Source organism: Salvelinus fontinalis, chromosome 15, assembly GCF_029448725.1.
Source record: "Salvelinus fontinalis isolate EN_2023a chromosome 15, ASM2944872v1, whole genome shotgun sequence".
Taxonomy (NCBI): domain Eukaryota; kingdom Metazoa; phylum Chordata; class Actinopteri; order Salmoniformes; family Salmonidae; genus Salvelinus; species Salvelinus fontinalis.
In genome coordinates, this window is record NC_074679.1 from 9,083,183 (window position 1) to 9,139,948 (window position 56,766).

General features: G+C 41.2%; 2 protein-coding genes across 3 annotated transcripts; one reads left to right on the plus strand and one right to left on the minus strand.

The window, feature by feature from the left end:
• Positions 1-567: 567 nt before the first annotated feature.
• Positions 568-14,768, minus strand: LOC129811383 (G-protein coupled receptor family C group 6 member A-like). The gene is made up of 6 exons (XM_055862636.1): positions 14,536-14,768; positions 13,660-13,945; positions 4,926-5,756; positions 4,181-4,390; positions 3,359-3,476; positions 568-2,396 (listed from the first exon to the last, which is right to left on the minus strand). The coding sequence occupies exons 1-6, from the start codon at positions 14,718-14,720 to the stop codon at positions 1,456-1,458; spliced, it is 2,571 nt and encodes an 856-aa protein (XP_055718611.1). The 5' UTR covers positions 14,721-14,768; the 3' UTR covers positions 568-1,455.
• A 4,471-nt stretch (positions 14,769-19,239) lies between these two features.
• Positions 19,240-55,447, plus strand: LOC129811380 (NACHT, LRR and PYD domains-containing protein 12-like). 2 transcript variants are annotated; one of them, XM_055862633.1, is made up of 12 exons: positions 19,240-19,335; positions 21,113-21,165; positions 24,333-24,446; positions 28,679-28,725; positions 31,803-33,591; positions 33,709-33,882; positions 35,815-35,985; positions 39,114-39,287; positions 39,459-39,629; positions 43,318-43,521; positions 43,620-43,654; positions 43,955-55,447. In XM_055862633.1, exons 1-12 carry the CDS (start codon positions 19,291-19,293, stop codon positions 44,518-44,520), a joined length of 3,543 nt encoding a protein of 1,180 aa, XP_055718608.1. In that variant the 5' UTR covers positions 19,240-19,290; the 3' UTR covers positions 44,521-55,447. The 2 variants fall into 2 exon arrangements, with proteins under 2 accessions (XP_055718608.1, XP_055718607.1); XM_055862632.1 differs by having other exon boundaries at positions 19,281-19,335; positions 20,245-21,165.
• Positions 55,448-56,766: the final 1,319 nt, after the last annotated feature.

Here is a 56,766-nt window from a genome sequence, read left to right on the forward strand (position 1 = left end):
ACCAAGACAGTCGTGAAGAGGGTACGACAAAGCCTTTTCCCCCTCAGGGGACTAAAAAGATTTGGCCTGGGTCCTGAGATCCTCAAAAGGTTCTACAGCTGCAACATCGAGAGCATCCTGACTGGTTGCATCACTGCCTGGTACGGCAATTGCTCGGACTCCGACCGCAAGGCACGACAGAGGGTAGTGCGTACGGCCCAGTACATCACTGGGGCAAAGCTGCCTGCCATCCAGGACCTCTACAACAGGCGGTGTCAGAGGAAGGCCCTAAAAATTGTCAAAGACCCCAGGCACCCCAGTCATAGACTGTTCTCTCTACTACAGCAGTACCGGAATGCCAAGTCTAGGACAAAAAGGCTTCTCAACAGTTTTTACCCCCAAGCCATAAGACTCCTGAACAGGTAATCAAATGGCTACCCGGACTATTTGCATTGTGTGCCCCCCCACCCCTCTTTTACGCTGCTGCTGCTCTCTGTTTATCATATATGCACAGTCACTTTAACTATACATTCATGTACATATGTACATACTACCTCAATTGGCCCAACCAACCAGTGCTCCCGCACATTGGCTAACCGGGCTATCTGTATTGTGTCCCGCCCCCCACCACCCACCAACCCCTCTTTACGCTACTGCTACTCTCTGTTTATCATATATGCATAGTCACTTTAACCATATCTACATGTACATACTACCTCAATCAGCCTGACTAACCGGTGTCTGTATGTAGCCTCGCTACTTTTATAGCCTCGCTACTGTTGTTTTTCACTGTCTTTTTACTGTTGTTTTTATTTCGTTACCTACCTATTGTTCACCTAATTCCTTTTTTTGCACTATTGGTTAGAGCCTGTAAGTAAGCATTTCACTGTAAGGTCTACACCTGTTGTATTCAGCACACGTGACAAATAAACTTTGATTTGATTTTAAATAAATTATAAACAACTACTAATCAGTATAGCATTACTGTATAGCATAGTTAGGGGGACATAATGAATGTACTGTATTCTGGAGGAAAATGGTTCCTCTGTAATGCTTAGGTTCATGTTCCCATAATGCAAATAGGTTTATGCCAAGTTCCATGCTTCCAATAACTATCACTGGTGCTTGACAGTCTTATCATGGGTCACACTTTGAAAAATTCAGATTGTCCATCTGTAGAGGCTCTTATTATTATTATCTATCCTGATGTCTAGTCAATTTACCCTGCCTTCATGTACATATCTACCTCAAATACCTAATTATTATCTATCCTGATGCCTCGTCACTTTACCCTGCCTTCATGTACATATCACCTCAAATACCTTGTTATTATCTATCCTAATGCCTAGTGACTTTACCTTCATGTACATATCTACCTCAAGTACCTCATTATTATCTATCCTGATGCCTAGTCACTTTACCCTTCCTTCATGTACATATCTACCTCAAATACCTTGTATCGCTACTATCAACAAACTATTTGTTGACAACAGCCATGCCCTTCTTTTCGTAGTGTTTCCGGATGTAATTTGTGATGGCATTCTGGTTGTTGAGCTCCTTCCTGAAGAGCATGATGTAGCACTTGGGAACAAAGTGACAGCAGAGGACGCTGTAATTGGACACCAAGATGGCCGCCGCCTCAATGGCCTGCTGGTACTTCCCCGACATGTTGATGTAGACAGGGATGAAGACAATCCAAACCACCAGGAAAATCATCATGCTGATGGAGACAAAACTGGCGTTCTTATACAAATCTGGCAACTGCTTCCCTTTGAACGCAAACAGGAAGCAGACCACTGCCAGCAGGGCAATGTAAGTCAACATGGCGCCAAAGAGCATCTTGGAACCTTTGTTGCACTCCAGAAGGATGGTGGCCTCGTCGAACCTACTGCTTTCGACAATGAACGGTGGGGCGTAGGTCAGCCACAGCACGCACACGGCCACCTGGACCGCCGAGCAGCACGTTACCACGGCGATGGGTCGGTTGAGGCGCTTCAGTGTGTTGCCGACTGTAACCCTCAGATCGAAAGTGAAGCCCACGAAGATCTGGAGCAGGTTGGCCAGGATGCAGGAAACGCAGACAGTGAAGGCCATGCCGAAGAGTGGGAGACGCGCCAGGCAGGTGGTCTTTGTCGGCTCCCCAAGGAACATACTAATAGAGCAGAAGCAAGCCAGCAGGGACAGCAGCTCCAGGAAGCTGAGGTAGCCTCCAGTGGATTTCACTAAGGGTGTTCTTCGATCCACGGCAAACAAAATGGCCACCAGAAGGCTGACAACAATCCCCAAGACATCAAATGAGACCAGAACAATGGTGAAAGCGTCAGTCCACCCCAGGTACTCAATGGTTTTCTTCAAACATCTGTCCATGTCTGAGGATGTGTACTCACTTTGTGGATGACAGGCCACGCACTTCTTACCTGAGGGTTGAAACAAATATGACAGTATGTGATATTTGTGATAATAATCATGTACTTGTAGGCTAGTATACAATATGTTGTTTTGAGGAGAATGCAGGATATATTTACATGAGGATGTTTGGCTTTGAATAGAGTTGCGTGAGAAACAGGTGTGGTCTGGTATTATGACACTATTTGAAGCAGTCCATCGTAACCACACGTATGCAAATGACCTACTTGCTTAGAGACCACATTTGACCTCAGAACATCCTCAGTTCGTCAGGGCATGGACTCTACAAGGTGTTGAAAGAGTTCCACAGGGATGCTGGCCCATGTTGACTCTAATGCTTCACACAGTTGTGTCAAGTTGGCTGGATGTCCTTTGGGTGGTGGACCATTCTTGAAACACACTGGAAACTATTGAGTGTGAAAGACCATGCAGCGTTGCAGTTCTTGACAGATTAAAACCGGTGCGCCTGGCACCTACTACCATACCCCGTTCAAAGGCACTTAAATATTTTGTCTTGCCCATTCACCCTTTGAATGGCACACACACACAATCCATGTCTGAATTGTCTCAAGGCTTAAAAATCCTTCTTTAACCTGTCTCCTCCCCTTCATCTACACTGATTAAAGTGTATTTAACAAGTGACATCAATAAGGGATCATAGCTCTCACCTGGATTCACCTGGTCAGTCTATATCATGGAAAGACCAGGTGTACTTAATGTTTTGTATACTCAGTGTATATAAAACATTCAAAAAAAAAATACAGACTAAACATTTAGACAATAGACACAATATGCCCTCAGATCAGTTACAGACATAAAGTAAAAATAAATTATAGAACTGTAATCAGATTAGTTGCAAAAATCCCCTCAGACAAATCCTCGTGGTATGGAAACTGACCTGCTTTGGATATTGTCTGATGACTTTTCAATTGACATAAAATCAATAAGCATCTTGATATTTAACTGTACTTACCGCCTCCGGTAGAAATGTGTCCACGACTGCAAAGAAAACACTCCTTGCAGCATGAGTTTATCTTTGAAGTTAACTCATATCCCGGATTACATGTCTTACAGCAGTTGGCAAAAGTCACCTAAAAACAGAGAAGATTTTTAGGTAGCACTTTACATTGCAGCATGGAATAAAGTGGTAATAATATGGTAATAGTAGAGTAAAAACTAATGTCAAGTAGACTTCATGTCCAATGCTATTTATTGTGTACTGTAGATCGAGCTCTTTGCCCCAACCTCAAATTAATAGGAGGCTAAGTGAACCCACTTCCAAGAATAATGATTTAAGATGGGAAGGCTTACTGTAAAATTTAGAATACGGATTTAAGATAGGAAGGCTTACTGTAACATTTAAAACACTGATTTATGATAGGAAGGCTTACTGTAACATTTTGAATTATGATGTAATATGGGAAGGCTTACTGTAAAGTTAAGAATAGCTTACTGTAAAGTTAAGAATAGCTTACTGTAAAGTTAAGAATACTGATTTAAGATAGAAAGGCTTACTGTAACATTTAAAACACTGATTTAACATAGGGAGGCTTACTGTAACATTTAAAACACTGATTTAACATAGGGAGGCTTACTGTAACATTTAAAACACTGATTTAACATAGGGAGGCTTACTGTAACATTTAAAACACTGATTTAACATAGGGAGGCTTACTGTAACATTTAAAACACTGATTTAACATAGGGAGGCTTACTGTAACATTTAAAACACTGATTTAACATAGGGAGGCTTACTGTAACATTTAAAACACTGATTTAACATAGGGAGGCTTACTGTAACATTTTCAAACTCTCTGATGAGATGCTCTCTGATGCGGATGGGTTCATTAGGCATATACTCTCCAACGGTTATTATCCGATTTTCTGAAACCGACATGTTCCACTCTACGACGTCATATCCTGTAGTAGGGTCACCATCTTCATCGAAAGCTATGTGTGTGGTATTGTCCACCATGAAGTCAACCCGCTTGAGTTCCTCAAGAAGCTGTGGACAGAACCAGCTAAATATGAACAGCGAGCAGCATCTTATAGTTTACGCTGTGGTGTTATGTGGGAGAGATTGTATGTCTAAAATACAGCTAAAATACAGCCAACCCTATGAATCAATCCTAATTAACAACAGTATCACAATAATGGTCCATTCAAATATCTGATTATTTTTCTAGAATAACAACAAAGAAATTATATTTTATTGTAGAAAATGTAAATTTCCAGATGCCCAAAGTAGACTAATATCGAGAGGAGTCCATGTCCCACGTTATCTGTTGTGTAGATTATTTAATATATGCTTCAATCTGAAATTAATGGGAAAGATTGGCACTAATTTCCTCGTTGTATTCGGTGTCTATCTATTCCATTAATTTGGGGTTGAGGCACATAGCTGCATCTACACTAGCCTACAGATAGTATAGAATCTTTAGAGGTCTGAAAAACAACACCTTTTCTTTGGAACTGATTTTGTAATTAAGTGATTTTAAAGTGTTAGTGATTACGGCAACCCACACAGTGCAGTGGCTTACCTCCCAAACAGCAAAACTGGCATTTCGTTTACACCTTACATTGTTGCAATTCAGCAGGCTTCTCAGCCCCTGAGCAACGACTTTGACCGCTAGATAGATGTAATAAGACTCATCCTCGTCAATGTACTTCAATAAGCACCTTCTGTCCAGGCATGTCCTTCCACCACCCTCTGACTGGGATTTGGTGTCGGGTAATGTACAGTTCAGCACACTTTCATCTACCAAGGAATCGGGACATGGAGGATAATGACACATAAATTCATGGATAAAGCTGTTATGGGTTTTACTTTGGAACATAGAGTCACGGACGTAGTCATGAAAACCCGGCACCTTGTTTCTCTTAGGAATGAATCCAAATACCCTCCCAACCTTTTGAATATCGGCTATTTCGGAAAGCTCCTTGTTGGTGGACCAAGTGTCACATGCGATCCAAATTCTGCTGATCCCCATTCTAAGGACCTCTTTGAAGATGATCCTAACATTCAATTCAGCTGTGAAAATGACAATAGCCTCGGCAGACGAATTGCGAATCTTTGACATGAGCATGGCCAATTCTGTTTGCGTTCTGGTCCCGTTGAGTAAAAAGTTTGCTGATAGGATCTCCTTGAAGTCCACACACAGTTTCCTGTCATTGAAGTGATCGATCAGCTTCTCGACGCCATACTTGCCGTACTCATCGTCACTGCCTATCACTCCCACGCTCTCCCAGGTGAGATGCTTCACCAACTCAGCGATCGCTATGGTCTGATGCTCATCACTGGAGACCGTTCGCAGAAACGAGGGGAACTTGCACTTCCTACTGAGCAACTCACTTGTTGATGAATAACTGATCTGCAGAAATGAGGAACAAAGCGTTGAACAGCGCTAGAGCAGAAGTTACAGTGACAATTGGTCATTATGTATTCCCACTTCAAATGAAACCTAACTTATAAAGGCTTTGTAGAGCATTAAAGGCTTTATAGAGCATTATTAAAGGCTTTATAGAGCATTAATAAAGGCTTTATAGAGCATTAAAGGCTTTATAGAGCATTAAAGGCTTTATAGAGCATTAACGGCTTTATAGAGCATTAAAGGCTTTATATAGCATTAATAAAGGCTTTATAGAGCATTAATAAAAGCTTTATAGAGCATTAAAGGCTTTATAGAGCATTAAAGGCTTTATAGAGCATTAATAAAGGCTTTATAGAGCATTAATAAAGGCTTTATAGAGCATTAAAGGCTTTATAGAGCATTAAAGGCTTTATAGAGCATTAATAAAGACTTTATAGAGCACTCATGAAGGCTATTAAGAGTATTTATGTTTTCATAAGCACAACACAGACTTTTCATAAATAATTTATAAGAAATGTTATACTACATGAAGGGTTAGGGTTAGTCACTACATGAAGGGTTAGTCACTACATCAAGGGTTAGTCAGTAGGTTAGGGTTAGTCACTACATGAAGGGTTAGTCACTACATCAAGGGTTAGTCAGTAGGTTAGGGTTAGTCACTACATGAAGGGTTAGTCACTACATAAAGGGTTAGTCACTACATCAAGGGTTAGTCACTACATGAAGGGTTAGTCACTACATCAAGGGTTAGTCAGTAGGTTAGGGTTAGTCACTACATAAAGGGTTAGTCACTACATGAAGGGTTAGTCACTACATAAAGGGTTAGTCACTACATGAAGGGTTAGTCACTACATGAAGGGTTAGTCACTACATCAAGGGTTAGTCAGTAGGTTAGGGTTAGTCACTATATAAAGGGTTAGTCACTACATAAAGGGTTAGTCACTACATCAAGGGTTAGTCAGTAGGTTAGGGTTAGTCACTACATAAAGGGTTAGTCACTACATGAAGGGTTAGGGTTAGTCACTACATCAAGGGTTAGTCACTACATGAAGGGTTAGTCACGAAATAAAGGCTTAGTCACTACATACAGGGTTAGTCACTACATAAAGGGTTAGAGTTAGTCACTACATCAAGGGTTAGTCACTACATCAAGGGTTAGTCACGAAATAAAGGTTTAGTCACTATATAAAGGGTTAGTCACTATATAAAGGGTTAGTGACTACATAAAGGGTTAGTCACTACATACAGGGTTAGTCACTACATAAAGGGTTAGAGTTAGTCACTACATAAAGGGTTAGGGTTAGTCACTATATAAAGGGTTAGTCACTACATCAAGGGTTAGTCACTATATAAAGGGTTAGTCACTACATAAAGGGTTAGTCACTATATAAAGGGTTAGTCAGTACATCAAGGGTTAGTCACTACATCAAGGGTTAGTCACTACATAAAGGGTTAGGGTTAGTCACTATATAAAGGGTTAGTCACTATATCAAGGGTTAGTCACTATATAAAGGGTTAGTCACTATATAAAGGGTTAGTCACTACATAAAGGGTTAGTCACTATATAAATGGTTAGTCACTACATAAAGGGTTAGTCACTATATAAAGGGTTAGTCACTATATAAAGGGTTAGTCACTACATCAAGGGATAGTCACTATATAAAGGGTTAGTCACTATATAAAGGGTTAGTCACTATATAAAGGGTTAGTCACTACATCAAGGGTTAGGGTTAGTCACTATAGAAAGGGTTAGTCACTACATAAAAGGTTAGTCACTACATAAAGGGTTAGTCACTACATAAAGGGTTAGCCACTACATAAAGGGTTAGTCACTACATAAAGGGTTAGTCACTACATAAAGGGTTAGTCACTACATAAAGGGTTAGTCACTACATAAAGAGTTAGTCACTACATAAAGGGTTAGTCACTATGTAAAGGGTTGTCACTACATAAAGGGTTAGTCACTACATAAAGGGTTAGTCACTACATAAAGGGTTAGTCACTGCATAAAGGGTTAGTCACTACATAAAGGGTTAGTCACTACATACAAGGGTTAGGGTTAGTCACTATATAAAGGGTTAGTCACTACATAAAGGGTTAGTCACTACATAAAGGGTTAGTCACTACATAAAGGGTTAGTCACTACATACAGGGTTAGTCACAACATACAAGGGTTAGGGTTAGTCACTATATAAAGGGTTAGTCACTACACACAATGGTTAGGGTTAGTCACTACATAAAGGGTTAGTCACTACATAAAGGGTTAGTCACTACATACAAGGGTTAGGGTTAGTCACTACATAAAGGGTTAGTCACTACATAAAGGGTTAGTCACTACATACAAGGGTTAGTCAGTACATACAAGGGTTAGGGTTAGTCACTACATAAAGGGTTAGTCACTACATAAAGGGTTAGGGTTAGTCACTACATAAAGGGTTAGTCACTACATAAAGGGTTAGTCACTACATAAAGGGTTAGTCACTACATAAAGGGTTAGTCACTACATAAAGGGTTAGGGTTAGTCAGTACATACAAGGGTTAGGGTTAGTCACTATATAAAGGGTTAGTCACTATATAAAGGGTTAGTCACTACATAAAGGGTTAGAGTTAGTCAGTACATAAAGGGTTAGTCACTACATAAAGGGTTAGTCACTACATACAAGGGTTAGTCACTACATACAAGGGTTAGGATTAGTCACTATATAAAGGGTTCGAGTTAGTCAGTACATACAAGGGTTAGTCACTACATAAAGGGTTAGTCACTACAAACAAGGGTTAGTCAGTACATACAAGGGTTAGTCACTACATACAGGGTTAGTCACTACATAAAGGGTTAGTCAGTACATACAAGGGTAAGTCACTACATAAAGGGTTAGTCACTACATAAAGGCTTAGTCACTACATAAAGGTTTAGGGTTAGTCACTACATAAAGGGTTAGTCACTACATAAAGGGTTAGTCACTACATAAAGGGTTAGTCACTACATAAAGGGTTAGTCACTACATAAAGGGTTAGTCACTACATAAAGGGTTAGTCACTACATAAAGGGTTAGGGTTAGTCACTATATAAAGGGTTAGTCACTACATGAAGGGTTAGTCACTATATAAAGGGTTAGTCACTATATAAATTGTTAGTCACTACATAAAGGGTTAGTCACTACATAAAGGGTTAGTCACTACATAAAGGGTTAGTCACTACATAAAGGGTTAGGGTTAGTCACTATATAAAGGGTTAGTCACTACATAAAGGGTTAGTCACTACATAAAGGGTTAGTCACTACATAAAGGGTTAGGGTTAGTCACTACATAAAGGGTTAGTCACTACATAAAGGGTTAGTCACTATATAAAGGTTTAGTCACTACATAAAGGGTTAGTCACTACATAAAGGGTTAGTCACTACATACAGGGTTAGTTACTACATAAAGGGTTTGTCACTACATAAAGGGTTAGTCACTACATACAAGGGTTAGGGTTAGTCACTATATAAAGGGTTAGTCACTACATAAAGGGTCAGGGTTAGTCAGTACATAAAGGGTTAGTCACTACATAAAGGGTTAGTCACTACATAAAGGGTTAGGGTTAGTCACTATATAAAGGGTTAGTCACTACATAAAGGGTTAGTCACTACATACAGGGTTAGTCACTACATAAAGGATTAGTCACTACATAAAGAGTTAGTCACTACATAAAGGGTTAGTCACTACATAAAGGGTTAGTCACTACATAAAGGGTTAGTCACTACATAAAGGGTTAGTCACTACATAAAGGGTTAGACACTACATACAAGGGTTACGGTTAGTCACTACATAAAGGGTTAGTCACTACATAAACGGTTAGTCACTACATAAAGGGTTAGTCACTACATAAAGGGTTAGTCACTACATAAAGGGTTAGTCACTACATAAAGGGTTAGACACTACATACAAGGGTTACGGTTAGTCACTATATAAAGGGTTTGTCACTACATAAAGGGTTAGTCACTACATAAAGGGTTAGTCACTACATAAAGGGTTAGTCACTACATACAAGGGTTAGGGTTAGTCACTATATAAAGGGTTAGTCACTACATAAAGGGTTAGTCACTACATAAAGGGTTAGTCACTACATAAAGGGTTAGTCACTACATACAAGGGTTAGGGTTAGTCACTATATAAAGGGTTAGTCACTACATACAAGGGTTAGGGTTAGTCACTACATGAAGGGTTAGTCACTACATACAGGGTTAGTCACTATATAAAGGGTTAGTCACTACATAAAGGGTTAGTCACTACGTCAAGGGTTAGTCACTACATACAGGGTTAGTCACTACATAAAGGGTTAGGGTTAGTCACTACATAAAGGGTTAGTCACTACATAAAGGGTTAGGGTTAGTCACTATATAAAGGGTTAGTGACTACATAAAGGGTTAGTCACTACATAAAGGGTTAGTCACTACATAAAGGGTTAGTCACTACATACAAGGGTTAGGGTTAGTCACTATATAAAGGGTTAGTCACTACATAAAGGGTTAGTCACTACATAAAGGGTTAGTCACTACACACAAGGGTTAGGGTTAGTCACTACATAAAGGGTTAGTCACTACATAAAGGGTTAGTCACTACATACAAGGGTTAGGGTTAGTCACTACATAAAGGGTTAGTCACTACATAAAGGGTTAGTCACTACATACAAGGGTTAGTCAGTACATACAAGGGTTAGGGTTAGTCACTATATAAAGGGTTAGAGTTAGTCAGTACATACAGGGTTAGTCACTACATACAAGGGTTAGTCACTACATACAAGTGTTAGTCAGTACATACAAGGGTTAGTCACTATATAAAGGGTTAGTCACTACATACAAGGGTTAGGGTTAGTCACTACATAAAGGGTTAGTCACTACATAAAGGGTTAGTCACTACATAAAGGGTTAGTCACTACATAAAGGGTTAGTCACTACATAAAGGGTTAGTCACTACATAAAGGGTTAGTCACTACATAAAGGGTTAGTCACTACATACAAGGGTTAGAGTTAGTCAGTACATACAAGGGTTAGAGTTAGTCAGTACATACAAGGGTTAGTCAGTACATACAAGGGTTAGTCACTACATAAAGGGTTAGTCACTACATACAGGGTTGGTCAGTACATAAAGGGTTAGTCACTACATAAAGGGTTAGTCACTACATAAAGGGTTAGTCACTACATAAAGGGTTAGGGTTAGTCAGTACATACAAGGGTTAGTCAGTCCCTACAAGGGTTAGTCAGTACATACAAGGGTTAGTCACTATATAAAGGGTTAGGGTTAGTCAGTACATACAAGGGTTAGTCAGTACATACAGGGTTCGTCAGTACATACAAGGGTTAGTCACTACATACAAGGGTTAGTCAGTACATACAAGGGTTAGTCACTACATAAAGGGTTAGTGTTAGTCAGTACATACAAGAGTTAGTCACTACATACAGGGTTAGTCAGTACATACAAGGGTTAGTCAGCACATACAAGGGTTAGTCACTATATAAATGGTTAGAGTTAGTCAGTACATACAAGGGTTAGTCACTACATACAGGGTTAGTCACTACATAAAGGGTTAGTCACTACATACAAGGGTTAGTCACTACATACAAGGGTTAGTCACTACATAAAGGGTTAGTCACTACATACAGGGTTGGTCAGTACATAAAGGGTTAGTCACTACATAAAGGGTTAGTCACTACATAAAGGGTTAGTCACTACATACAAGGGTTAGTCACTACATAAAGGGTTAGTCACTACATAAAGGGTTAGTCACTACATAAAGGGTTAGTCACTACATAAAGGGTTAGTCACTACATACAGGGTTGGTCAGTACATAAAGGGTTAGTCAGTACATAAAGGGTTAGTCACTACTTACAGGGTTAGTCAGTACATAAAGGGTTAGTCAGTACATAAAGGGTTAGTCAGTACATAAAGGGTGTCAGTACATAAAGGGTTAGAGTTAGTCGGTACATACAGGGTTAGTCACTACATACAAGGGTTAGGGTTAGTCACTACATAAAGGGTTAGTCACTACATACAGGGTTAGTCACTACATAAATGGTTAGTCACTATATAAAGGGTTAGTCACTACATAAAGGGTTAGTCACTACATCAAGGGTTAGTCACTACATAAAGGGTTAGGGTTAGTCACTACATAAATGGTTAGTCACTATATAAAGGGTTAGTCACTACATAAAGGGTTAGTCACTACATCAAGGGTTAGTCACTACATACAGGGTTAGTCACTACATAAAGGGTTAGGGTTAGTCACTACATAAAGGGTTAGTCACTACATAAAGGGTTAGTCACTACATCAAGGGTTAGTCCGTACATACAGGGTTAGTCACTACATACAGGGTTAGTCACTACATAAAGGGTTAGTCACTACATACAAGGGTTAGTCACTACATACAGGGTTAGTCACTACATAAATGGTTAGTCACTATATAAAGGGTTAGTCACTACATAAAGGGTTAGTCACTACATCAAGGGTTAGTCACTACATAAAGGGTTAGGGTTAGTCACTACATAAAGGGTTAGTCACTACATACAAGGGTTAGTCACTACATACAAGGGTTAATCACTACATAAAGGGTTAGTCACTACATACAGGGTTAGTCACTACATACAAGGGTTAATCACTACATACAGGGTTAGTCACTACATAAATGGTTAGTCACTATATAAAGGGTTAGTCACTACATAAAGGGTTAGTCACTACATAAAGGGTTAGTCACTACATCAAGGGTTAGTCACTACATCAAGGGTTAGTCACTACATAAAGGGTTAGTCACTACATCAAGGGTTAGTCACTGCATAAAGGGTTAGTCACTACATAAAGGGTTAGGGTTAGTCACTACATAAAGGGTTAGTCACTGCATAAAGGGTTAGTCACTACATAAAGGGTTAGTCACTACATAAAGGGTTAGGGTTAGTCACTACATAAAGGGTTAGTCACTACATAAAGGGTTAGTCACTACATACAGGGTTAGTCACTACATAAAGGGTTAGTCACTACATAAAGGGTTAGTCACTACATACAGGGTTAGTCACTACATCAAGGGTTAGTCACTACATAAAGGGTTAGTCACTACATAAAGGGTTAGTCACTGCATAAAGGGTTAGTCACTACATAAAGGGTTAGGGTTAGTCACTACATAAAGGGTTAGTCACTGCATAAAGGGTTAGTCACTACATAAAGGGTTAGTCACTACATAAAGGGTTAGGGTTAGTCACTACATAAAGGGTTAGTCACTACATAAAGGGTTAGTCACTACATACAGGGTTAGTCACTACATAAAGGGTTAGTCACTACATAAAGGGTTAGTCACTACATAAAGGGTTAGTCACTACATAAAGGGTTAGTCACTACATACAGGGTTAGTCACTACATCAAGGGTTAGTCACTACATCAAGGGTTAGGGTTAGTCACTACATACAGGGTTAGTCACTACATAAAGGGTTAGGGTTAGTCACTACATAAAGGGTTAGTCACTACATACAGGGTTAGTCACTACATAAAGGGTTAGTCACTACATAAAGGGTTAGTCACTACATACAAGGGTTAGTCACTATATAAAGGGTTAGAGTTAGTCAGTACATACAGGGTTAGTCACTTCATAAAGGGTTAGTCACTACATAAAGGGTTAGTCACTACATACAAGGGTTAGGGTTAGTCACTATATAAAGGGTTAGTCACTACATAAAGGGTTAGTCACTACATCAAGGGTTAGTCAGTACATACAAGGGTTAGGGTTAGTCACTATATAAAGGGTTAGTCACTACATACAGGGTTGGTCAGTACATAAAGGGTTAGTCAGTACATAAAGGGTTAGTCAGTACATAAAGGGTTAGTCAGTACATAAAGGGTTAGAGTTAGTCAGTACATACAGGGTTAGGGTTAGCATACCTGAGCCACTAGAGGTAGAGCTAGTAGACGGGCAACAGCTATTGACTTCTCTGAATACCGCTCCCCAATTACCACTTTAACATGTGGCTTGGTTACAGTCGGCTTCACCCCCTGCCCCTGGATGTCCTCCATCATGCTCAGTGTTGCTCTGATGGCATTTGTTACATCCCCACAGGTGTCGTGTATTTCGTATCCGACACTCACATTGGGCAACACCTGAGACCTGTTTATCTCTTGGATGGCATAAATCATCACTTGCGATCGGAGGAACATCTGCACGTCGTAGCTACAAACATTATACAATTAGAATGGTTTGGAATAGCGTACTGTACGTTCTAGTTGCAGTCTTCTAGTTACATAGCATTCTAGTTGCATAGAATTCTAGTTACATAGCATTCTAATTGCATAGAATTCTAGTTACATAGAATTCTAGTTACATAGCATTCTAGTTGCATAGAATTCTAGTTACATAGCATTGTAGTTACACAGCATTCTAGTTGCATAGGATTCTAGTTACATAGCATTCTAGTTGCATAGAATTCTAGTTACATAGAATTCTAGTTACATAGAATTCTAGTTACATAGCATTGTATTTACACAGCATTCTAGTTGCATAGAATTCTAGTTACATAGCATTCTAGTTACATAGAATTCTAGTTACATAGCATTCTAATTGCATATAATTCTAGTTACATAGCATTCTAGTTACATAGAATTCTAGTTACATAGCATTCTACAGTAGTTGCAGTCTTCTAATTACATGGAATTCTAGTTACATAACGTTCTAGTTTTGACAGCAAAGGTACAACTTAGCTACAAAGACAACAGCACTTATTGATGACGCTCATTGATGTTCACGTACGGCTGTATACTCACTCAATGCAAGTCTTTTGCGGCGGAATCGTGGATCCGTTCATTTTCACCTGCAGGTAAACAGGAAAAAGTCCACCCACAACAACGTCCCCAGGGACATAAATATGACGAGGATTGTTGTGGACTGAACAAGAAGGTCCCGAGACTTTTGAGGTTACAGTCACAATTAAGAGCAACAAGACCCACATTGTGTATTTACTGTAGACAGGTGCTGAGGTCCTGTCGGTGTAATAACTCTGTGTCACTCCCTGTCTATTGAATACCTGTATATGACAGAGGAAGTTTGAATATTTGCATACAGACTACAAACAGAATTCAGAGTAACAGCTATGTCTGTTTGTTTTCTAATTAAAGCATTGAAATGAATGTGTAGTTCATATCTACGAAGACGAAAGGAAACCAAACACTTGTAGAATAAAACCCATCAATTTATAATAGTATTATTGATGTCTTCAGGTTCTCAATATGAAACTTCTGGTTTGTGGTTTGTTTACAACCAGTGTCATTTTCTAAGCACTCGTATTTCGTTTTTGGGGGGGAGCTTTTCTAGACACAACCCAACAGGATAATTGCCTTGTTCAAGGGCACAGCGGCAGTCGGTTTGGAATCTGACACCAGTATCCCTTCAAATGCCAGTTGAGTGTGTCAGTGGGTTATTTTTTTAGTACTGTAGCAAGATGACTTTGAAAAGGTTAAAGAGGAGACTTGACTTGCAGGATCCGGGTAGGAGTACATGTTTTAATACAGAGTTTTGGGGTACAGTGGTGTAAATAATGTGTGACTCTCGGCTATCTTGCTGTGACTGTGTCTGTTGGAGCTGCTGGCACTCTCACATGAACCAATGCCTGGAAACACTTGCCTGGAACACAAAGAGAGAGGAGAGACAGTAGCACAGCTACCACGGGCCACCTGAGCAGTGACAGCTGGTTTGTCTGTGACCAATCCTTGTCTGGCCTGGTTGGAGATGGTTACGCTAAGGGAGATTTGCAGTAACTCAGGACACAGGAGTAGTTGTCATTCTTACACGACATTCCACCATAACAGCTTTTCTGAGCACCTGGTTAAATCGTGTTTAGGAGTGCTTTAGCATGGGTAAAAAGAGTCAGAAATAGATGTCATTGTTGTATTTTAGGGGGTTGTGCTTAATTTACTGTAATCTTAAATATAAATACTTAACTATTTTGACATTGTTTATTTTTAAGCTAATTTCCCTATGGTGGACAGAAGGTGTCGCTACATTACACTGACTAACGTTTTCACCACAATAGTTACAGGAAATACATGTCCTTTTTACTTCAGATTAGTGATGTTTGTATAAAAGTTTACAGTCGTCACAATCTCACAAAATCGATTGCTTAAAACAGACCAATATCTTCGGTTTAGTTCCAGTGTTTCTCTCATATGCACCTGTCTGTAGATGGTCTTTGAACTCCGCTGTGATTTTCAGACCATGGTGGCAATCATTTGTTTTTTTAGGGCTCCTCCTATGAACGTCTCTGGCCTAGGTTTAACCTATCATTCAAATGAAAACCAACCCGTTTGTCACGTATCCCCAACCAAGGCTGCCCTGCATCACGCACTGCTGCTATCCATTACGCACACCTGCCTTCCCTTGTCACGCACCTCAGCGTTATTCCCAGCAGCATACCACCCTGCATACATACTACTGCAGGCTTGCTTCTGAAGCTAAGCAGGGTTGGTCCTGGTCAGTCCCTGGATGGGAGACCAGATGCTGCTGGAAGTGGTGTTGGAGGGCCAGTAGGGGGCACTCTTTCCTCTGGTCTAAAAAATATCCCAATGCCCCAGGGCAGTGATTGGGGACACTGCCCTGTGTAGGGTGCCGTCTTTCGGATGGGACGTTAAACGGGTGTCCTGACTCTCTGAGGTCATTACAGATCCCATGGCACTTATCGTAAGAGTAGGGTTGTTAACCCCGGTGTCCTGGCTAAATTCCCAATCTGGCCCTCAAACCATCATGGTCACCTAATAATCCCCAATTTACAATTGGCTCATTCATCCCCCTCCTCTCCCCTGTAACTATTCCCCAGGTCGTTGCTGCAAATGAGAACGTGTTCTCAGTCAACTTACCTGGTAAAATAATGGTAAAAAAAAAAATATATATATATATATATTGGACTCACCTATCATCTGTTTATTTCCTTCCCTATATTTGTCAGTTCCCCAGCTCTGTATTGATTGTCTTTTGTCTTTGTTTCCCGTGTTTTTGATGCTGTTCCTGTCTCATGTCATGTCCGTTATTTATTACTTGTTTGACTCCCCGTACCTGCTTCGTCTCTCCAGCGTCATTCCATGTGACAGAATGCAGCAGCCAACATACGAAGCATCGGGGAGTACTGGCGTTCCGGTTGGTATGGTGGCATCGGCTCTGGGTCGCCACCGATAGAACCGGGGGTGCCTAGCCAGTTCTTCGGGCTTCCACGCCCTAGCTGGTTCGAGAGGTTTCCTTTCCCGGGTTGGCTCGGATGGCGCCCATCCCACGTCGGGCCTCAGCCAGATCGTCAGTTCTTGTTCGCCCAGCCGGTCCAGGAGTTTTTTTGTTTTGTTTTGTTAGTGACGTCGGGGTGGATTCCGCCGCGGATGGAACCGGGGGTGCCTAAGCCAGCCCGTCGGGCATCCACGCCCTGGCTGGCTCGAGAGGTTTCATTGCCTCGGTTGGCTCCGCGGCTTCCCATCCCTCATCACGCTCCACTGGATCATCGGGCTCACTCTCTGCAGCGGGATCGTCAGGCTACCATGCCTCAGCCGGCTCGCAAGGCTCTCACGCTCCTGCCGGTTCGTCGGGCTTCCACGCCCCAACCGGCTGGCCCAGCGCCCATGTCTCGGCCGGTTCGCCCAGGTGGGACGGCGGGTGGTGCCCTAAGAGGGGGGTACTGTCACGTCTGCACCCGCAGTACCCCTGACAGTACCCCTGAACACAAGTTTGACACATGAGTGTGTAGGGAGTAATTTGTATGCATTCGTCTTCAAAATATCAGTTTATTTCAGCATATTGATTATGAATTTAGACATTTAAAACCAGTGTTTTGACACTCGGCTGTAACTCAAAAATACACAACAGAATATAAACGGTAATTTAAAGAAAAAATCAACAGCATTCTACTTAATTCAGTAAAAACTACTGAATGAGCCGAAATATGTGGTATGATTTATGTCAATCTAACATACTACTAAAACCCAACACAGTATTTCTTGAAGCTTAAAGCTACTGTATATTCACAATTACCAAAGTTTGAAACCGTAAATGATTCAATTTATTATAACTATATTCCAAAATGAGTTTACCAAAGTTGAGACTTAACTATTGAACAAGAACCGATCAACTCAGATTTAGATTAGAGAGCCGCTTTTCTTGTCTATTCAGTTGTGAGACAGCGAGTGCCTTTTCAACCGCACTTAAACGCGCACAGACTCAAGGTCATCCACACTGGTGCTGAGCGATTAGTGCTTTTTGAGGTCACTTCACGTTTCAGTTCGATAAAAAAAAAAAAAAATCACGGTTTTCAATTTCGCAAATTTTTTAAAACTTTAAATGCGTTATAAAATAATGACATAAATGATTTTAGGGCAGGTTGTCAGTTCTATCTTTACCCGTTAGAGTAAAGACATCGGCAGCTGTTCTAGCGTTAAACAATTGCAGCCATGGTTGCCAGATGGTTGTCAACAGCCTTTTGGCTATTGTAGTCTTTTGACTGTTGACAAACCGGAATCTCTAAAGTTGTCCGAAGTGAGGCATGCAACTGTGCCAGCGCCTGACCTAGAACGAACCCGGAAAAGGGATCACGAACCCGTGATCCTACCGCATTTGACCACTTCCTGTTTTTGCTGTTTAACAGGAAACCAGACTTCTAGGAAATCAGTTTAAGCAAAGATTGTCTATTAAATTGACAAGATAGTCAAGTAACCGCTCTAAATATGGAAATACATGTCCTCAGATGGAAGACAGGCAGAAGGCGAGATTTGATTTGATCAGGTGGGACTATTCTAGCCAATGAGAGGACAGATACGCCTGTGAGCAGCAGGCCATGGAGATATACACTGTATATAGACATAATAGGACATTTTAAATATCTTTATTTTTTTAACTTTTGTGAGTGTGATGTTCATTTTTGTATTTATTTCACATTTTTATCTATTTCACTTGCTTTGGCAATGTAAACATGTTTCCCATGCCTATAAAGCCCCTTAAATGGAAAATTGAATTGATAGAGGACTCATGTTTTGTATCTGTGCCATTATGGTGTCTGACAATATGGCCAGCCATTGAGGCGATCTCCATTTTTAAAGTAGGAAATGTTGTTCTTCTTCATTGGCTGATTGCTCCCAACTCATAGGAAACCCCCACCCACTGTACTGCTTTAAAATGGCGGAAGCCCTCAATGACAATATCCATGCTAAAACAGATTATATCCATGACCAGTCCTCTCTCTATGACAACCGGCACAAGATATAGTCGTTTTTTAAAAGTTGCCGAAATGCCACTTGCCTCTACTTATATCAGTGTATTCGTAACAACTCAACCATTACAAAATGTATATTTGATAAAATAAGCCTCATGTAGCAAATTCGCAATACATTTTTCTGTTACCAAATTCAACGCTCATTTGCTTCCGTACAAAAATTCTTTACTTTGTGCGATTATTTTTGTGGACAGATTTTGACTGGTGTGAAACCTCTTGCTTACCTCTTCCTCTCTGTTTTAAATCTACCTAATCACCAGACCACCATTTCCTGTGTCAAATGCAAGGTGGTGGTTCTAAGACCAACAGTAAATACACCAAACCTGTAAGTCAGTTTTTTTAAATCCACATTTTTACAGTACCATTATACTATTTTTAATGTTTTATTGATGTTCCTGATTGTTTTGGTGGCTGCTGTGGTGTGTCTGTTCTTGGTAATAAGAGGGGAACCCAGTATGAGGAATATGTGAACCCTTGTTTGCTTACGTTCTGTCCCGCTCTCTTACATCCTGTTTACCCAGTTATCGGATAAACACACCCATTTAACCTGAACATCACCGTTGCTATGTGATTTGAATCAACACTATTGTGTTTCGTGATCTCAAGCTTTAATATTTTGTGATTCCTCACCAAACCGTGTTTTAGGGACCATCCACATTAGAAATCTGACTGCCTAAATTTTCATCCGATTATACATGTAAAATCTGTGAGTACTCGGTTAGTAAATGATAGCCAGCACTGTACTCTGTTCAGAGGTGCTAAGTACTCTCGGCCAGCAAACGCTATTGGTGTGTCTGAACCCTTCGATTTGAGGTTGGTTCAGGGGTTTGTCTCATTAGTTCCATTGCGGCGCATATTCTCATCTGATATTTATGCAGACAATGTCCTAGTTATCGGCACCCCAAAAAGGCTGCATGACTCTGGGTTGGTTTTGATCGTGTTCGAAGCACTTCTAGATGAACACACGATGGCAACATCCTGTGTATTCATGGTATGGATGTAGGAGATCTGAAAATGAAAGTAGTCCTGTTTTGTGGTAGTGCTATAGGTCTAGGGGGTGTGTAAGAAATATATTTGCTATTTTCACAGCTGGAATTATGAGTGCAATAGCTGGCGGTGGTGTGAATGAGCTAGGTTTTGATGAATTAGCAAGTTGTATGTGTGAGGAAGGCTTGGCCACTCACTGGCCAATCAATTAGTTCCATGGCTTAATTCTGCATGTGTTTGTCTCAAGTTCTGTAGGTTACTGACGGTCTTTGCTTTGTCATCAACTCCAGAACCAGAATATTCTCTTCCTGAGCCCGGTTTCCCAAAGCATCTTAAGGCTAAGTTCATTGTTAGAACCTTCGTAGGAGCAACGTTAAATCTCCGAGCTGTTTCCCAGAAGCATTGTTATTAACGTTGCACTTGAAATGCTCGTAATCTAACACCTTCCTCAGACCACTCGTAGAACAGTGTGTCGTTTGATGCTTTTTTGCCCTCCTGTGTCACTTTATACACAGATCTCCACTCAACATAGAATCACATGGTTTATCCGTCTTTGTGACCATGATAACTTCAGAACAAAGTTGACTACAAATACAAAGTTGACAATATATTTGTAAATTATTTAAAAAAAACAAGCATTGTATACAATTATGCTTCAAACAACTAAAAGCTTTGACTGAGCTGAGAGGGAGCTGACCCTCTGAAGGGGTGGGATGGCCAAGAAACCAGAAGTGGCTGGGGTGTAGGTTTTAAGCATAGCCTGAAGGTAGGGATACAAGAGGGGCGGTTCCCTTGCTGCTCAGTAGCAAGCACCATGGTCTTGTAATGGTTGGGGAGAATGGGCTTGTGGTAATGACTGGAGCGGAATCAGTGGAATGGTATCAAATACATCAAACACGTGGTTTCCGGGTATCTGATGCCGTTCCATTTGCTCCGTTCGGGCCATTATTATGAGCCGTTGTCCCCTCAGCAGCCTATGCTCGCCAATCCAAAATGGGTAGATTTTGGGAAGTGTGTTACCAAATATCTGCGCTATGCTCAGGAAAATGAGAAAATGCCTCAAAAGGTGGAGGTCTTCCAGTGACATCTTTGTTCTTTTCCTTTCACTTCACCAGAGGAGCCAGATGGAGAGGAAGAGAGAAGGGGGTTGTGGCCATAGATCTCCACTGTAAGTTGTTGTGTGTGAAATCAACAAATACAATCTTGGTCAGACTTTTGGCAAGTCAAGATGATGAAAAATACCATATCTTTGCTCTGCTCTACTGTGTCAATCTCCAAACTAAAGATTTTGTATTTTTTTTTAAGGAATGGATCATGAATTGTCTACCCGTATCTAATAATCATTTAAAATAGCATGCAGACACAATGTCGGTCCGATTCATTAAAGGTACACTATGCAGAAATCACTCCGCCATGTGCTTGTTGCTGAACTTTGAATAGTTTGCCTAATTTCAGTTTGTGACAAAACAAACTCGCCCCATCTAAACCGCTTTTGAATACATTTTCCAGAACCCAAAATATTGTATTTTCAGTTGTTTGAAGTTGGTGTACAAAACCGAAAATAAAAGATACAGAAACTGAACTTAACAGGAAGCATAATAATAATGCAGATAAAACAGATCTACCACTTCTTAGACTTGCTTTCAATAATGTGTTTTATTTCATCTTTATTTAACAAGGCAAGTCAGTTATGAACAAATTATTATTTACAATGACGGTCTACTCCGGCCAAACCCGGACGACGCTGGGCCAATTGTGCGCCGCCCTATGGGACTCCCAATCATGGCCGGTTGTGATACAGCCTGGATTCAAACCAGGGTGTCTGTAGTGACGCCTCTAGCACTGAGATGCAGTGCATTAGACCGCTGCGCCACTCGGGAACCCTAATAAGAATGACAGCTCTACTGTATAATGAAAATGTCTATTTGAATTTGGTCAGGTCGCCCAAAAAGTGAACAGTGAACTCACATGGCCAGATCAGCAAAATACGAAACTGTGATAAATCTGACATTTGCACACTGACGTTTCTGTGCTCAAATCCATGCTTGTTTCTAAATGAGGGCCTGTGTGTGTTTAATATAATAACAACCGGCCACTATCAGTATAATGATTAAATCAGGGCTAAAGCTATTGATTGTGTTGTGGTTCGGGGCAAGGAGACATGTTGGAGGTAGGAATGTTGTTTAAAAAAAAATGCACATCAATGTCCCTTTTCATTATATTACTCATTACATTGTAATTATTCATTAAAATACACTGCTCAAAAAAATAAAGGGAACACTTAAACAACACAATGTAACCCCAAGTCAATCACACTTCTGTGAAATCGAACTGTCCACTTAGGAAGCAACACTGATTGACAATAAATTTCACATGCTGTTGTGCAAATGGAATAGACAACAGGTGGAAATTATAGGCAATTAGCAAGACACCCCCAATAAAGGAGTGGTTCTGCAGGTGGTGACCACAGATCAGTTCCTATGCTTCCTGGCTGATGTTTTGGTCACTTTTGAATGCTGGCGGTGCTTTCACTCTAGTGGTAGCATGAGACGGAGTCTACAACCCACACAAGTGGCTCAGGTAGTGCAGCTCATCCAGGATGGCACATCAATGCGAGCTGTGGCAAGAAGGTTTGCTGTGTCTGTCAGCGTAGTGTCCAGAGCATGGAGGCGCTACCAGGAGACAGGCCAGTACATCAGGAGACGTGGAGGAGGCCGTAGGAGGGCAACAACCCAGCAGCAGGACCGCTACCTCCGCCTTTGTGCAAGGAGGAGCAGGAGGAGCACTGCCAGAGCCCTGCAAAAGGACCTCCAGCAGGCCACAAATGTGCATGTGTCTGCTCAAATGGTCAGAAACAGATTCCATGAGGGTGGTATGAGGGCCTGACGTCCACAGGTGGGGGTTGTGCTTACAGCCCAACACCGTGCAGGACGTTTGGCATTTGCCAGAGAACACCAAGATTGGCAAATTCGCCACTGGCGCCCTGTGCTCTTCACAGATGAAAGCAGGTTCACACTGAGCACATGTGACAGACGTGACAGAGTCTGGAGACGCCGTGGAGAACGTTCTGCTGCCTGCAACATCCTCCAGCATGACCGGTTTGGCAGTGGGTCAGTCATGGTGTGGGGTGGCATTTCTTTGTGGGGTCGCACAGCCCTCCATGTGCTCGCCAGAGGTAGCCTGACTGCCATTAGGTACCGAGATGAGATCCTCAGACCCCTTGTGAGACCATATGCTGGTGCGGTTGGCCCTGGGTTCCTCCTAATGCAAGACAATGCTAGACCTCATGTGGCTGGAGTGTGTCAGCAGTTCCTGCAAGAGGAAGGCATTGAAGCTATGGACTGGCCCGCCCGTTCCCCACACCTGAATCCAATTGAGCACATCTGGGACATCATGTCTCGCTCCATCCACCAACGCCACGTTGCACCACAGACTGTCCAGGAGTTGGTGGATGCTTTAGTCCAGGTCTGGGAGGAGATCCCTCAGGAGACCATCCCCACCTCATCAGGAGCATGCCCAGGCGTTGCAGGGAGGTCATACAGGCACGTGGAGTCCACACACACTACTGAGCCTCATTTTGACTTGTTTTAAGGACATTACATCAAAGTTGGATCAGCCTGTAGTGTGGTTTTCCACTTTAATTTTGAGTGTGACTCCAAATCCAGACCTCCATGGGCTGATAAATTTGATTTCCATTGATAATTTTTGTGTGATTTTGTTGTCAGCACATTCAACTATGCAAAGAAAAAAGTATTTAATAAGAATATTTCATTCAGATCTAGGATGTGTTATTTTAGTGTTCCCTTTATTTTTTTGAGCAGTGTATATTCACAAAAAATGCATGTTGCATACCGAAGTGTAAAACTAAATTACACTCCAAATCACATTGTCAGATGTTTTCAGACCTCTGATGTACAAAACTCAGGTCTCAAAGTGCAGGTTGGCATTTATTGTCATGAATCTTGCCCTGGTGGCCGTGCTGCAGTGGTCACTAGCTGGCACACAATCTGATTTTAAACCTTACCCTAACCTTAACCACACTGCTAACCCTAATGCTTAAACCTAACTTAAAATGTACGATGTAGTCAAATTTGACATTGCAGCTGGCCCATTTAGCGGGAAATCGCTCAGTTTTGCCTCCAGGACAATATTCATGACAATAAATATCAACCACAACATTGCAGAATGTGATTTTTGTAGTGTAATGTACCTTTTAACTTGAAGTGGCATTCCTCAAATTGCAATTCGACATAGCACAAAACAGAATCCAGATGGAAAATATGTCCACTGTGTCAACTTCAAATGGAATGAACCTAGTGTCTTTGTTTTTATCAGGGTCCATGGGGAGAGACCCGGCTCCCCTGTACCCAGCTGTGTATCTATGAAGAGTGAAAATTCTATATATCTGCCAATAGACTTCAGTGGTGGAGACTTTACCCGTGAACAAAGGTACAGTAAAACAATATATCTATATATGACTATATATTTGGAATGAATGAATTACACTAAAATCGAAGTCACATAGTCACATTTTTTCAGTCATCCGATGTACAAAACAGCAGTGGTGGAAAAAGTACTCTTTGTCATACTTGAGTATAAGTGAAGATACCATAATAGAATATGACTCAAGTGAAAGTCTCCTAGTAAAATACCACTTAAGCAAAAGTCTAAAAATATTTGGTTTTAAATATACTTCAGTATCAAAAGTAAATGTAATTGCTAAAATATACTTAAGTATCAAAAGTAAAAGTATAAATCATTTCAAATTCCTTACATAAAGCAAACCAGACTTTGCTATTTTCTTGTTTTTTAGCCAGGGGGCGCACTCCAACACTCAGACATCATGTACAAATGAAGCATGTGTGTTTAGTAAGTCTGCAAGATTAGAGGCAGTAGGGATGACCAGGGATGTTCTCTTTATAAGTGTGTGAATTGGACTAATTTCCTTTCCTGCTAAGCATTCAAAATGTAACGAGTACTTTTGGGTGTCAGGTAAAAAAGTATATAATTTTCTATAGGAATGTGGTAAAGGTAAAGTAAAAGTTGTCTAAAATATGAATAGTAAAGTACAGATTACCCCCAAAAAACATCTTGAGATGTACTTCAAAGTATTTTTTACTTAAGTACTTTACATCACGGCAAAACAAACGAACTCAACTTGACATAGACTCTGAAAACCAGACCACTGGGCATAAACTGGTTCAATCAACGTTGTTTCAATCTAATTTGTCAACGTATTGTGACATGGCATCTACGTGGACAATATATTGGATTTGAAAAAATGTATCAACTTTTTTTGGAGGGTGAAATTTCAACCACAGGATTATGTCATCAGGGTAACCAAATTTCAACATAGACAAACCTTACATAAAATATTTTGAATGTGTACCTTTAAAAAACAACGTCAGATTTTCAACGTTTTATCTACCATCAGAAGAAGAAATAGTAGGTCGGGCTACACCTCTTAGGGGAGAACTGATCTATAGTTACCGTTTGGTCTCCCACCCAAGGCTTTAACCCTTCCCAGCCCTGCTTAGCTATGATAGTTGTCCCTGACCAATACCGACGTGCTATCGTGAGAATGATTGTTGAGAGAGCTCTACTTAAAAACAAAATGGATTCACTGTTGTCTATTGAAGTCATCTCAAAGGGTTTGACAGAGCAAAGGAAATGTGACCATGCGTTATCAATCGTCAATGACGCTATTTAGGCTAATATAGCATTTGCAAAGCCATCAACAAGCAATTGTTTAAATTCAACCCAGAATTCAACAACAAAAATTGTCTATAGCATAAGCCTAGGGTTTCAAGCTCTGGTTGATTTTAAAATGGAATGATATTTAGTGATATTGTGTTTGATTGTCAACGCAACCAGATATCAACATTTAAAGGAGATGTATCTTCTGCTTGGATAGTTCCATCTGTACCACTGACTTAGTCTGGCTGTAATTCTAGTTTTTCTACAAATGAATAATTGATATGTTGCGTTCACTTCTCCATTGCAACCAAAAATCGAAGTTAAAGAATAGGACTAAATCAAATCAAATTTGTATATAAAGTGCTTTAAAACATTTATTTGATTTAGTCCTATTCTATAACATCAATATTTGGTGAAGGGGGAGACGAACTGGAATTAAAGCCAGACTTGCAGAAGATACATCTCCAAATGTTGATATTTGGTTGCGTTCACAATTTAATATTTATTTTCTAAGACAGTAAATAGCCTAAAATTAAGGCTGTTTTACAAACTAATGTAACATTCAACCTTAAAATGAGTAAAACATCTATGGCCACATTTAGAGGTGACTGTAACTATACATGTCTTCTTATGTAATCATATAAAGCGGCATGTTCAAGATAGCATGCAAAGGTCATTGCAGGTCAGTGGAGAACTCCACATTGCTGTAATAATCTGTCAGAATCTCAAACGCCATTGATCACCATGCAGTCCTGGTTGTTTGGTTCTGCTATTAGATGAAGCAAAATATCTGACATTGTATTCCCATTTTAACTTTGCTGTGATTTTAAATGGTTGAAAGCGCAGTGATAAAAATGTGGGTGACAATTCAACCAAAAATCTGACATTGTTTGTGCATTGGAATATGGTTGTGCTTTTAGATGGTTGAAAGCAAGCTGATAACACATTGGAAATTCAACTAACATTTTGTGTGGGTGAATATAGCTTGTAATGTCATTGATCAATGTTTTAACTAAATATTACTCAACTATCCACGTTAACATGATGTAGGGTACCCAGTGGCAGGACTGGGGTCAATTTGAGTTTGAAGGCAGTCAATTCAGGAAGTAAACTTAAGTAACAATTCATCATTAGAAAAAAGCCGATATATTTTCAATGACTGAGGAACAGAAGCTATTTATTTAAGTGTTTTACTTTATTTTATTTTATTAAAATCACTTCCTGAATTGACTATTTACAATTTGAATTGACCCCAGCCCGGCTGGAAACATCTGACAATGTGATTTTAGAGAGAAATGTTCCTCTACAGTAAAGTGGTATTCCTTAAATCCCAGTTTAACATACCAAAAAACAGCATCCAGATTTAAAAAACAATGTTTTTCCATGTATGAATGTGCTATCCAATGTGTTTCCATTGGCTAATAGCATTAATACCAAATCCAATGTTTCAACAACTAAAATCTCATCAGTCTACAGACAATGCCCCATAATGACAAAGCAAAAACAGTTTTCTTGAAATTGTTGCTAATATATTAAAAATAAAAAACACAAACCTTATTTACATAAGTATTCAGACCCTTTGCTATTAGATTCGAAATCGAGCTCAGGTGCATCCTGTTTCCATTGATTATCCTTGAGATGTTTCTACAACTTGGAGTCCACCTGTGGTGAATTCAGTTGATTGGACATGATTTGGAAAGGCACGCACCTGTCTATATAACGTCCCACAGCTGACAGTGCATGTCAGAACAAAAACCAAGCCATGAGGAATTGTCCGTAGAGCTCCGAGACAGGATTTTGTCAATGCACAGATCTGGGGAAGGGTACGAAAAAATGTCTGCAGCATTGAAGGTCCCAAAGAATATGGTGACCTCCATTCTTAAATGGAAGAAGTTTGGAACCACCAAGACTCTTCCTACGGCTGGCCGCCCGGCCAAACTGAGCAATCGAGGGAGAAGGGCCTTGGCCAGGGAGGTGACCAAGAACCCGATGGTCACTCTGACAGAGCTCCAGAGTTTCTCTGTGGAGATGGGAGAACCTTCCAGAAGGACAACCATCTCTGCAACACTGGGAGACTAGTCAGATTGAGGGGAAGATAAACAGAACAAAGTACAGAGAGAACCTTGATGAAAACACTCATGACCTCAGACTGGGACGAAGGTTCACCTTCCAACAGGTCAACGACCCTAAGCACACAGCCAAGACAATGTAGGAGTGGCTTTGGGACAAGTCTCTGAATGTCCTTGAGTGGCCCAGCCAGAGCCCGGTCTTGAACCCGGTCAAACATCTCTGGAGAGACCTGAAAATAGCTGTGCAGCAACGCTCCCCATCCAACCTGACAGAGCTTGAGAGGATCTGTAGAGAAGATTGGGAGAAACTTCTCAAATACAGGTGTGCCAAGTTTGTAGCGTCATACCCAAGAAGACTCGAGGCTGTAATCCCTGCCAAAGATGCTACAGCAAAGTACTGAGTAAAGAGTCTGAATACCTACGTAAATGTGATATTTCAGTTTTCTTTTTGCAAAAATTTCTAAAAACCTGTTTTTGCTTTGTCATTATGGGATACAATTTAGAATCCTTCTGTAACGTAACAAAATGTGGAAAAAGTCAAGGAGTCTGAATATTTTCTGAATGCACTGTATACCTACAAGGGTTCTGAAATTCAAAATCAAATAGCTAAATGATTCATGGTATGACCATCATAAAACAATTCTTAACATTCTCAAGTATTTAGGGTAAGCAAATTGGCTTGCCCCGGAAGTGATGTGTAGAGTTCCAGTGACAAGGGGATTTTGAGATATCTATCAATTTTTGATGCTTTTTTTTTTTGAGGTCTCACAGCCACTCCATATATACTGTATAATAAGCCATGGTTGCCTGACATTTGTTTTCATGATTAGAGTCAAATGATAACTTATTTTTCTAAACAACTGAAAGCTAAAAATGTCCTGCAAAAAAAAATCTGAATTGCTTCTTCTTTTTCAGAACAATTGGTGACCAAGAGCAGAGGTTAGAGTCAGAGATTCCGAGTGGTCAGTACACTTGTTCACTGATTGGCCAGCTTTAGTCCTTTCCTGGTATCAATTCATAAGGAATGGATCACTATGATTGTTTAAATTAAATAATTAATAAATAATACATTGTTTTAAAGGGATGTTTCTCTCAAAATACAGCTTAATGATTTTATTTCCAACTTGTCTTGGCTGTAGTCGAATCCCCAGGAAAGTTGTTGTGTGTATTTCGATAACACTTGATAGTGTCTCGCGCTCTTCACGCCGGCAAAGCTACGACACAGTGTAGCAGCTTAAAACCTACTGTTGTCGTGACGCCCTCTCCTATATTACTGTAGTCTGACGACGTCTCCTCTCGTATTACTGTAGTCTGACGACGTCTCCTCTCCTGTATTACTGTAGTCTGACGACGTCTCCTCTCCTGTATTACTGTAGTCTGACGACGTCTCCTCTCCTGTATTACTGTAGTCTGACGACGTCTCCTCTCCTGTATTACTGTAGTCTGACGACGTCTCCTCTCCTGTATTACTGTAGTCTGACGACGTCTCCTCTCCTGTATTACTGTAGTCTGACGACGTCTCCTCTCCTGTATTACTGTAGTCTGACGACGTCTCCTCTCGTATTACTGTAGTCTGACGACGTCTCCTCTCCTGTATTACTGTAGTCTGACGACGTCTCCTCTCCTGTATTACTGTAGTCTGACGACGTCTCCTCTCCTGTATTACTGTAGTCTGACGACGTCTCCTCTCCTGTATTACTGTAGTCTGACGACGTCTCCTCTCTCGTATTACTGTAGTCTGACGACGTCTCCTCTCCTGTATTACTGTAGTCTGACGACGTCTCCTCTCGTATTACTGTAGTCTGACGACGTCTCCTCTCCTGTATTACTGTAGTCTGACGACGTCTCCTCTCCTGTATTACTGAAGTCTGACGACGTCTCCTCTCCTGTATTACTGTAGTCTAACGACGTCTCCTCTCCTGTATTACTGTAGTCTGACGACGTCTCCTCTCCTGTATTACTGTAGTCTGACGACGTCTCCTCTCCTGTATTACTGTAGTCTGACGACGTCTCCTCTCCTGTATTACTGTAGTCTGACGACGTCTCCTCTCCTGTATTACTGTAGTCTGACGACGTCTCCTCTCCTGTATTACTGTAGTCTGACGACGTCTCCTCTCCTGTATTACTGTAGTCTGACGAGGTCTCCTCTCCTGTATTACTGTAGTCTGACGACGTCTCCTCTCCTGTATTACTGTAGTCTGACGACGTCTCCTCTCGTATTACTGTAGTCTGACGACGTCTCCTCTCCTTTATTACTGTAGTCTGACGACGTCTCCTCTCCTGTATTACTGTAGTCTGACGACGTCTCCTCTCCTGTATTACTGTAGTCTGACGACGTCTCCTCTCGTATTACTGTAGTCTGACGACGTCTCCTCTCCTGTATTACTGTAGTCTGACGACGTCTCCTCTCCTGTATTACTGTAGTCTGACGAGGTCTCCTCTCCTGTATTACTGTAGTCTGACGACGTCTCCTCTCCTGTATTACTGTAGTCTGACGACGTCTCCTCTCCTGTATTACTGTAGTCTGACGACGTCTCCTCTCGTATTACTGTAGTCTGACGACGTCTCCTCTCCTGTATTACTGTAGTCTGACGACGTCTCCTCTCGTATTACTGTAGTCTGACGACGTCTCCTCTCCTGTATTACTGTAGTCTGACGACGTCTCCTCTCCTGTATTACTGTAGTCTGACGACGTCTCCTCTCCTGTATTACTGTAGTCTGACGACGTCTCCTCTCCTGTATTACTGTAGTCTGACGACGTCTCCTCTCTCGTATTACTGTAGTCTGACGACGTCTCCTCTCCTGTATTACTGTAGTCTGACGACGTCTCCTCTCCTGTATTACTGTAGTCTGACGACGTCTCCTCTCCTGTATTACTGTAGTCTGACGACGTCTCCTCTCCTGTATTACTGTAGTCTGACGACGTCTCCTCTCGTATTACTGTAGTCTGACGACGTCTCCTCTCGTATTACTGTAGTCTGACGACGTCTCCTCTCGTATTACTGTAGTCTGACGACGTCTCCTATCGTATTACTGTAGTCTGACGACGTCTCCTCTCGTATTACTGTAGTCTGACGACGTCTCCTCTCGTATTACTGTAGTCTGACGACGTCTCCTCTCCTGTATTACTGTAGTCTGACGACGTCTCCTCTCCTGTATTACTGTAGTCTGACGACGTCTCCTCTCCTGTATTACTGTAGTCTGACGACGTCTCCTCTCCTTTATTACTGTAGTCTGACGACGTCTCCGCTCCTGTATTACTGTAGTCTGACGACGTCTCCTCTCCTGTATTACTGTAGTCTGACGACGTCTCCTCTCCTGTATTACTGTAGTCTGACGACGTCTCCTCTCCTGTATTACTGTAGTCTGACGACGTCTCCTCTCCTGTATTACTGTAGTCTGACGACGTCTCCTCTCCTGTATTACTGTAGTCTGACGACGTCTCCTCTCCTGTATTACTGTAGTCTGATGACGTCTCCTCTCGTATTACTGTAGTCTGACGACGTCTCCTCTCCTGTATTACTGTAGTCTGACGACGTGTATTTATGCAGTGAACTTGTTTACGCTCAGATCAGTCAAATGGAAAAGTTTGATAAATCAGACGTACACTTTTGCGCTCAACCACCTCTGTGAACAAAATACTTTTCCAAAAGCCAAAAATAGCCAAGGTAAGTGGACAAATCATAAGAGATTTATATTTTGAGTGGAAGATCCCTTTAATTAACCTCTATACTGCTAGAGCTAACGAATTAAAATGAGGAGTTATCATCCTTCACAGTGTTTCTAATGTTGAGAGTCCTTATGTTATGTGCATGTTATTCCTCCTAATACATTTATTAGACCACTGATGCTGAAAATTATGAATGTAACTGAACATAATGGTTTCAGGATTATGGAAAATGTATTTGTAATTTGCGTTCTTTAAATTGAGGGGTGTAAACTACACTTTAGTAATTATCAGGGAACATTGGAATATCTGTCAAACTACATCTATAAAGTTAAGGATTTTGCTATTTCTAATACTTGTTTCATCAAATAGATGAACTTCCTCTGGTGTACCGACTCAAATCTACCCTGAAGAAGAGACATGAATGCATATTTGAGGGAATAGCTGAACAAGGCCACTCAACACTTCTCAATAAGATCTACACAGAGCTCTACATCACAGAGGGTGGAAGCGGAGATGTCAATAACGAACACGAGGTGAGACAGATTGAAACAGCTTCCAGGAAATCAGCAGCACAATGGACACGAATCAAATGTAATGACATCTTTAAACCCTCACCTGGACAAGACAAACCTATCAAAACTGTGCTGACAAAGGGAGTGGCTGGCATTGGAAAAACAGTCTCTGTGCAGAAGTTCCTTCTGGACTGGGCTGAAGGAAAGGCTAATCAGGATGTACAGTTCATATTTCCACTTCCTTTTCGGGAGCTGAATTTCATGAAAAATAAAATGATCTGTTTGAATGAACTTATAGATCACTATTTCATTGAGATGAAAGAATCTGGAATCTCCAACTTTGACAGCTACAAAGTTATGTTTGTTCTTGATGGTCTGGATGAGTTTCGACTTCCTCTAGACTTCAAGAACAACGAGAGCTGCTGTGATGTCACACAGTCAACCTCCGTGGATGTGCTGCTAACAAACCTCATCAAGGGGAATCTGCTCCCCTCTGCTCTTGTCTGGATAACATCCCGACCAGCAGCAGCCAATCAGATTCCTCCAGAGTGTGTTGACCAGGTGACAGAGGTACAAGGTTTCAACGACCCACAGAAGGAGGAGTACTTCAAGAATAGAATCAGTGATGAGAACCTGGCCAGCAGAATCATCACACACATTAAGTCATCAAGGAGCCTCTACATCATGTGCCACATACCAGTCTTCAGTTGGATTACGGCCACTGTTCTAGAGAGACTGTTGTGTCAGGCAGAGAGTGGAGAGATGCCCAGGAATCAGACTCAAATGTACACACACTTTCTGGTATTTCAGACCAAACAAGGGATTCAGAAGTATCTTGAAGACCATGACCGAGATCCACACTGGGATAAAACGATAATTCTCTCTCTGGGAAAACTGGCACTCAAACAACTGGAAAAAGGCAATCTGATCTTCTATGAGGAAGACCTAAGGGATTGTGGCATTGATGTCAGAGAAGCATCAGTGTACTCAGGAGTGTGCACACAGATCTTCAGAGAGGAATGTGGGCTGTACCAGAAGAATGTGTACTGCTTTGTGCATCTGAGCATTCAGGAGTTTCTTGCTGCATTATATGTGTTCCTCACATTCAACCAAAGCAGAGAGAATCCACTGGTCAAAAAGAGATCTTCATTCAGGGACCATGAATCATCAATCGGACACAAATCTACGATCGACTTCTACAACAGTGCAGTAGATAAAGCTTTACAGAGCGAGAATGGACACCTGGATCTGTTCCTCCGCTTTCTTCTGGGCCTTTCACTGGAGTCCAATCAGACTCTCCTACGAGGCCTACTGTCACAAACAGGGAGCAGCTCACTGACAAATGTGGAAACGGTCAAATACATCAACGAGAAGATAAGGGAGAATCCCTCACCAGAGAAATGCATCAATCTGTTCCACTGTCTGAATGAGCTGAATGACCACTATCTAGTGTGGGAGATCCAAAGCTACTTAAACTCAGGAAGTCTCTCAGAAGCCAAATTGTCACCTACAGAGTGGTCAGCTCTGGTCTTTGTGTTGCTGACTTCAGAAGAGGAGCTGGATGTTCTTGACCTAAATAGGTTCTCCAGATCAGAGGAAGGTCTTCTGAGGCTGCTGCCAGTGGTCAAAGCCTCCAGAACAGCTCTGTAAGTACCTATAATGGTTTCATAACTTGGCTGGGTGTGTTAGACTTAATATTTTGGCCGTTATGTTTGAAAATGTTCACATTATGTTGATTCAATTTCAATTGATGTTCTATTCAGGTTGAATAGATGTAAACTCACAGAGAGATGTTGTGAAGAGTTGGCATCAGCTCTCAGCTCAAATTCTTCACAACTGAAAGAACTGGACCTGAGTGACAATGACCTGCAAGATTCGGGAGTGGAGCTGCTGTCTGCTGGACTGGGGAATCCACAGTGTAAACTGGAAACACTGAGGTGAGTTATTTACATTGGCCCTTACCAAATGAAGCTGCGCTGATATGATCATAAAGTGGATTTTCCTACCCAAATATGGCGATGTAAGGGTATGTAATGATGTTAGTTTCATGTCGCATGCAGGTAAACATTGAACTCTGATTTAACAATCAGATCCGTCAAATACGAAACGTTGATAAATCAGGCACCTTTTGTTGGATCTGAACCACTGTCACTGGTGGATTACGAGTCCTGCGTATCACACTATTGCTTTTTGTCAACTCCGTCACTGATGGCTAACCCCCTTCAGATTGATTTAGTTGGTCTATTGAATATATAGAATATTTTCTGCTAAAATATTTCTGCAACATATACTTAAACAATTGAAGTATTTTCTGTGTTAGACTTAAGAGACAGTGTTTGCTTTATAAATGTTGTATTATGTTCTAAATCTAGAATAACAGGCCAAAATGCTAACTCAAATCAAATGTATTTATATAACCCTTCTTACATTAGCTGATATCTCAAAGTGCTGTACAGAAACCCAGCCTAAAACCCCAAACAGCAAGCAATGCAGGTGTAGAAGCAGGGTGGCTAGGAAAAACTCCCTAGTTGTAGATGGTGCAACAGGTCAGCACCTCAGGAGTAAATGTAATTTGGCTTTTCATAGCCGATCATTCAGAGTATCTCTACCGCTCCTGCTGTCTCTAGAGAGTTGAAAACAGCAGGTCTGGGACAAGGTAGCACGTCCGGTGAACAGGTCAGGGTTCCATAGCTGCAGGCAGAACAGTTGAAACTGGAGCAGCAGCACGGACAGGTGGACTGGGGACAGCAAGGAGTCATCATGCCAGGTAGTCCTGAGGCATGGTCCTAGGGCTCAGGTCCTCCAAGAGAGAGAAAGAGAGAATCATAGAGAGCATACTTAAATTCACACAGGACACATGATAAGACAGGAGAAGTACTCCAGATTTAACAGACTGACACTAGCCCCCCGACACATAAACTACTGCAGCATAAATACTGGAGGCTGAGACAGGAGGGGTCAGGAGACACTGTGGCCCCATCCGATGATACCCCTGGACAGGGCCAAACAGGCAGGATATAACCCCACCCACTTTGCCAAAGCACAGCCCCCACACCACTAGAGGGATATCTTCAACCACCAACTTACCATCCTGAGACAAGGCCGAGTATAGCCCACAAAGATCTCCGCCACGGCACAACCCAAGGGGGGGAGCCAAACCAGACAGGAAGATCACGTCAGTGACTCAACCCACTCAAGTGACGCACCCCTCCTAGGGACGGCATGGAAGAGCACCAGTAAGCCAGTGACTCAGCCCCTGTAATAGGGTTAACCCTGAAGCATTTAATAGTACTATAAAATAAAACAAATATGAGTTTGGAGTTTTGTATTACATATTTGAATCATCTAATGTTAGAATAAACAATCAATATTAACAACATTTTAAATATATATTTTGACCAAAGTGTCATACGTTGTAAAGGAAACAACCTCCTAAACACATAAGACGCAAATTTCTGGATTTCTGGATCGTCAGACACCATAAAAGGCTTTTCATTTTTTAAATTATAGTCCAACAAGTGTTTTAAGGCCTTAAGAGAAATATTGATTGTCCCGTCTTTCAAACAGCAACTTTTTTTCTCAGCCTCATGGCAAAATATGTAAAATAGCATGATAACAAATTATCTTTTGGCATTTTTATAAAAATGTAACAAAACTTCCTGTTTCCATTACAGCTGTTATGATTCATTTTTATACTGTATGACTTTTCTCACATAAAAACTGTGAATGGAAACGTGGTTAATGAGTAAATTGTTATGCCTCTGAAGTGATAATGGCCTGTTACTTTGGCTTCTAAAAGTTTCATGAGTAGAATCTAAGTAGTGGATGATTTGTATCCAATTTGTTCTGTCCAACTTGCTTCATTTTAGGTTGAATAGCTGTAAACTCACAGAGAGATGTTGTGAACAGTTGGCCTCAGTTCTCATCTCAAACTCAAACCTGAGAGAGCTGGATCTGAGTGACAATGACCTGCAGGATTCAGGAGTGGAGCTGCTGTCTGCTGGACTGGCGAGTCTGCAATGTAAACTGGAGACACTGAGGTGAGTTATTGGAGCACTTGAGTTTACAACCATATTTACTTTGGCCTTCATTTATTAAATGAATGTGACTGATCATAAATTGTTAACATTAACAATTACGTAATAATAATAATATTGCAACTACTGTCTCGTTAAAAACATATATATATTTTTTAAATAATAATAATATGGCATATGTTGCTGGCTTCAAGGCAAGCAACACTGAAGCATGCATGAGAGCATCAGCTGTTCCGGATAACTGTGATCACGCTCTCCGTAGCCGATGTGATTAAGACCTTTAAACAGGTCAACATTCACAATGCCGCGGGGCCAGATGGATTACCAGGACGTGTGCTCCGGGCATGTGCTGACCAACTGGCAGGTGTCTTCACTGACATTTTCAACATGACCCTGACTGAGTCTGTAATATCAACATGTTTCAAGCAGACCACCATAGTCCCCGTGCCCAAGAACACAAAGGTAACCTGCCTAAATGATTACCGCCCCATAGCACACACGTCTGTAGTCATGAAGTGCTTTGAAAGGCTGGTCAAGGCTCACATCAACAGCATCCTCCCGGATACCCTAAACCTACTCCAATTCGCATACCGCTCAAACAGATCCACAGACGCACTCCACACTGCCCTTTCCTGCCTGGACAAAAGGAACACCTATGTGAGAATGCTGTTCATTGACTACAGCTCACCGTTCAACACCATAGTGCCCTCAAAGCTCATCACTAAGCTAAGGATCCTGGGACTAAACAACTCCCTCTGAAACTGGATCCTGGACTTCCTGATGGGCCTCCCCCATGTGGTAAGGGTAGGTAACAACATATCCGTCACGCTGATCCTCAACACAGGGGCCCCTCAGGGGTGCGTGCTCAGTCCCCTCCTGTACTCCTTGTTCACCCATGACTGCATGGCCAAGCACGACTCCATCACAATCATTAAGTTTGCCGACGACACAACAGTGGTAGGCCTGATCACCGACAACGATGAGACAGCCTATAGGGAGGAGGTCAGAGACCTGGCCGTGTGGTACCAGGATAATAACCTCTCCCTCAATGAGATCAAGACAAAGGAGATGATTGTGGACTACGGGAAAAGGACTGAGCACACCTCCATTCTCATCGACGGGGCTATAGTGGAGCAGGTTGAGATTCAAGTTCCTTGGTGTTCACATCACCAACAAGCTATCATGATCCAAACACACAAAGACAGTTATGAAGAGGGCACGACAAGCCTATTCCTCTCAGGAGACTGAAAAGATTTGGCATGGGTCCTCAGATCCTCAAAAAGTTCTACAGCTGCACCATCGAGAGCATCCTGACTGGTTGCATCACTGCCTGGTATAGCAACTACTTGGCCTCCAACCGCAAGGCACTACAGAGGGTAGTGCGTACGACCCAGTACATCACTGGGGCAAAGCTTCCTGCCATCCAGGACCTATATACCAGGTGGTTTCAGAGGAAGGCCCTAAAAATTGTCTAAGACTCCAGCCAGCCTGGTCATAAACAGTTCTCTCTGCTACCGCATGGCAAGCAGTACCGGAGCTCTAAGTCTAGGTCCAAAAGGCTGCTTAACAGCTTCTGCCACCAAACCATAAGACTCCTGACCAGCTAATCACATTTGAGATTTTTGGTTTCAACCGCTGTGACTTTGTGAGACGCAGAGTAGGCGAACAGATCTCTGCATGTGTGGTTCCCACTGTGAAGCATGGAGGAGGAGGTTTGATGGTTTGGGGGTGCTTTGTTGGTGACACTGTCAGGGATTTATTTAGAATTCATGGCACACTTAACCAGCATGACTACCACAGCATTCTGCAGCGATACGCCATCCCATCTGGTTTGCGCTTAGTGGGGCTATCATTTATTTTTCAACAGGACAATGACCCAACACACCTCCAGGCTGTGTAAGGGCTATTTGACCAAGGAGGAGAGTGATGGAGTGCTGCATCAGATGACCTGGTCTCCACAATCACCTGACCTCAACCCAATTGAGATGGTTTGGGATGAGTTGGACCGCGGAGTGAAGTAAAATCATCCAACAAGTGATCAGCATATGTGGGAACTCCTTCAAGACTGTTGGAAAAGCATTCCAATTGAAGCTGGTTGAGAGAATGCCAAGAGTGTGCAAAGCTGTCATCAAGGCAAAGGGTGACTACTTTTAAAAATCCAAATAAAAAAAATTATTTGATTTGTTTTGCACTTTTTTATTACTACATGATTCCGTGTGTGTTATTTCCTGGTTTGATGTCTTCACTATTATTCTACAATGTAGAAAATAGTCAAAATAAAGAAAAACCCTGGAATGAGTAGGTGTGTCCGAACGTTTGACTGGTACTGTACATATTTACAAGTATCTTCACATAGGGATGTTTTTATTAGTTAAAACACAAACAGTTTGTTCTTAACATTAGAAAAAGGGCTTTCTTAAATTCACTGTGTTGATTTTAATGCCTGATCTCGACGGGTAAATGATTCCAGTCAGTAGGGCCTTTGTACTGTATCTGAAAGATCATTCTCCAACCTCATGATGTTGTTGTACACTATGTGGCACTGTCTGTTTTTCAGCATATGCAGCTCATTATTGTGTAAATGAGAATTGGAATGTGGAAAGGGTTCTACATGGAACCAAAAGTTTTCTACCTGAAACTAAAAAGGGTTCTCCTATGGGAACAGCAGAATAACCTTTTTTTTCTAAGAGTGTAGTGAAGATGAGATCAACTACATTGCCTACCTTGTGAGTTGGAGGGGACTGGGAAAGGGTGAGGTCAAAAAAAGGAAAGAAGTGGAAAGAACTGAGTCGAAGGTGTCGGGAGGTTGAAGTCTCCGAGTAGGGTCAGAGGTCAGCCATGGTCGGGGAATGAGCTATGCAGTATGTCCAACTCATCAATGAATAAAATACAATTGTTCACAGACTAGCAGACCCCCTAAATATGAGATGATCCTACCCCATTATCCATTTCCCTGGGCATGATAGGAGGACGTCTGCACTCTTTAAATATCCTTTATACCAAATCATGTCTGTTCCAGGTGCGTAGGTATTAAAATTCTGGAGGAGATGGAGATCCACACACTGTCAAAAAAGAGAAATGCCTAAATGCTGTATAAATGTAATTACTTCAAAAATGTATTTCTATTATAGGCTACGTGGATGTAACCTCACAGAGCGTTGTTGTGAAGCACTGGCCTCAGTTCTTAGCTCAAATTCCTCATGCCTGAGAAAGCTGGACTTGGGTGTGAATGACCTGCAGGATTCAGGAGTGAAGCTGCTCTCTGCCGGACTGGGCAGTCCAACCTGTAAACTACAGACACTGAGGTCAGTATTACTGGCGTTATTGAAGAGCAGAACCTTGTTGAATATCTTAATTTAGAATATTTATTTGAAAGCTTTTGAAATAAATATATATTCAGGTAGTTCTGGTGTTACACTGTGCAAATACAGGTGAATTTTGATCCAATTTGTTTTGTCCAACTTGTTTTCTTTTAGGTTGAATAGCTGTAAACTCACAGAGAGATGTTGTGAAGAGTTGGCCTCCGTTCTCATCTCAAACGCACACCTGAGAGAGCTGGATCTGAGTGACAATGACCTGCAGGATTCAGGAGTGGAGCTGCTGTCTGCTGGACTGGGGAGTCTGCAATGTAAACTGGAGACACTGAGGTGAATTATTTAGCAACCTGACTTTACAACTATATATTAACTTTGGCCCTCATTTATTAAATGAATGTGATTGATCGTAAAATGGACATTCGCTTATTTCCACGCAAGATTCTGTATTTAACAATATCAACGTGATCATGTAGTGTGTTCGAATGAATCCCACGTCTCCTCTGAGATGTGCGTACAGTCAGTTTTACTGGTGAACAAGTGAGCGTCTGTACATAGAATATCAAATTGTTACTGTCACCTCTTGATATATCTTCTCTGATCTACTGTTCATACAACAGTGGATTCTTAAAACATTAAATGATAATTATATGGCTACTACTGTAATAAAAATAACAATTAAATAATAATAATATGGTATCTACTGTCTAATAACAATTAAATAATAATAATATGGCAACTACTGTCTAATAATAACAATTAAATACTAATAGTATGGTAGCTAATGTCTAATGATAACTATTAAATAATATGGCAACTGTCTAATTACAATTAAATCATAAAATGACAACGTCTAATAATAACAATTAAATAATATGAATCATAAAAAATGAAAACTTAGATTAAAGCATAAAGGTTCTCTCGCGTGGCATAGTGTTCTAAGGCACTGCAATGCAGTGCTTGAGGCGTTACTACAGACCCGGGTTCGATCCAAGGCTGTGCCGCGACCGGGAGACACACGAGGCGGCACACAATTGGCCCAGCGTCGTCCGTGTTAGGGGAGGGTTTGGGCTGCTGGGATGTCCTTGTCCACTCGCGCTTTAGCGACTCCTTGTGGCGGGCCGGGCTCATGCACGCTGACTTCGGTGGTCAGTTGTATGTTGTTTCCTCCGACACATTGGTGCGGCTGGCTTCTGGGTTAAGCGACAAGTGTGTCAAGATGCAGTGCGGCTTGGCAGGGTCGTGTTTCGTAGTACACATGGCTCTCGCCCTTTGCCTCTCCTGAGTCCGTACCGGAGTTGCATCGATAGGACAAGAATGTACCTACCAATTTGGATATCACTGAAAAGTTTAAAAAATAAAAGCATAAACATTTTTACAACTAATAATAGGCCTACAAATAATATAAACGACTGCTACAACTACTCATACAACTGATATAAACTACTGCTACAACTGATATAAACCACTGCTACAACTACTAATACAACTAATATAAACTACTGCTACAACTACTATTACAACTAATATAAACTACTGCTACAACTACTAATACAACTAAGTACCTTTTTATATATACATACATATTTACAAATAGCTTCACATGGAGATCTTTTTATTAGGTAAAAATACAAAGTTTCTTCTTAACATTTAAAAAAAGGCTTTCTTAAATTCACTGTGTGATTGTAATGCCCTGATCTCCATTAGTACATTTTTCCAGTCCGTTTGGCCTATGTACAGTGCCTTCAGAAAGTATTCACACCCCTTGACTTTTTCCACATTTTGTTGTGTTACAGCCTGAATTTAAAATGGAGTAAACTGAGATTCTGTCACCGGCCTACATACAATACCCCATAATGTCAAAAATGAATATTTTTTCTTGAAATGTAAAACATTTATATAAAATGAAAAGTTGAAATGTCGTGAGTCAATAGGTATTCAACCCCTTTTGTTATAGCAGGCCTAAATACGTTCAGGAGTAGAAATGTGATTAACAAGTCACATAAGTTTAATTGACATGATTTTTGAATGACTACCTCATCTCTGTACCCCACACATACAATTATCTGTAAGGACCCTCAATCGAGCAGTGAATTTCAAGCAACCACAAAGACCAGGGAGGTTTTCCAATGCCTCACAAAGAAGGGCACTTATTGGTAGATGGTTTAGAAGAAAATAAACAGACATTGAATATCCCTTTCACCATGGTGAAGTTATGAATTACACTTTGGATGGTGTATCAATACACCCAGTAACTACAAAGATACAGGCGTCCTTCCTAACTCAGTTGCCAGTAAGGAAGAAAACTGCTCAGGGATTTCACCATGAGGCCAATGGGGACTGTAAAACAGTTAGAGTTTAATGACTGTTGTAGGAGAAAACCATCACAGCCAAAATTGTAACTACAACATTGTAGTTACTCCACAATACTAACCTAATTGACAGAGTGAAAAGAAGGAAGCCTGTATATAATTATAATCCTGTTTGCATTAAGGCACTAACGTAAAACTGCAAAACATGTGGCAAAGAAATGTATTTAATGCTCTGAATACAAAGCGTTATGTTTGGGGCAAATCCAACACAACACATCACTGAGTACCACTCTTCATATTTTCAAGCATGGTGGTGGCCAGTTCATGTTATGGGTATGAATGTCATTGTTAAGGACTGGGAAGTTTTTTTAGGATAATAATAAATGGAATAGAGCTAAGCACAGGCAAAATCCTAGAGGAAAACCTGGTTCAGTCTGCTTTCCAACAGACACTGGGAGACAAATTCACTTTTCCTCTGAACAGTACAATAACTTTAAATATAAACTGGAGTTGCTTACCAATAAGACAGTGAATGTTCCCGAGTGGCCTAATTACAGTTTTGACTTAAACCGACTTGAAAATCTATGGCAAGTCTTAAAAATGGCTGTCTAGCAATGATTCTAATATGTATTGAATCAGGGGGTTGAACACTTATCTAATCAAGATATATTAGCGTTTTTTATTTTTATTTTTTACAAATGTTAGAATTTCTTCCACTTTGAAATGTATGTATTTTGTGTAGACCTTTGACAAAAACCAACAACAATTATATCAATTTGAATCTCACTTTGTAACACAACAAAATGTGGACAAAGTCAAGGGGTGTGAATACTTTCTGAAGGCACTGTATATGAAAGATCTTACTCCAACCCCATGATGTGATTGCTGCTGTTGTTGGAGTAGTTGTATGTATCACTATGTTTCTCAGTGTAGGTAGTTTTTGCAAATGTGAACTGGTTTATCTGGTTAAATAAAGGTTAAATAAATCAAATCAAGTAGCCGATCTGGGTCTCTGACTAGCGTAGCGGCTAGTGGGCTCTCCCTGGCTACGGTTCAACATTTATTTGCATGTAATTGTAGCAAATGTCAAATATATCGTCCTGAATATGAAACAATTTGTTTAGAAAACAAATAGCCCTGTAAATAGTTGTCAAGATGTGGGTGTAACTGGTGCATTGGAAGTCAGGCGCAGGAGAGCAGAGAAGAGTGGACAAGGCACTTTACTGAGGCAACATATGAATAGAACGCAATCGCGTCTTAAAAACAAATGCTCTCAGAACAGGTGAGGCAGCACTAAGTACAAAATAACAAGGTACAAAGTACAGGCTGTCAAAAAGCGCGGGTGTAAAATAGAACCCGACGCAAACCAGCCGGAAGAGTGCCAACCTGACAATCAACAATTCCACACACAGACATGGGGGGAACAGAGGGTTAAATACACGGCATGTAATGAGGGAATGAATACCAGGTGTGTGGGAAAACAAGACAAAACAAATGAAAAATTAAAGGTGGATCGGCGATGGCTAGAAGACCGTTGACGTCGACCGCCGAACGCCGCCCGAACAAGGAGAGGGACCAACTTCGGCGGAAGTCGTGACAATAGTTCCCTCCTGATACCCCTAGTGTTAGTGGCCGCCCCCAATACATTACAATTCCACTTCATTACATTAGCCACTAAGATGTAGCTTTTTTTTAATATTTTTTTTTAGGCTGAACCGATGTAACATCACAAAGAACAACTCAACTCTCAGCTCAAACTCATCACACCTGAAAGAACTGGACCTGAGTTACAGTCAGCCAGGAGACCCAAGAGATCTAGGAGACCCAGGAGACCCAGGAGACCCAGGAGACCCAGGAGTAGAGCTGCTCACTGCTGCTCTGGAGGATCCTCAATATCATCTCAAAACAGTCAGGTAAAACAGTTCTGTTTTTAATCTGTCAAATGTAAACAAATGTACAATATACAATAAGGTTTTCAGAGTCACTTCATGTCCTTGTGCTTTTCTTGCAGTGGCCACGGTGAAGAGTTTTTGCTGTTTCAGAGATGTAAGTTATTTACTGTTAAATCAAGCTTTTACGTCTTGAATAGGGCAAATTACTAAGTATCCAAAAAGTATGAAAAAACAGCACACTAGTGAAGGCGGACGGCCAACCATGACTTCATTCCATTTGTCATTTTTCATTGCAGAGTGTATGAAGGAACAACACATTTTTTTCATGTAGTTTTTGTCAGGCTTATTACGAATGAAGTCGGTCGTCCGTCTTCACTCATGTTTTGAAAATTGTTCTGGATACTTACAGCGCATTGCATAATGACTTTTACATACTCTGTTCTTCCTTGATTAGCCTCAGTAGTTGCATGTGAGCTAACACTGGACCCGAACACAGCAAACCGACATCTCTCTCTGTCTGAGGACAACAGAAAGGTGACGTGGGAGATAGAAGAACAACTGCATCCTGATCACCCAGACAGATTTATGGACTGGACACAGGTGCTTTGTAGAGAAGGTCTGACTGGGCGCAGCTACTGGGAGGCAGAGTGGAGCGGGGATTTGGTTGATATAGCAGTAACGTATAAAGGAATCAGCAGGAAAGGAGTGGGGAAAGACTGTGGGTTTGGATTTAATGACAAGTCCTGGAGAATGTTGTGCTCTGATCAGAAGTACACTGCCTTGTACAATAATAGGTGTACTTTCATACCTGTCCCCTGCTCCAACAGAGTAGGAGTGTATCTGGACTGGCCGGCTGGCACTCTGTCCTTCTACAGCGTCTCCTCAGACACAGCAACTCTACTGCACACGTTCCAAGCCAAATTCACTGAACCTCTTTACCCAGGGTTTAGGCTTTGGGTTGGCTCTTCAGTGACCCTGTGCCACGTAGACACCAAAGCCTTCAAAGAAACACAGTCGTAAGTTTGTCGTGATAATTGTGACGGCCACACATTTGATGTGTTCAGTGAAACATAATACCAATTAAGTGGGAAAAAATATCAGAAATTGGCTGCCTAACTAAACGCAGCCATTGAGCTGCACATTAAAAATCAGTTTACTCATGCAGTTTAAAATTCACTTCGCATAACACACCAAGCTTTACAAGACGCAGTGTTTTCAAATATCCCAAAAATATTTATTAAAAGAGAACTTTCCCAAGCCTCCCCCATTTCTCCTTCACCCAAATCCAGATAGCTGAGGTTCTGAAAGAGTTGCAAAATCTGGACCCCTACAAATCAGCCGGGCTAGAAAATCTGGACCTTCTCTTTCTAAAATGATCTGCCGCAATTGTTGCAACCCCTATTACTAGCCTGTTCAACCTCTCTTTCGTATCGTCTGAGATCCCCAAAGATTGGAAAGCTGCCACGGTCATCCCCCTCTTCAGAGGGGGAGACACTCTAGACCCAAACTGTTACAGACCTATATGTATCCTACCCTGCCTTTTCTAAGGTCTTCGAAAGCCAAGTTAACAAGCAGATCACCGACCATTTCGAATCCCACCGTACCTTCTCCGCTTTGCAATCTGGTTTCTGAGCTGGTCATGGATCCACATCAGCAATGCTCAAGGTCCTAAACGATATCATAACCGCCATCAATAAAAGACAATACCGTGCAGCTGTATTCATCGACCTGGCCAAGGCTTTCGACTCTGTCAATCACCACATTCTTATCGGCAGACTCAACAGCCTTGGTTTCTCAAAGGATTGCCTCGCCTGGTTCATCAACTACTTCTCAGACAGTGTTCAGTGTCTCAAATTGGAGGGCCTGTTATCCGGACCTCTGGACCTATGGTACTATGGGGGTGCCTCAGGGTTCAATTCTCGGGCCGACTCTCTTCTCTGTATACATCAATGATGTCGCTCTTGCTGCTGGTGATTCTCTGATCCACCTCTACGCAGACGACACCATTCTGTATACTTCTAGCCCTTCTTTGGACACTGTGTTAACTAACCTCCAGATGAGCTTCAATACCATATAACTCTCCTTCCATGGCCTCCAACTTAATTGAAAGTAAAACTAAATGCATGCTCTTCAACCGATCGCTGCCCGTACGTCCAGCATCACTACTCTGGACGGTTCTGACTTAAAAATATGTGGACAACTACAATCACCTCGGTGTCTGGTTAGATTGTAAACTCTCCTTCCAGACTCGCATTAAGCATCTCCAATCCAAAAATTCAATATGCTAACCATGTGTATGTGATCAATAACATCTGCTAACCATGTGTATGTGACCAATAACATCTGCTAACCATGTGTATGTGACCAATAACATATGCTAACCATGTGTATGTGACCAATAACATCTGCTAACCATGTGTATGTGACCAATAACATCTGCTAACCATGTGTATGTGACCAATAACATCTGCTAACCATGTGTATGTGACCAATAACATCTGCTAACCATGTGTATGTGACCAATAACATCTGCTAACCATGTGTATGTGACCAATACAATTTGATTTGATTTGGTAGATCTATGGTTTTATGGTACATTTTTTTTATGGCTCTTGACTTTCTATTCTGTATTGTGTTTTTGTTTCGTACGGTATGTGTATTTTGTCAAACATTGTTGTCAAAATGCTTTTTGATACTACATGTATACGTTTTGACTATAACCATTTAAAACATTTGCATAAAAGCTCCATAGACTTCAATGGTACATTTTTTGGGGGGGGATTCGCCACTGCTCTTGAACCGTCGAAGCTACAAACACCAAACCAACATTGTAATCTACAGTCTTAACTTAGATTGCTTCAACACAGCTTTTTGCTACCAATTTACATAACACCTTTCTAAAGAAACAGTCATAACACATTTACTTTTGCAGTATCATTCATAACAACCATCATAACACATTTATTGAACATCTTTAGGATATTTTATTCTATAAAGTAGAAGTCCCCGTCCCCCCCCACATACATTTTTATCAATCCATTGTACAACAAAAAATTGCTTATATATTTACTGTCACAGCACCCGACCTCCTAACAACCCGGCACAGTGTCAGCCCAGCATTACCACGGATAAAAGGGGAAACACAGATTACACGTGGGGTTAAAACCTCAAGCATCCACTGGGGGTTTCCACTCACCACCGAATAGGGAAAGGGGGATGTGAAACTCTGACAAATTAAAAGAATATTGCTACATGCTCTCCTCTTACCATGCAAGATGATTTTATATTATGGAATAGAGCGAGATACAGATATGAGACACAGGATCTTAATTTGACCAGTTTCTCACAGCAGGAAAATAATCCTACAGCTACAGGAAATATGAATTATTATGCGGATTATAATTAATGGACATTTTTGTAGGGGTTGATGGGAAAAAAATATTCTTTCAAATCAAGTATGATATTTTTAATTAGAAATTAAAATTGTTTCGAACCTTTTTATAACTCAAACAGAACATTTAAAAATTCAAATACAATAAGTCTCTGATATCAGGGTGATCATTATAAGCTCCTTAATAGGGCCGGCCCTAGCCTTTTGCGAGATTTGGTTGAAAAATGTACTTTTAGGATCTGTGTCCCGCTAGCGGGACAACGTCCGGTGAAACTGGAGGGCGCGCAATTCAAATGAATAATCATACATTTGAAACATTTATGTACAAAATTTGTGTCTTATATCGGCTGAAAGCTTAAATTCTTGTTAATCTAACTGCACTGTTCGATTTACAGTAGCTATTACAGCGAAAACATGCCATACGATTGTTTGCGGACGGTGCCCCACATCAAAATATTTTTCTAGCGGCACAGTTCAAATATAACAATTAAATATTCACTTACTTTTTGAAAATCTTCCTCTGATTTGTCATCCAAAGGGTCCCAGCTATAACATGTAGTGTCGTTTTGTTAGATAAAATCCTTCTTTATAGCCCAAAAAGTCAGTTTAGTTGGCGCCATCGATTTGAGTAATGTTCTTATTCAACTTGCAGAGAAAGGAATCCAAAAATCTACCCTTAAACTTTGTTTCAACAAGTCAAAATATGTTTCTATTTTCTCCTCAGATACCCTAAAATGTAATCAAACTATAATATTTCTTTCGGAAAGAAGTACGTTCAATAGGAAAACGATTTTAGCAGGTGGGTAATGTCTTCATGGCGCGTGCAAACACGAATTTCCAAGACTGTGTCCCTCTACTAAAACTGATTTCTTATCGTTTTTGAAGTTAAAAGCCTGAAACCTTGAACATAGACTGCTTACACCCTGTGGAAGCCATAGGAATTGCATCCAGGGAGCTAATTTTCTATATGACCTTTCTCTTGCATTTCTAAGAGGATGGTCTCTCAAAAAAAAAAGTTCAGGTTGGTTTTTCTTTGGATTTTCTCCTGCCATATCTATTGTTTTATATTCTCCTACATTATTTTAACATTTCTACAAACTTCAAAATGTTTTCTTTCCAATGGTACCAATTATATGCATATCCTGGCTTCAGGGCCTGAGCTACAGACTTTGGGCACGTCATTCAAACAGGAAGTGAAGAAAAAAGGAGCCCTAAGAAGATTTCCTACAATTCTACACATTTTGCCATGGGGCGGAGGGAAACATTTGTAGTTTTAAAGCAAATTTTCTACAATTCTACACATTTAGCCATTTCTGATGCTATCAGTTATGCCATGTTAGTATGATATCTGAGTGAGATTGACTAACAAAATCAATGGGAGCCCCCTGGAGGTCAGGGCCCCTGGGCACGTGTCCCTCACGTCCGGTCTCTAATTCGGCCATGATTTAGATAGCTGGGTAGACTAACTTACCAATCAAAAACATTTTTGCTGACATGGGCATAACAAGAGGAAAACTGCTGATGAACAACCAAATTTATTTGGTAGCTACCTATTTTGCTTACGGCACAGGGCTGGCCCTGCTCCCCAATTTGGTGGCCTTGTGGTTAAATTGTCTGCCCTGAGATTGGAAGGTTGTGTGTTTGATCCCAGGTCAAATGATACCAATGACTGTGAAAATGGAGTCCGATACATCTCTGTTTGGCATTAGGGAAATACAGTGCATTCGGAAAGTATTCAGACTTGACTCCGCCGGACTTTTTCCACACGTTGTTACGTTATAGCCTTATTCAACAATGGATTAAATTAAATGTTTCCCTCATCAATCTACACACAATAACCCATAATAACAAAGTGAAAACAGGCTTTTGAAATGTTTTGCTAATTTATTAATAACAAAAAAACTTATTCACATAAGTATTCAGACCCTTTGCTTAGAGACTCGGAAATTCCGATCTGGTGTATCCTGTTTTCATTGATCATCCTTGATGTTTCTACAACTTGATTGGAGTCCACCTGTGGTAAATTCAATTGATTGGAAATGATTTGGAAAGGCACACACCTGTCTATATAAGGTCCCACAGTTGACAGTGCATGTCAAAGAAAAATGAGGTCGAAGGAATTGTCCGTAGAGCTCAGAGACAGGATTGTGTCGACGCACAGATATGGGGGATGGTACCAAAAAAAGTCTGCAGCATTGAAGGTCCCCAAGAACACAGTAGCTTCCATCATTCTTAAATGGAAGAAGTTTGGATCCACCAAGACTCTTTCTAGATCTGGGCAATTGAACAATCAGGGGGAGAAGGGCCTTGGTCAGGGAGGTGACCAAGAACCTGATGGTCACTCTGAGCGCTCCAGAGTTCCTCTGTGGAGATGGGAGAACCTTCCAGAAGGACAACCATCTCTGCAGTATTCCACCAATCAGGCCTTTATGGTAGAGTGGCCAGACGGAAGCCACTCCTCGTTAAATCACATGACAGCCCGCTTGGAGTTTGCCAAAAGGCGCCTAAAGGACTCTCAGACGATGAGAAACCAGATTTTCTGGTCTGATGAAACCAAGATCGAACTCTTTGGCCTGAGCGTCACACCTGGAGGAATCCTGGCACCATCCCTACGGTGAAGCATGGTGGGGATGCTGTGGGGATGTTTTTCAGCAGCAGTGACTGGGAGACTAGTCAGGATCAAGGGAAAGATGAATGGAGTAAAGTACAGAGAGAGAGATCCTTGACGAAAACCTGCTCCAGAGCGCTCAGGATCTCGGACTCGGGCGAAGGTTTACCTTTCAACAGGACAACGACCCTAAGCACACTGCCAAGACAATGTAGGAGTGGCTTAGGGACAAGTGTCTGAATGTCTTTGAGTGGCCCTGCCAGGGCCCGGACTTGAACCTGATCGAACATCTCTGGAGAGACCTGAAAATAGCTGTGCAGCGACGGTCCCCATCCAACCTGACAGAGCTTGAGAGGATCTGCAGAGAAGAATGGGAGAAACTCCACAAATGACTAGCATCCTGTCCAGAGTGTGTACAGCAAGCTTAATCATGTTACAGAAACAGGAGATCTGCTCCTATGAGCCATTTAGCTCAAGGCTACTTACTTCCTTTTAACACGGACAAAGAGATGCTTGTCCTTTCTGTACAGTTCTGGGTATTTAAATATAGCCTCTACTGTGACGCAATAAAACAAGCTATCAGAGGCATATCTATATTTCAGTTAAGTGTTTCTGTAAATTGTGTAGCAGTTCTTGGAATATTTATTTTTCCCAGAGATGTTTTCTATAGACATTCACCATTCAAAAACCTCATGGAGCATCCTCCATTTTGTTTTCTTCAATGGTGGTATTGGTGGATATTCTTCTGACTTGAAAGAGGTTCAAATAGTAAGCCTTTTATTCAGAAAGACAAGAATAAACCACGAAAATGACAGTCACACAGCACCCCTACAATTTCCTCTGTCTTTTGTCATGCCGAAGCGAACAGAGAAGCAGTGGAGAATGGAACAATAGAGAGGAGATGAAAGGTGTGAGGAAAACAGGTGGAAGTAGAGAGAGAGAAAATAATAGAAAACGAGAAAACGAGTGGGTGGTTGAGAGGAAGGAAGGCTAGCCTTTATGGTGAGTCTCCCCTTGTCAGTACAGAGCCTCTCCTGCATCAAGACCCCTATACTGTACAGTTCTAATACTAGTCTATACTATGCTGTGCTTATTTGTGGCCAAGACCTGGAGATTTCACCAACCTTAGAGATCCGCAGACAAATCCCTGAAGAACAACAAGACCCCTGGCATTGACAGCATCCCTGCTGAGATGTTCAAACCCCGTGCACCCCGAAACACTCTCTTTATTACCAAAGTCTGGGAGCATGAAACCATCTCCCGGTGAGTGGTGGCACGCCAACATAATACAATAACAAGTCCACTTGTGGGCTGTTGCTGCCAAAGTACTGCTTCACAGACTGGTCCAGAACATCACTGAAGACCTGCTAACTGAGTCACAGTGTGGTTTCAGGAGAAGCAGGAGCGCTGTGGACATGACAGCTTGTTGGTGATGTGGACACCAAGGAACTTGAAGCTCTCAACCTGTTCCACAGTCAGCCCCGTCGATGAGAATGGAGGAGTGCTCGGTCCTCCTTTTCCTGTAGTCCACAATCATCTCCACAATCATCTCCGATCTGTGTAGATCCGCAATACATGTTTGGACTTAGCTTAATACTGAAGCATGTCTGTTCTACAAAATATATTCCCAAATATTGTATTTCCTCTGTTTAGCTGTGTGCACTAAACTGACATCTATGATTGTTGCTGACACTCAGATGTTCTGTTAAAGGGATTTAAATAGTCTAGAATGCACCGCTGTGCTCACCTCAAACATCGGTGCGTAGCCTATTGTAGCTACTGGGAAAAGTAATTCAAAGCCTCCACTTTATTACTCAGGTCAAGATGCAACTTTCCAGTGCTACCCATTTTTTGCCATGTAATGCTGTTATTAAAACGAATCAGACAACCCAATAGTAGATTAGTTAAGTTGGCATGTTGCTGGGCGCTTTAGGAGAGAAATATTCAGTTGCAATAGGGAGGGAAACATGTATTCTGACAAGCAGTCAATGCATTTTTGAAACCATTTTTGGCAGATGTATTTTGAAAGCAGTAACCTTTGTTAAAAAAAAGAATGGGGAACCACTTTTTGCTACCATTTTTTTATTTCTGTACTCCTCCAGTGGCATCGTTTTACAAAATCAGCTACAACCGGAGTTTCAAGCATGGTTTGGGAGCAGCTGCATGACAATAGTGATGGGTCGTTCGCGAACGAAACAGCTCTTTTTTGAACACACATTTCACTATATGACATAATGTTTTAGGCTTTTTTCCATGTTTTTTCAATGTTTAAGCCTTACTGAACAAAGAGCCGTTTGGCAGCCAAATGAACATGGCTCTTGTAGGTGAATGGAGCAAAATGATCCGGCTCACAGAAAAGACTCGGAATGCCCATCACTACAGAACAGAGTTCAAAGGGGACAATAATGTTTAAAAGGACAATTACATATTTTGTAATAGAAACCAATTTTTTTGTCTTTTTTTCGAGGGAATAATTATTATTTATATATTTGTATTTATAATGAAACAATAATTAATAATAATATCAATTAGGATGTTGTTCCCAGTGGGGTAAATGCAGACGGACAAACGGTATGCTTCACCCTGTCACGTCCTGACCTTAGTTCCTTTTTTACGTCTCTATTTTGGTTTGGTCAGAGCGTGAGTTGGGGTGGGCATTCTATGTTTTGCATTCTATGTGTTGTATTTCTTTGTTGTTTGGCCGGGGTGTGGTTCTCAATCAGAGGCAGCTGTCTATCGTTGTCTCTGATTGAGAACCATACTTAGGTAGCCTTTTCCCACCTGGTGTTTGTGGGTAGTTGTTTTGTGTTGTGTCACCTTTCAGGACTGTTTCGATTTTCGTTGTTTCACTTTTGTTATTTTGTATTTAGTGTTCAGTTATAATAAATTAACATGGACACGTACCACGCTGCATTTTGGTCCGATCTTTCCTGTTCTTCAGATGAAAATCGTTACACACCCTGTGTCCATTTTAAGCCACTATGCTGCATCAGTTGGGCAACGGGTGATAATGCTTATTGCTAATAGCAACTCTGATAAACCATAGGCCATATGGTCTAATATGTAAACACAGTTTTAACATCTTTAACCTGTCTCCTCCCCTTCATTTTTACCAATATGTTTTGGGGCTCATTTCTGGAGATGGTAATTATATTTCATTTGGTGTCGGCATCATTTAATTAGAATTCATTTTGGAGTAATATGACCTTTTAAAAAGTCACCAGAACTGAGCTTCTCGGTACTTCTTTCTAGAAATGATCCCGGGGGAGGACCCCGGACCCCCTCAGCAAGGGGACTGGAATTAGTCAAACTTGCAGTTTAATACATGCACAAAATTATCCTCTTTCCCTAAAAGCATGATGGTCATGACTTTCTGACATGAAAGGGCAGGTTAATTTGGCCCCAGACAATCGATCTGAGATCGACTTAAGTTTCAGTCACAGCATTTTTATTTTATTTTACACCCTGCGTTTTTTGGGGCAAAGCATGTTGCTGGCTCACACCTAAGAACCAATTTGTTATGCAACTTGTGTCTAGGATTCCTGTTCCTCTCAGTGTGTCTTGGTACACAACTTCGATTTGAGTTATCAGTTTAAGATCTTAGATGCTGTTTTATCGACAATGTTTTCAAACGGGAGATTGGGTATTAAAGAACTACAGAAAGAGGACCTAACAGCTTTTAGCAACCAGCAGAAAAATAGCACGGGACAATGCTTTGTGATTCGTTACACCACTTCTATCCGACAACAACATTATCATCTACTTTACTCCTATACTTTTTTTGTAATGTTTAAGATTCTAAAGCCTTACTCAGTCCCACCAATGGGGGGACAGATTTAGAGGTCAGGCCTAAAACCAAGCGAGACGTCAGCCCTGATAGAGTGGCAGGATTAGCGGTGACTAATCCCGTGGTTTGGCTATTATCTGGTTGTGACGTCAGCAAGTCTCTGGGGGTATTGCCACAGATATGGTGCGTGCGCATGATAGTAGTGTTCACTTCAGGCACCAATTGAATTATCTGTCTGAACTAGTGGTTTTGAGACTGAAGAGTTATTGACCTTCTCATAACCCTCTTTTGAAGAAACAAGTTGGTTCTGGTTTGTGTGTATTGGTGCTTACTGTGTTTTGGGGGCGTTGTCTGTCTGCCTGTCTGCCTGTCTGTATTGGGTACATAAAGCATTGATGGTGTCTATACCTGTATGTTTGTCTTTGAAAGAAAAAGTATAATAATTCAAACGAGTATGTCGCAGACAATGTTATTGTTGAATCCAAGTTGAACCCATGTTGAACCCAGGTGAACCCATGTTGAACCCAGGTGAACCCATGTTGAACCCATGTTGAACCCGGGTGAACCCATGTTGAACCCATGAGACAATGTTATTGTTGAATCCAAGTTGAACCCATGTTGAACCCAGGTGAACCCATGTTGAACCCAGGTGAACCCATGTTGAACCCAGGTGAACCCATGTTGAACCCGGGTGAACCCATGTTGAACCCATGTTGAACCCAGGTGAACCCATGTTAAACCCTAGTGAACCCAGGTGTCAAAGAGAGCACATGGACAGGTGCATTCTGACGTCTTTATTGGGTAACTGGTGTCATCAATTTGATCCAGGCACAAATCACCATTTGTGATTTTTCAAGGAACATTTCCAACTCTTCCCCTGAGTCGAGTGAATTAACCCCAAACTTGATCCAAACTATTCCAGTGCCACTCTCTGTTTAGACCATCGTCCTTGTCTTTCATTGTCGTATTTTCCCATGTTTTCATTCTTTATTCTTTCTTTCCTGTGCTTCTTTCCTACACTATCCCCACCATTCTTCCCCTCCTGTATCCATCTCTTTCTCCCCTGTGTGTGTGGAGTGGCGTGTAGCATTGGCAGCGGATCTGGTTTATGCTGCTCCTTTATGAGTGAAAGTGAATGAGGACATCAGACTGACATCTAATAGTGACGAGGACATCAGACTGACATATATTAGTGATGAGGACATCAGACTGACATATACAGTGGGGCAAAAAAGTATTTAGTCAGCCACCAATTGTGCAAGTTCTCCCACTTAAAAAGATGAGAGAGGCCTGTAATTTTCATCATAGGTACACTTCAACTATGACAGACAAAATGAGAAAAAAATCCAGAAAATCACATTGTAGGATTTTTAATTAATTAATTTGCAAATTATGGTAAAAAATAATTATTATCATATGAGGGCCTCAGACTGACATCTATTAGTGATGAGGACCTCAGACTGACATCTATTAGTGATGAGGACATCAGACTGACATATATTAGGGATGAGGACCTCAGACTGACATATATTAGTGATGAGGACCTCAGACTGACATATATTAGGGATGAGGACCTCAGACTGACATATATTAGTGATGAGGGCATCAGACTGACATCTATTAGTGATGAGGGCATCAGACTGACATATATTAGTGATGAGGGCATCAGACTGACATATATTAGTGATGAGGGCATCAGACTGACATCTATTAGTGATGAGGGCATCAGACTGACATATATTAGTGATGAGGGCTTGGTGGTTACAGGAACCAATGGCTTGGATTTGCATCCTACCTCCGGCGGTAGTCAGACAAGCCTTGAGTGCCGACAGATCTGGACAGAGAAACTATTTAAAGCGTAATTATTCCACCCTCTAAATCATTGACAGGTGGCATCATTGACTTTATTACATCAATACATTATTTTGAAAGATTAGATGTGAAATAATATGCATATAGGAAGCGACCAGAACATCTAGTCACAATGCAGATGTAACAGTATAACTTTAAACCGTCCCCTCGCCCCGACACGGGCGCGAACCAGGGACCCTCTGCACACATCGACAACGGTCACCCACGAAGCACGGTCATTACCCATCGCTCCACAAAAGCCGCGGCCCTTGCAAAGCAAGGGGCAACACTACTTATTAAGTCTCAGAGCAAGTGACGTAACTGATTGAAATGCTACTAGCGCTCACCCGCTAACTAGCTAGCCATTTCACATCCGTTACACTCACCCCCCTTTCAACCTCCTCCTTTTCCGCAGCAACCAGTGATCCGGGTCAACAGCATCAATGTAACAGTATAACTTTAAACCATCCCCTCGCCCCGACACGGGCGCGAACCAGGGACCCTCTGCACACATCGACAACGGTCACCCACGAAGCACGGTCGTTACCCATCGCTCCACAAAAGCCGCGGCCCTTGCAAAGCAAGGGGCAACACTACTTATTAAGTCTCAGAGCAAGTGACGTAACTGATTGAAATGCTACTAGCGCGCACCCGCTAACTAGCTAGCCATTTCACATCCGTTACACAGACACAGTGGACTGATAACAAACACATTTTAATACCATGTGGAGACACATTTCGTGAAATGTGGGCACAATCAGAACGTAGACAGGATCAGGACAAAGGACCCATTTTAGCACCAGGTATAAACGGGGCTACTGAAGAGGCGTTTGAAATGGCCTTGTGAGCGTTATGGAGGATGTTGTTTTTCTAAATTGCTTGTCTTTTTTTTGTTGTTGCTTGAAAACGCTTTGAGATTATTTATGTAATGAAGAGCATTATACAAGTTGAATAAATAATAATAATAATTATTGTTATTATTATTTTTTATTATGATTATTGTTATTATTATTATTATTATTTTTGTTATTATTGTTATTGTTATTATTGAAGTTTATTATTATTATTATTATTAGCAGATTGGGGTGATGACAGTTGATATAAAGCTGAAACCAACCCTCACTTGACCCTTTTAAGCCACGCCAATAGAATGTTAAACAAAGAATAAAAAGTATTCAAGGTCTCATTTCTCACGATGATTTAACTGTCAGACATTTACATAATTACACGATAAAACCGTCAGGGTCTCATGGAAAAAGACTATGGAGTGGAAACCAAGTGTCTGTCTGGCAGAGTTGATGATTATACATTTAGGGCTAAAACAGTCATATGAATACTATTGCATAACACAGAGTTTGACAGTCTGTGTGTCCTTACTGAAAGCCACCAGACCTTGACATGTTTAGATCTCTGCATGTCGTGTTATTCTCATTGAATAAACTTGTGCGGTTTCGTAAGAACTTCCATTTTTCTTTAAACGTGAGAAACATTTCAGTCAAAGGCTTCTCCTAGTCTAGTGTGTGAAATCTCCTCTCTCGTTGTTGTGTGTAAGACTGGGATGTAAGACTGTTCATTGTCTCACAAATGCAGACCTGGGTTCAGGTAGCCTAGTGGTTAGAGCGTAGGACT

Excerpts from the sequence above, each read along its gene's own strand:
- LOC129811383 (XM_055862636.1), bottom strand. The coding sequence starts at position 14,720 with ATGTGGGTCTTGTTGCTCTTAATTGTGACTGTAACCTCAAAAGTCTCG. Across the intron at positions 13,946-14,535 it reads CCGCAAAAGACTTGCATTGA|CTACGACGTGCAGATGTTCC; the intron begins GTGAGTATACAG and ends TAATGTTTGTAG. Across the intron at positions 3,477-4,180 it reads GAGAGTTTGAAAATGTTACA|GTGACTTTTGCCAACTGCTG; the intron begins GTAAGCCTCCCT and ends CTCTGTTTTTAG.
- LOC129811380 (XM_055862632.1), top strand. The coding sequence starts at position 21,032 with ATGCTCAGGAAAATGAGAAAATGCCTCAAAAGGTGGAGGTCTTCCAGT. Across the intron at positions 33,592-33,708 it reads AAAGCCTCCAGAACAGCTCT|GTTGAATAGATGTAAACTCA; the intron begins GTAAGTACCTAT and ends TGTTCTATTCAG. Across the intron at positions 39,630-43,317 it reads TGTAAACTGGAGACACTGAG|GCTGAACCGATGTAACATCA; the intron begins GTGAATTATTTA and ends ATTTTTTTTTAG.